Below are 72,089 nucleotides of genomic sequence, written 5' to 3'. Positions count from 1 at the left end.
GAAATTGGAAGCTGGGCATGATAGCATATGCATGTAATCCCAACAACTTGGGAACTGAGGCAGGAGAATCAAAAGTTCAAGGCCAGCCTCAGCAACTCAGTGAGACTCTGTCTCTAAATAAAATATAAAAAGGACTGGGGATGTGGCTCAGTGGTAAAGCACCCCTGGTTCAATCCCTGGTACAAAAAAAAATGAAGATAGAATTCAATTGAACAGATTTGCAAAAAATATGAAATACTACCACTCACTCTTCATTAAAATTTTTGTTTCAAAAATATGTTAATTATTCATAAATGTTTTCTAATTTGATATAGACTTTATTTATTTATTCATTTGTTTATTTTAGGGTACTGGGAATTGATCCTAGGAGCACTTTACTAATGAACTATATCTCCAGCCCCTTTTATTTTTTGATACAGAGTCTCACTAAGCTGCTGAGGCTGGCATCAATTTTGTGATCTTCCTACCTCAGCCTCCTGGGTAACTGGTGTTAGCACAACGTGACTGAGCCAGGTGCAGGCTTCACGGATCAACATAGCCTTTATTCAGCAATGAAATCACACATCTGATGGACCCAGTTTCTTGGTGGAAAATGAGCCACTAGACAAAAGGGGAGTCTATGCTTATATAAGTTACATTGATAGGTGACTTTATGACTGAGCATGTCTGTTTGGGCACTTAGGAATTTGAGATTTTTTTTTTTCCTGGGCAATATTTTGACTTGGAGAAGATGGAGGGTCTAGGGTCCATGGATAGTATCTGGAAAAGATTGATTTGGGGAAGGATCAATGCTTTGGCCGCCTCGCAGAGTCTGTCATTCTAGGATCAATGGATATTTTCTTCCCAGGGCTTGCCTTGTCACTGGGAAAGAATGTATTGGGAAAGGATCAATGTTATCAATGTGCTGCCTTCTTTCTCACTCCTTCTTCCCAGGCCACAATATTTTGGGGTTTGTTATTTTCCATATCTAATAACTGGGATTACAGGCATGCACCACTGTACCTAGCTACTTTATTTTTATTTCAAATTAATTACTAAATTTTAACTTTTTCCCTCAGTTTTAGTTTCTAACATGTAACTATTGATAGACATAACCCACATAAGTAAAAGTTCTTTGAGGTCCTCAATGAGTTTTAGGAATATAAAGAAATCTTTTTTTTAACTCAGGGGCACTAGGGCACTGAGCCAAATCCCAAGCCCTATTTTTGGCATTCTTGAAACAAAAAAGAGAACCTAGATTGCTTTCATTAGCTGTTAAAACACTTGCAGAGTTATAATAATTAAGGTAGGATAGTGTAGAGTTATAATAATCAGAGATATAACTACACCACCCTACATTAATTATTATAAAAACTTAACCCTACCCTAACCTTTACCACCAAGCTACTCTCCTAGCCCTTCTTATTTTTTGAGACAGGGTCTCTCCAAGCCTCAGCAAGCCTTAATAAGTAGATTGAGAAATAGACAAGTGAAACAGAAGTCCCAGAACAGATTCACGTATATAATACCTCTTGATCATGGTAAAGGCATCATGGTAATATGCAGTGTGGACATGGTGCCAGTCAATTGAGTGGCCACAGGAGAAAGTGAAGGCTTCCCCTTTCCTGCTCTGTTTTCTCCTAGCATTTTTTGTGGAAGAAACTGGTTTCCCTGTGGAATTCACTGATTGTATTGTCATGGTGTCTTTTACCATGTTCCTATCTCCACTCTGGTATAGTTGAAGGGGGAAGGGGACACACCAGAGATAAAAACAACTTTGTAGGTGGTATTGTGTATCAGGAGATATATAATGCTTGGTTGTCTATTTTCAGAATGTTACTGGCAGCTTATTTGTTGCCTAGAGATCCACTGATTCATAGTTGTTACCAAGTGGTGATATTCTATAATTACACTGTTCCTTCTTTATGAAGTGGTTGAAATACTTCTATAGAGAGAAACTTTCCTATGTTAAGTATTTGGTTTTATTTGTATTTCAACAAAATTCAACATAACTTTTATAATGAGAAAATTTGTGAAAATGAGTTCTGGGTTGTTTTGGTTTTGGTTCGTGCTGCTTTCACCTTTATTTTTCAATATATAATAACTTACAGCAGAAGTCTCAAACTGCATCAGACTCAATTGTTCTTTCACATATTTCATAATACCTCTTAAATTACTTTGGAGTGAAATTCATAGCTAATTTAATACTGTATACTAATACAGTATTTGGCTTGGTATTGAATTTGGGGTTGAAAATTATTTTCCCTCAAAATTTTGAAGGAATTACCCCACTGTTGTCAAAGGTTCATTGTCACTAAACATTATAACTTTTTAAAAATATATTTTTTAGATGTTGATAGACCTTTATTTTTATTAATTTATTTATATGTGGTGCTGAGAATTGAGCCCAGTGCCTCACACATGCTTGACAAGTGCTGTACCACTGAGGCACAACCCCAGCCTGAACACTATGACTTTTATCCTTTTTGGGGGGAGGGTACTGGGGATTGAACCCAGGTGTGCTTTACCATCACCGAGCTACACGCCTGGCCCTTTTTATTTTTTATTTTGGGACAGGTTCTCCCTAAGTCTCAAACTTGACATTGTGCATCAGCTTCCCAAATAGCTGGAATGAGTGGCATGTGCCACACTGTGCCTGACTGAATGTTCTTTTTCATTGCATCCTGCTTTTGTTTTGTGATTGCAGTATCCTTACCAATATTTTAATATTTCTAGTATTGTCACAATTCTGTTTTGTCCCACAGATCACCTCTGTTCAGTTTAAAATTTGTTTTTAATATTTTGCTCAGTAGTCTGTCGTCAAGTATTAGATGATTCATAGCTCTCTCTCACTCTAAACTAGACAAGAAGGAAGTCTAACCTGGCCTCCATTTTGGTGGACAGACTTTGATGGCACTTGTGAGATTTCAAGGTTCTACTCTCTTAAGCTGGAAATTCTGCAGCACTCTACTAGGTAGGTTGGTTCCCACTTCCCTAGCAACAGCTCCCTTTGCATGAATTTTAGGCTTTGTATCCTAATTTTTTGTGTGTTGTTCCTGATCTTGGTGGAAATGTCTCTAGTGTTTTCCTGTTGAATTAAAATGCTCATCGTGGACTTTGGCTTGCTCTGCTCAGTCTTTTCCATATGTCTTCCAGAATTTTCCTGAAATCATTTATCTGCTGATAGCCCTCTTGGATTCTCCTAATAGTGGTTTGGAGTTTCTGTTTGTTTTTAATTCTCTTATCATTTTAAAGGCATTTCAGAAAAGAAACACATGGGATTTTGCCTGTTATTTAATGTATTATATTCTGCACTCCCCTATTGAGATGCTATAAAATGTCACTGAATAAAAATATTTTGTAGTGGGCTGAGGTGTAACTCAGTGTTAGAGCAAGGTCTGGGTTCAGTGCCAAACACCAAAAACATGACAGAACAACAACAATAAAAACCCACAAAACAAAACAACTATAGCTCTAGGGATTTAGTCTCTTTATGAAACTGAGTTATACAGTTTTGGAAATACATTATGATTCTGATAAGTTATTCAACATTGAGAAAATATTTCCACACATCTTCAAAGTCTGTAATTAAAAGTTTTGCTCATATTTTACCTAGAACAGTTAATTTTTTTTGGTTCTGGGGATTGAACCCAGTGGTGCTAACCACTAAGCAACATTCCCAGTTCTTTTTTTTTTTAATTCATTTTAGTTGTTAATAGACCTTTATTTCATTTTTTAATGTGGTGCTGAGAATTGAACCTAGTGCCTCACACATGCTAGGCAATCACTCTACTGCTGTGCTACAATCCCAGCCCCCCAAGTCCTTTTTAAATATAGTTTTTTAGAGACAAGGTGTCATTAAGTTGCTTAGGGCCTCACTAAGTTACTGAGGCTGGCTTTGAACATAAAATCCTCCTGCCTCAGCTTCCTGAGCTGGTGGGATTGCAGGTATGTGCCACCACACCAGGCTAGAGCAATTAATTTTTGAAAGTGGTCATAGGTGGTCATATACATCAGAAACTAATAGATGATCAAAATGTTTATCTGTGAACAGAACTTTTTCCTATGTAAACAAAGAATGTTTCAAATACTCTGCAAAGCTATTCTTAGTAGATGGGAATAGATTTTTCCAGAGTGAGTATTTATTTGTACTGGGGGGTTGAGCCCCAAAGGTGCTCTACAACTGAGCTACCTTCCAGTCCTACCCCCAACTCCTTTTGTTTGTTTGTTTCTTTGGTTGGTTGGTTGTTTGAGACAGGGTCGTTCTAAGTTGCTGAGGGCCTTGCTAAGTTGCTGAGGGAGAATGGTCTTGGATGAATACTTAGTATACCCTGGAACCAGAAGCAATGGATGTCCACTGGGAACATTGCTCAGTGGATGAGTTCTTGTCTATTATGTACAAGGCCCTGGGTTTGAGCCCTGGCAACCCTCCCCATGCAAAAGCAGCAAATGATGGAGCAGTGCTTTCATTTTTAGGATCATGGAAAACTGATCAGAACCCCCTCCTTTTAGAAATTAAAACTCTTTTTTTTTAGCATTCTATGCTTATGAAAGCAATGAGGCTATGTCTTTAGGTATATTATGGAGTGAATTATGATGCTTCTATGTTGTGTTTTTTTAAAAAAAAATTTTTAGTTGTTGATGGACTTTATTTTATTCATTTATTTATGTGTGGCACTGAGAATTGAACCCAGTGCCTCACACGTGTGAGGCAAGTACTCTACCACTGAGCCACAACCCCAGCCCTATGTTGGGGTTTTTAAATAAAGTTAGGGGATAGCTCCATAATGGATCTTGGATCATGAACAGCTAGACTTTATTATTATTATTATTTTTATTGTTATTATTATTATTTTGACTCAGTGTTGGGGATCAAACCCAGGGTTTCACACCTCAGACATGCTAAACGGGTATTCTACCACTGAGCTGTGTCCTCAGCCTTGCCTCATTTTTATTTATGACTTTTGTATATTGCTCATTTATTTAATCCCAACTGATGGATATTTGGTTCGGTTTAGTCTTTTGCTGTTAAAATGATATTGCAAAGGATAAATTTTTGTATAGGTGATTTGACATTTTTGATTAGGAGTATACCTGCAAAATGAGACCAAGAAAAATTGCTGACAGTGTCCTAATTATGTGCTCTGTACTTTGTATATGTGTCTTCATATAACTAATAAAGTAGTACTCCCCTGTGAATTAGCTGTCTCTCTTCAGTTTGGCCATTATTGTTATAGAAGCTTATTTGGAATCCTTTTTAAAAAAGATTCTAATGAAGGTAGTTTTCTTTTGCACACTTTATTATGCCAATATTTTTTAAGAAGTTAGATTTTGCCACACATGGTGGCACATAGCTTTAATGGGATGTGGGAGTGTGATGGTGGGAACTGAGGAGGCTTCTTTGGTGCCACTGTATCCTTTCAGTCTCCTTGCTATTTTCTTTCTTTTTTCTCCTCCTCCTCCTATTTTTTTTTTTCTTCCTGAACTGGAGATTAAATATGGGGCCTTTGTGTGTGTTGGCCAAGTGCACTACCACTGAACCACCTCCCGAGATCCATACCTTTTTGTGTGTGTGGTGCTGTGGTTTGGGGATTGAACTCAGGACATTAGGCATGTTAAGTGTGCAGTATCAGTGAGCTACCTCTCAGTATTCTCTCTCACCCTTTTTTAAAATATTTTTCAGTTGTTGACAGACCTTCATTTTATTTATTTATATGTAGTGCTGAGAATCAAACCTAGTGCCTCACACATGCTAGGCAAGCCCTCCACCAATGAGCTACACCCCCAGCCCTCAGTACTTCCCTTTTCAAAAATTTTTATTTTGAGGCAGGATCTCACCAAGTTGCCCAGGCTGGCCCTAAATTTGTGATCCTCCTGCCTCAGCCTCCTGAGTTACTGATATTACAGGTGGGTGCCACCACACTTGGTTTCCTTGCATTATTGATCATGTCATTTTAGTTGTAAGTCCAACATATCTAGTTTTTCTTCCATTGTTTATGCATTTGGGTATTACAGGTAAGAAGCCATTGCTTAGTCTAAGATCTTGAAGATTTGTAACTACATTTTGTTCTAAGAGTTTTAGCTCTTACATCTAGCTCTTTGATCCATTTTGAATTAATGTTTTATATGATATGAAGTGTGGGAGTCCAGCTTTGTTCTTTTCCTTATGGATATCCAATTGTCTCAGCACCATTGGCTGAAAAGAATATTCACTATTATTTCACCCAGTGACATGTCTTGGCATTTTTATTTAAAAGCAACTGACTGTGGATGTGTGGGCTGGCTTATGTACTCAGTTATAGTACATTGATCTATGTGTCTGTCCTCAGTGCCAGTACCACATAGATTCATTGTTGTAGCTTTGAGGTAAGTGTGGCTTATCTTAAGTTTGTCCTTATTTAAGATCATTTTGTTTCCTTTAAATGTCCATTTGAATTTCAGATGAGTGTCAATTTTTGTTAAAAAGGCAGTTGGAATTTTGTTAGAGGTGGCATTGAATCTATTGATCGATTTGAGAAGCATTTTCATTTTTAACAATATTAGCTGTTCCAAATTCTGAACATGGGATTTCTTTCCATTTATTTATTTCATCAAGAGCAAAGAAAAAGAATGGAAAACACTGGGCCTCTCATGTCCCCTGTGCACTCAGAAATTGCTTTTTATGAAAGTCCTGTGGCTTCTGGGCTATTTCACAGACTCTCAGCCCAGAGACCCGGTACACATCCACCTTCCTTTACCGACTGCAACTCCAGGACAGTCATCTGCAGGAGTGTGGGGGAGAGGAGGGCAGTGAGCAGGGAGTTCACGGCTACCCCAGGGAGGGGAGAGCCACCTGAGCTGGCGCTCTGCACCTGGCATGTGGGCTCCTACCAGGTGGTTACCAGGATGTGGTGGCTTTAAGTGGCCCTTGGGATCAGGGAAGAGCTGGCCACTTGTGAAGGGCCCTGGGCTTGGCCAGGACAGACCAGGTTTTACACCCTCTCTGCACAGGCTGTGTGACCTTGGGCAACTGTCCTGACCTCTCTGAGTCTGGTTTCTGCAGCCAGACATGTTCTGCTGATCCCTGTCCTGCAGATCCCTGCCCTGCAGGGGACTTGGGAGGATTAAATGAGCAGCCAGTTAGGAAGCCTCCCGCGTGGTCCCTGGGTCATAGCTTGCTTTCAACACAGACCACATGCCCCCAAACTGCCCCATTTCCCTTCAAACCATCTTAGGACAATGGTCAGCCTCATGCCACTGAAATCTCCTTCCCAGCCCCTCCCTCTCTTCTCCTGTTAGGTAGATGTTGAATGTATACTTAGTTTGAAAAAGGCTCAGATTCCTGCAGAAGCTGGGTGCAGTTTTCCAAGGTGAGACGCCTGCCCCGGGCTCTTGGTGGGCTTCTGGGCATTGCATCAGCTAAACCTCAAGTCAGGCAGAGGGGACAAGTGGACACCGGGTGGGGCCTTCTCTGTGGCCGGAAGCCTGTATCCCGGGAGGCTCCTGGAGGCCCCATCTTGGCAGCTGTGGGGACGCTCCTCTCCCAGAACCTGTCAGCGTTGCCCACGCTTCTGAAACTGGTAGGAGCCAGGGGAAGGCCGCACCTCTCCGGGTCTCCTGACCTCCCATTAGGCAGAGGAACACATCCAGCAGGGTTTCCTGGAGGCCCAGACTCCTGAGGCTGAAGGTCACACGTTTTGGTGATTTCCAGGGTCAGGAGGCCCTGTGGACAGGTGGAGTCCACTGCCCTGGGGACGTGCCCAAGCTGGAGATGGTCATCTGCAGTCTTGACCCTCCAGCTCACAGGCGGGGCTGGTGACACCCTGTTTCAGATCTCCCTCTGCACCCTGCTCCCCAGGTGTGGGGGGACAGGTGGGGACATGAGGAGTCAGGCCTAGGTCTGCCATCTGGGCTCAGTGTTCCATCCATGCTCCTCCATTCATACCTTCATTTATTCAACCAGCATTTATTAAGCACCTATTACACACAAGACATTGGGAAGATAGGAGCAAATGCAGATAGGAACCTGATAACAAGGGTGCCTGGGAGACCATCCTAGTGGGCACAAAGGGTCTGAGCAAGGACCCCTGGGCACACCTGTCCACAGGGGTTCCTGTTCCAGACATGTGTCCAATGCCAGCATGTACAGAAGTCCACCACTTATTTGTAGCAGGAGCATCTGCGACGGCCTCTGCTACCCCTGCATGGGAGAATGGAGACACAATTTGTGGTCCATTTCCATGATGGAAGTATTCATGGATAAAATGAGGACTCTCCCCCATGCCCAAGAGCACAGCTAACCCTCACAGACACCACGCAGAGTGAACAGCTGAGACACAGTGAGAAGGTTCTGCCCAGAAGTGATGGCCTGTTGCCCCAGTGGTTCAGGAGGCTGAGGCAGGAGGATCACAAGTTGGAGGCCAGCCTCAGCAACTTAGCAAGACCCTAAACAACTGTCTCAAAATAAACAGAAAAATATAAAAAAGGGCTTGGGATGTGACTCGGTGGTGAAGCACCCCTGGGTTCAATCCCAGTACCAAAAAAAAAAAAAAAAAAAGAAAAAGAAAAATAATGTTCTGGAGGATTCCATTTCATCAAACCAAGAACAGGCAAAACTAACATGTGGGTCTACAGCTAGGACAGCCATTATCTTTGGGGGCATTGAGTGGCATTGCTTGCAAAGAGGGGTTTACAGGTTACCGATAGTCCAGCCGGCCCTCTGTGGGTCCCCATCCCCCAATTCAACCAGCCACAGATTAAAAGCAGTGGGTAACACAAATGGTATGCCTTTACGCCATGTACAGACAGAGAAACAACATGTATCCCATTTGTTTACAATAAAAAATAAATAAAAAAAAAAAAAAAAAAAAAGCAGTGGGTAAACCCAGTGCCTGCCGGGAAGAGACCGTCATTCCCTGAACAATGCAGAGTAGCAACTCTTTCCCCAGCACTTACGTTGCCTTAGGGAGTATAAGTCATCTCCAGAGGATTTAAAGTCACAGGAGGGTGCAGGCAGGTTCTCTGCCGACTTACAGAAGGGCTTCAGCATCTGCATTGTGAGTGGACGCCGGGATCCTGGAACCAGTGGGGACAATTGGGTACTATTTCTTAACCTGGGTGCTGGCTCCAAGGCTGTCCAGACTGCAGGTTCTCTGAGCTGCCCGTCAGGACGTGCGTTACCTCTTGTGCCTGTGCCTTGTTTAAATTGATTAATTCCGATACTTAAAAAACTTTGTCATGGAAGTATTTTCCTAAAGAACGAGCAGATCGTGGAGAACTTCAGAGGCATCATGGGCTGAGCTGCTGTGGACCTGCCTGCCTCCTGGTACCCACATAGAATTCTCGGCACAGTGTGGCAGTGGAGCATTAAGATCAACCATACACTTTTCCCAGGAGTAGAAGAGATGAGAGATCTCCAGCACTCAGAGGAGAGGCAGGGCTCACAGCTGGCTGGAGGAGAGGGCGGCCAGGAAGCAGCCTACCCAGGTCTTGGACCTGGCAGACGTGGTCCTGGAGGCTGGGCCTGGGGTCCCAACCCCCTGGGGGGCCAGAAGTACTTTGAGGTGGTGCTGCTGAAACTCAGCACAAACCCAAACAACTCCTCCTCCCAGCCCAGGGCAGCAACTGGGAACCTGGCAACATGGGATTTAGGCAGGGGCGGCAGAGGGACATTGAGGGAAAGAACTTGAAACTCATCTTACCTTCTGTGTGGATGTGGGATGAAAGCATCCCTGTTCTCCGTAGCAGGAGGACCACCAGTGAGATGCTGACCTATTAGTCCACCCAGGACAACTGCAGTGGGCCAGAGAGCCTCACAGACACCTCACCACAGAAGCTGTGGAGAGGGTAGCTATTGCTATATTTAGTGTCACATGGATAGCCCAGGAAGGCACTTTCTCCAAAGAAGGGAGGCTGGGAGGCAGTGAGTCAAGGATTTGATTGGAGGAGTCAGGAAGCAGAGCTTCAGGGCCCACCATTTCTATTGCACTGAGAGTAAACACCAAACCCTTAGGTTGGTCTGGATGTTCTGCATGGTCTTATCTTTGCTTGCCTCTCCTGCCTCAACCTCATCTCCTCTCATTGCCCCCCAGCAGATGTATTCCCATCTGTACAAGTGCATATGCATGCTTCAACCACAAGAGCCATCCTCTGATTCCTTGCACAAAAGGCCACACTGCCCCAGGGTCTTTGCACACACCTGCTAGGGACATATGTGTGGATTGGGCAGGAGAGTGTGGGCACATCAGTCCCCTGGGACCTGCTAACCTGGGTCAGTGGGACTCTGGGGAGCATTCTGGGCTGGGTGTGCCATGGGGTATGCAGCCAAGACAGAGGGACGGCTGTGCCACTTGTTCCCAGCTCCCCATGTCCTTCTGAACTGACCAGATCTGCAATTTGACAGCAGGAAGTTGCTTCACCAGGGGCTTCTGATGCTGTGGTCTGAGCAGGGGGACCATTCTGCACCATTCCTGAGCACCCAGGGGGCAGGGAGTCTGCAGGTCTGTGAAGCAAGGCAGGGGAGTCCCCTGCTCAGCACCCCAAGCCACACAGCATGACACACTTCACAGCCTTGCTTTTCTGAGCAGCCAGGTGAGCACACAAACAGGCATGGCAAGTCACCTGCATGCCAGCTCAGGGGAGGCAGAGGAGGCCCAGATGCTCCTTTCCCTGCCTCTCTCCTTCTGTGGGTGTCAAAGTCTATGTTCCATACAGGAGAGGGCAGGCATTGCTGGAAAGAATGTCATGTGTCCTCATCTTACTCAACTCCAGCTGCCATGACGAGACCAGAGGCCGGTTTGTTCCCATGGTTCTGGAGGCTGGAAGTCCAAGGTCAACGGGCCAGGGCTTGCCTTCCAGTGTCGACTCTGGCTGGCAGATGGGTGCATTATTGATGTGTGCTCACAGGGGCCTGCCTTTCCCTCATGTGTGCGTGCAGGAAGAGAGAGAGAGAGAGAGAGAGAGAGAGAGGGCCCAAGAGTGGGCCCATGAGTTCTCATTATGTGATATGACAATTTATTTCTTCACCTCTTGATGGATAATTAGATGGGTTTGAGTGTTAGGCATTTCTGAGTAGGAGCACGTTGAATATTCTTGGGCAGCTGTTTTGGAGAAAATGCCTAGACATTTCTATGCATTGATGTGTGATAAAATCCAGCCATCAAGTGATCAGCTCATGACCTATGAGTTCAGCTTCTTAAGCCACTGCCAAACAGACTTCCAAATTGGTGAGACCAGTCTGCCTTCCTGCCAGTGACTAGGAGGTCCCAGGGGCTCTGACTCCTTCCTGGCACCTGCTCTCCGTTCTTTTCTTCTCTGCATTCTGCAGGACCTGCGGTGCTATCTCATTGTAATTCTAGCTTCCATTTCTCTGAGGGCTAGTGATGTTGGGTTATTTTCATAGGTTTACTGACAACTAAGCTGTCACTCTGGTGAAGCAAAAGTCTCTTCCAATTTCTCCCTCAAACTCCCACCTGCCAGATTTGCCAGGGAGTCCACCATCTCCCTCTAGAGACTTCTTTCTCTGCCTCCGTTGGCCAGGAAGAGGTCTCCTCCACAGACGATCTAGTCGTGCTTCTCTATGTCCACAAGGGGTCGCTGTTGGACACGTGACTGTTGCAGTCTGGTGCTTGCCTTTCTCCACTAGGAGATGGATGCTCCAGGTTCTTCCCAGGGACTATGCTGCCCCTTGCGGGAGGTATCAGGTAGCCTTGTAGAGGTCCCAGCTGCCCTTGAGGGTGTCACCCGACAGCTGCCCCCCATGTGTCATTAAACACCTGAGTTCGATGGTTGTGTTTTGAACTTGCAGTCAAGTTCAGGCACTGCCCCTAGAGGGTCTGCCTTTTCCCCAAGCACCCAGAAGTTATTGGCCCTCCAGGATGCTCCATGCCCACACCCCAGGCAAGTTGATTAATTAATTAATTAATTAATTTGGGGGTACTGGGGGTTGAACTCAGGGGCACTTGACCACTGAGCCACATCTCCAGTCCTATTTTCTATTTTATTTAGAGACAGGGTCGCACTGAGTTGCTTAGGTCTCACTTTTCCTGAGGTTGGCTTTGAACTCACGATCCTCCTGCCTCAGCCTCCGGAGCTGCTGAGATGACAGGTGTGTGCCACCACACCCAGTCAGCAAATTTATTTTTGTTCAATGAGAGAGTTAGGCAGAAATAGAGTGGCTTCTTGTGTCCACAGTTCTATGCACCGGAACCCAAAGTATGAGTGTCCACTCCCCTTAACTCCAGGGTCCACTTATGTGGCTCTGTTATGGTCCAAAATTTGCCCTGGGGAGCAGGGAACTTTACTCTGTTCACTTACAGAAGTGACTGGCAGGTCCTTTCAATGAAAATAAAGGAAGAAGGATGAATTCTGCTTCAGGAACTGTCTCCTTACAAGCATTTACTCCCCAAGGCCACCGTCTGCATGAACGATCACGGATTAAAGCTCAGGGAACATGTGAAGGTGGCTGGGAGGCTCGGGTCTGGGGTCTGATGGGAGAACCATCCCAGTGGCCTGTGTGAAGCTGTGGCAGGCAGCCAAGGAGTGGCCGGGGAGATGGCGTGGAGAGAAGAGGCACAGACGGGCCTGAAACTCCAGTCCCTCAGCCTACAGAAGTGGTCAGGAAAGGCAGCTGGGGCTGGAACCAGGTCAGCCAGGGGCTGGGCTGCCAGCCAGGTGGGGCTGGGCAGGGGAGAAGGTCCGGGTGGGTGTGAGCCCATGTGGGCCCCAGTGGTCCCAGTACAGGCTGCATGTGTGAGACACTGGGCAGCGTAAAGGACCTGGGAAGGGACAGTGGACACTTGGTTTGGGGGATAGAGTGTTTGGGGTGTCTGGTCCCTGGGGGCAGTTGGAGAGGGGTTTGGGGCAAGGGCTGAGGTTTCCAGTGTGTGTTGGTGGTGTTCTGCTAAATGGGACCATGGGGTGGGGAAGAGGTTCAAGTTCATGGGACACACAGGTTCAAGGTCATAGGATATATTGGGCCAGTTGAAGTTAGGGGTTTGGATCTATTGATGCAGCAGTGTTGTTATTGGCTTGGTTTTATCTCTCTTAAAACTCGGACATTGAAGTCCTGACCTCCCAGGAATTCGGAGTGTGGCTGTCCAGAGAGGGGCCTTTAAAAAGGTGATTGAGTTAAAATGAGGCCTTTAGAGTAAGACCCAAATCCAGTCTGATTGGGGCCCTTTGAAGGGACAATCTGGACACCCAGAGACACCAGGGATGCACACACAGGGGAAAGATTGTGTGAGGCCACAGCCAGGGGCCGGTTCCATCTGTGAACCAGAGAAAGGCACGGGGGCACTAGGCCTGCCACACCTCTCCTGGCCTCGCAGCCTCCAGAGCTGCAAGACACACATTTCCACTGTTTAGGTCACCCAGCCTGTGACACTTAGTCACAGGTGCCCAGGTGGCCCCTGTGAGGCCCAGTGAGACCTCAGCTCTCTGGACACCAGAAACCTTCACATCAGGCTCCTATGGGAGCATTTGCCAAGCTCATGGCAGAGGCTCACTCCAAGCATGGGGTCCTTGGAAGAAGGTCCTGGTGACTGCCTAGGTCCCAGGTCCCAGAGTCAGCCTGGCTGATCTGAAAACAGAGTTGGCCTTGCAGACACCTTGGAAGGTCTTAGAGGCCCCAGTGATCTAAAGACCATCACTGAGAAGCACTGAGAAAACGCTGAGGGATCCTGCTGGCCCTCGTCCCAGGACAGGACTGAGATGCCCCAGCAGTCGGCACACACCACTGGCCTTCTCCCAGAAATCCCTCTTTCTTTTCCCAGTAGCACAGAACAGTCTCCCTGAGGGCACCTAGCACTGGTGGTCACAACACAGGGTGCCAGGTTTATCTGTCCTGATTGATTCCAGAAGCTGCCTCTGTCATGCCTGGCCACCCCAGGAAGTGTACAGTGCAGGCCTGCTATCCTGTGAGGCCAGGGAAGCGATGACAATCAGCACTGTGCTGGTGGAAATTTCATGTTTTCTTCATTTCTATTTCACTTTTTTGACAAATAAAAGTTGTATATATTTATGGTGTACAGCATGGTGTTTTGATATATGTGCACAGTGTAAAAAGATTACTATAAGCTAATTAACATATGCATGTCAACCGAGGAAATGTTAATGTGGAGCCCATGGAGGAAATTCCAGAGCTCAGGAAAGGTGTGGATACCAAGAGAGGCCATGCTGAGGGAGGCTTCATGGACTGGAGCTGACCCTGGGCCCTGAATCTCCCAGCTCAGAGCAACTTTCTGCCTTTTCTGGTGCCAGAGCCACCTCCCCTTTCTGCTGAAAGCAAGGGGACCAGGTGGGAACAGCCAGGGTCCCTGCCTGCTGACTCCCACCCACACTTGCTCTGGCCTTGGGCTTCCTCTGGCTGCACCAGGGAAGGAGAGCCTTCTGAATCTGCTTGGAAGTAGGCAGCCAGCAGAAGGAAAGGCACGGATGTTGTCTGCACACGGTTGGGATATATAAGCCTGTGGGATGCTATCTGCACATGGGTGGGCTACAGAAGCCCGTGGGGATGCTCTCTGCACACAGGTGGGCTACAGAAGTCCTTGGGATGCTGTCTACACATGGGAGGGCTACAGACACCCATGGGATGCTGTCTGCAGATGGGTGGGCTACAGAAGTCCGTGGAATGCTATCTGCATACGGGTGGGCTATGCATACAGGTGGGCTATAGAAGTCCATGGGATGCTGTCTAAACATGGGAGGGCTACAGACACCCATGGGATGCTGTCTGCAGACGGGTGGGCTACAGAAGTCCGTGGAATGCTATCTGCATACGGGTGGGCTATGCATACAGGTGGGCTATAGAAGTCCATGGGATACTGTCTACACATGGGTGGGCTACAGACACCCATGGATTGCTGTCTGCAGACAGGTGGGATACAGAAGTCCGTGGAATGCTATCTGCATATGGGTGGGCTATGCATACAGGTGGGCTATAGAAGTCCATGGGATGATGTCTGCAGATGGGTGGACTATAGAAGCCCATGGGATACTGTCTGCACACGGTGAGTTATAGAAGACGTGGGGATGCTGTCTGCACACAGGTGGGCTATGCACACGGGTAGGCTATAGAAGTCCATGGGGTGGGACCCTCGACTCTTATCCTGAGCTTTCATCCCCGGAGTTCACCTGATTTTTTGAAAATGCTTCTTTTTACCAAAAGCCCAAAAACATCATTTCTCAGTCGATGATCCCACAGCACCGGCTTTTATCCCTGCATCTCAGGAGTAGCAGTGGCCCATGAAGTAAACATGTGGGTAGCCCAGAGCCCAGCTCCTCCAAGCAGGCCCTGCATGGCAGAGGGTGGTCAAGGACCACCGGGCCTGACCTTTGTAAGAATGCCACATTCACCATGCCCCTCTTGCTTAAGACATGTGGGGACTCTCCACTGCATTACTTCAGGAATCTTTCCTGGAACCATGGACATTCTAGCTACTCAGGCTAAAACTGGGAAGAATAGAACAACTGTGCCATGAAGACACTCAAGTTAGTTGATGGTTTAGTTCAACGAATACAGCACCTCAAGTGCCATGCTGGTCACCTGGACTAGAATGCTCCAGTGACCATGGGTTTTAACCTGTTTCCAGGTAGGGTGCTGAGAAGGCCATCTGGGCAGTTCAGGGAAGGGGTCTCCCTCCCACTACCCAGGAGGCTTACTGTCTCACCATCAGAAGGTGGACCATGGTTCTCCATGTTCTGACAGCAGCAGGCCTTGCACTGGGCCCTGGAAGTCAGGGTGGACCTGCCGTGAGCCAGGCCCATGGATGCCTGGCAGCCTGCAGTGATGGAGCCAGCCTCTTCACACCTATGTCCTGGTCCCTTAGGCCAGGACCTCAGCTCAAGGCACCCTGTGTGGCATGCAAGTGATGCTGACAGGTGCGCTGCCTAGCCACCCTCCCCCCAGTGCCGAGGAAGGGAATATGACAGAATAGCACAACCTCCATGAGCAGATCTGTAAACTCTAGTAAGCTGCTAATATTGCATAAATGAAAATATCTTCGGCACTTGTACTCTTTCTACCAACAATTATGTGCATTTTCACACTTGCAATTATGGGGTAATGATGTACCGATACATGCTGCTGGGACTCGGTAGCAAAAGGACTTTGAAATTAATATGACGGCACCAACGCTTCAGACCTTGCCCCACCCCAGCAAGGCTGACTCGCTGTCCTGTTCCTCATGCCTCTTCCTGTGGCATCCTGCCCAGGTCTCCACCTGTGTCCTATTGGCCTCCTGGGAGACAAAGGTGTTTTGTACCTTCTTGAATTTCATCAACCAGAACTCATCAAAGTGGGTGGAATGAACAGATTACCAAGTGGAGTGGTGTGAAGTGTTGCTGATTCACTTTCTATGTGAAGACCCAGCATGAGTAATGAACCATGTATTAGAAAAGGTCAAAGCCAACCAGCACTGAGATTAGCTTTAATGGTACATCAGTGGGCATGTTATGGTTGGCACTGGATGACTCCCAAAGGCTCCTGTGTTGAAGGCCTGATCCCCAGAGGGGGACTTTGGGAAGGGTTGGCCCACTAGGGCTGTGAGCTCATTAGAGGGCTGACCCAGGGGTGGACTAACAATTCAGTGGCATGTTGGGCAGTGGTGGAGGCAGTGGGAGCTGGGCTGGCTCATGGGAGTGGTCCTCAGGGCAAGTCCTTGGGGACTTAACTCATGACCAGCTCCATCCTTCTGCTCTCTGTGTCCTGGCTGCCGTGAGCTGAGCACTTTCCCTCCCCACACCCTCCTGCTTTGCCTCCAGCCCAAAGCAACAGAGACAGCCAGTCACATTGGGACTTCAGTCGCAGAGATGGAAAGCTAGTAGGGCAGAGCTGAATGAGATCATGTAAAGCAACACCCAGCATTGACTGCACGTTACTTCACCCTACAAAGTACTTAGTGAAATCAAGGTTGAATCCAGAGAACACCCTGGGATCCATCCCGTTTTTGTGAATAAAGACAGTTTTAGAGTGTTGCATATCTCATAGTAAAACCCACAGGTGGTGTTGCTTTATAATGATGAAATTGCAAAAAAGTAATTCCTAGATCAGGACTTCATACAGCCAAAAACGTTACTGAGCAGGAAGGGGACAAACTTCTCCCAGGGAAGGGTGCGAGCAATGTACACAGCACTTCACCTTCAACGGGCACACTTCCTGCCCTACCTATGGGTGGAGTGCAGCAGTTCCTTCCCAAGATGGTGGGAAGGTTGGGGAGTGACAGACACACCTCCCCCAGGGGGTTGAGGCCAGCTCAGGGGGACAAACTGTTTTGGCAGCAAGGCCCTCAACAGACTGGGTGAGAGCAAGAGGCACATGGCACGTAGGACCGAGTGTCCACATCTGAAGGCTAAAGTGAAGGTGGGAGTTGGGTGGGGGCCAGGTAGGAAGGCAGACTCAGGTCCCAGGTCCCACACTCCCTGGGGCACTCGGGTCGGTATGTGCAGTGTCATGCTGGGACTCAACCTGGACTCTACCCTGTGACTTGGAAGTTCCATCCTACCCATGAGACAGGCAGCAAAGTGAGACACGACCTGCCCCAGTCAGAGAGAGCAGCTCTCACCTCCCGAGTTTGCCTGAACAGCTGCACCTGGGATGATCCCAAAAGCAAGGCTTGCTCTCCAGAGCGGGAAGAGGTGCCCAGTGTCCTGCCGCATGTGATCGGTTGGACTCTCCCTCCTGTGACAGGAGCAGGTGGAGCATGAGGAGGAAGCAAAGTGAGTCTCCATGACTGACCTCCACACGGGCGGCCACGTGTGCAACTGCCCCACAGTGCCCATGACTCCCACCCTTCCTAGGTGTGGGCGGGTTGTGCCCTGCGGCCACCGAGCCTCTTCAGGTGGCAATGATGCTCTGTCCTGCCATGCTCGCTTGGTAGGAGCTCCCGTCTGTCACAAGCCCGCAAGGACACACTGGCCCTGTCACAGCCCCCCACAGGCAAGGGTGTGCCTCTGCACTCCACATGCAGCCCACCCTCCTGGGCACCGCGGCCAGACAGCACAGACCATCCTGAGGTGTTGTCAAAGGGACCCCCCTGGGACCAGAGTGATGATGGCAGTGACAACCACAGTGCGGACCTTTCCCTGGGAAGATGGCAATCCCCCCTCCCTTTGGCTAGCCACATTTTCAGGACCCAGGTGCCATCAGAGCCAGAGGGTATTGTACAGGCAAGGGACACTTCATAGCCATGGGTGTCCACCGGGTGGCTTCCTTCTGAGCAGGCACATACATGCACGTGTGTGGTGGGACATGTGTGAGTGCGTATGTTTGTGGGCAGACATGTACTGATGGTGCCTGTGTGCACATGTGCTAGTGTGCGCTGGAGCACATGTGTGCATTGGTGTGTGCTCGCATGTGCACATGTGTGGTGCCAGGCATGTGTCACTGGCATAGGAGGGAAGTAGAAAGGTGCGGTTTTTCTTTGGACTGAGCAAAGAAAGGAAAATCAGAGGCTCTTCAGAGGGCAGCAGAGTGGAAGGAGGATTCAACCGGAGTCTCCCGTGGCAGTGCCCGGCCTCCACGCTCGCCCTTGTCTTCTGAGCTCTGGGGTTGACCAGGAGGCACCCAGGCCTACCACATAGTCCAGCCACCTGGACACTGTCTGGGTGGCCCTAAGGAACCACTGGCACCCTGCAAGTGGATTCATACAGAAAGGCTTCCTGAGGCACAGCTCAGAAAACAGGTAAATGGAACCAGGTTGAGGACCCTCCTCAGTGCTAACACTGGTGGTCACTAGGTAGGAGCTTAGTGGGTATGGGGAGGCCTCACACCAAGCTCTCTGGGTTTCAGGGCCAAGTACCCTATGTGCCAGCATCAGGCAATAATGATGCGGGACTGGTCACGGGGACAAATGGTAACCACCTAGTTGTGGCGCCTCTGAGACACAAATCTTGCTGCCTTCCTCGCATCAGACACTCCTGATTAACCCAGCTACAGTGGCTGCACCATTGCTGAACCAGGCCTGGCCTCTGCCAGCTGGTGGCCTACCAGCCACAGCTCAACTCCAGCCACAAGGAAACGGAAATCCATGCAATGTTAGTGTCTGTGTCTCGGCCGCCAGAAGGGCCACTTTCCATGCTCCCTCTATTAAATCCCAAATACAGGCACACAAAGCATCCCCAAACCCATGCATACATGGCACCCCAAGAGCTCACACACTCAGCACCCCAAATCTCAAGCACACACTCAGCATCCCCAAATTCCAAGCGTACACACATAACACCCCATAAATCTACATGTGCATGTGCACAGCCACACACAATGTCAGGAATTTATTCTATTCCTAGATTTCATGCCTCAGGGTGACCCTGGGAAACTTACCTGTCCTAGGGGATAGACATTCATTCTGTGTGGTCATCCTGTAGAAGACATGTGAATAGTCTCTGAGGGTTTCAGTGGCTCTCAGCTCCCTCCTCATGCTGGGCACGTGCTGCCTCCACAGGCTGGTGTTTGATGCCATTGGTCCTTCCACCTTACATCTATGTGTGCCTGTCCTGTCTTCCTGAAGGGATGTCAAGGTCCTGGTAGGGGTTGTGTTGACACAGGCACTGGGAGATGCCAGATCCTTGCCACCGACTGCATGTATGTGAATTTGGAAATTGCTTAGCCTCCCTGAGCTTCAGTAAGCTCATCTTCACCTTGAGAATCATCATCATCGTCCTGGGCTCTGCTGAGGGTCAGAGGAGCTGACACATACAGGCCGCTGAAGAGGTCCTCGCAGTCATTAGGCACACGGTCAGTCACCTCTGGCATTGAGGATAGACTCCATCATATGCTTCAATGTTAGAGGGTGCTGGGGATTGAACTGAAAGATAGAGACATAGGCTTCGCCAAATTGCCCTCAGCCCCGCTCGTCCGCACCTGCATAAACTCAGGCTTTCCCAAATTGCCCACAGCCCCGGTCATAAAAGTGGTAAAGAATGTATAAACACAGACCTCTCTCATCTTATCTGTGAAGGCCAGGGGAGCTGACCCGAGAACGAACCTTGCTAATGACAACCCTCCTCTTGGAGGTCAGAGCGACTCAGAACTTAAGATAACATGCTTTACAATTGTATATGTTAACTAATTAGAAAGAACACTGTATAACTGCTTGCCTTTTATTATATAAACCCTGCTAACGAGGGCTGGGGGCCTCTCTCAGCGTCACTGGTTAAGGACGCAGAGGACCAGGCTCGAGCTTGCTAATAAATGACTCTTTGTTGCTTGCATTGATCATGGTCTCTGGTGGTCTTTGCAGGGATCTCGAACCTTTGGGCACAACATATAGGGGCTCGCTCGGGATGCCCCAAGCCCACCCAGACACCTGATCATAGAGTCATTCGGCCGGTGAGTAAGGCATTGCCGTGTGTTTTCTGGTCTGGATTGCCTGCAGGTTCTGGTTCTGGGCTAGCACAGTCCTGGCGGACGCGCTATAGGACCCCAGCAGGGTCTCGGGAGACGTCCCCTCGACCCATCGGGTGACTTTGTCGCATCTGGTGACTCTGTCACATCTGGAAAGCTTCTGTGCTGCATCTGGGCAGCTTCTGTTCAGCATTCGGGTGACATGTCGCATCTGGTGACTCTGTCACATCTGGAAAGCTTCTGTGCTGCATCTGGGCAGCTTCTGTGCTGCATTTGGGTGACTCTGTCACATCTGGTGACTCTCACATCTGGGAAGCTTCTGTGCTGCATCTGGGCAGTATCTGTGCTGCATCTGGGCGACTCTGTTGCATTTGGGTGACTCTCACTTCTGGGCAACTGTGCTGCATCTGGGAAGCATCTGTGCCGCATCTGGGCAACTCTGCCGCATTTGGTTGACTCTCACATCTGGGCAGCTTCTGTGCTGCAATTGGTGACTTTGTCGCTTCTGGGTAACTCTTTGTCCCATTTGGGCATTGTGTTGCATCTGGGAAACTCTTTGACACAATCGGAAATTGTTTGTTTTTGTTGACAAAGTACCAGCTAGGCAATTTTTGATTTAGCTCGCTACGTGCCTGTTTGTGTATTGTACTATATGGCCTTTACTCTTGCCTTCTATTAAATTCTTCATTGTGTTAATTTGATCTTAGGGATACTCATTGCAGGGTACTTTACAGTCCTTCTCCTTGTTCCTGAGAGATTTGTTTACTCCAATCACCCTAGGCAGAGAGCTCAGCAGCTCCATTCCTCAAAAGTAGTAAGAAATAATGTTTTGTGATTTTCTGCATTCAAACCTAACCTGATTTCTCAACCAGGAAGAAAAAGGGTTAAAAAGCCCTAGGTGATCCCTCCCTCCCTGCTGCCTGGCCTTGCTAAAGCCTGCATTGGAATGTAAACTGCAGCAGTCTCAGCGGGAAAGGGGGTGACTTGAAGAAAAGAAAAAAAAGGTGTCTGTTTTAAACTCCTGGGCTGCTACACAGAACTAACTCATTCTCTACGATTCTTGTTTTGTTTTGTTTTTCTCTAATGCTGTATTTTTGAGCTCATAATTTTGATCCTGCATACCTAGGTTAATGATTTTTTTCTTTTTGATCAGTTCTATTTTTATTCAACTAGAGTTTTTGAATATCTGTTACATTGCAATGGAGATTCACCTATAAAGTTACAAGGCCTTTGATTTTGTATTATTTGTATGTCGTGCTAATGTCATGTTTTGTCTGTATCAAAACTGAGCGCTCCTAAAATTAAAATTTAAAAATGGATCCAAATACTTTTATTCACGTGATTTAAAAGGGTTCTATTTAAATTGGGTAAACTAATAAAAGTAAAATGTCTTTAGAAATAACTCGCAAGTCTCTAGGTGGTCAAACTAATGGAATGTTGATGTTAAACAATGTCTAATATCAATTGTTTCTAGGACTTTTCTTCAACAGGAAAAAGACAACAAATACTGTTCAGGACACTTGTCTAATATCTTGGTTTTTACAGAATAAGTGAATTAGAGTTAACATGTATGGGATTACTCAAATGTGTTTGTTGGTGACATCTGATTAATTTGCAAAGTTAAAATGCTAATTGTTAAATAACATCAAGTACTTTTAACTCTTTAAATTACATGGGGTAACATACTTAAACATTATTGGTGTTTTCATAGGTTGGTAAATTAAAAAGGGTTTAAAACTGCTTTGTGTCATTACTAAAAACAAGGTTATTAAGAGTTATGTTCTAACAGATAAAACCTCAACTCAGAGGGTGAGCGTTCCATCTGCTCCCTTACCACTTCCCCCTGCTCCCCCTCCAGTTCTGCAAAGCTCCAAGGAGCTCTTAGATTTGGATTTAGAGTTACCATCTCCCCTTTCACTGTGTTTCAGTTAGAGTACTATAAACCACAAAGTATTTTATCTTGTTAAATTGGAGTAATTTGTCTAAATTCAAAAATTTCATAAGAGTTGTTTCAGAATGTGGACAAAAAGAGGTCAACAGATAGGAAAGAGAAAATAAAAGGTTCTGGGTTTGGAAATATATTTAATAAAAAGGAAAAGAAAATGTTTCTGGGTAAGAAAGTGCCTGTGTGATGGAATACATTAGGGTCTAAGTAAGTGCTAAGAAAGTCTGTGGTAAGTAAAGGGCAAGGTTCAAAAAGTCTGTGTGTAACTAAGTTGGTTGTGTGTATTTGAGACAGCTAAAGCTATTTAAGATTTTTCCTAAGGTGAAATCCTAATGTTCTGATATAAGCCAAAGTTTAATCTATATGGTAAAATGACATGGTAAAATAATAAGGATTTCTTAGAAACACTAATTTACTCTTAACTTTGTGTCTATTAAGTTTTATTCTTTAAAACAATTAGTCTTAAAAATTGGGGTTTATACAATTATGGTTAAACAACTGTTAAGAGTATTGTACTATGTTACAGAGTCTAAATTTTTCTTTAAAAACTGAATTTAGTAAGATTAAAGTGTCAAGGTAATTGTGAAATGGTCACTCCTTGTATATTAAATGTATTCATATTTTCCAGGTATACAAGTTTTTAAAGCAGGAAATTTGTCAAGCTGCTATTCTCCAGAATAAACTTGTCTGTACTGGTAATATTAAACTTAAAGAGTACATTTTATTGGGGATTTATTTCTATCATTTAATGTTTTATTATGGGACATATTATCAGTAAGGTATATGTAAAATTGGTTACTTATTTCACTGAGATAAAATTTAAATGTAAATGTATATCTAAGAGTTAGTGACAGCCTGATTTGTTTAAAGGTTCATATTGTAGAAGGTGAAAGCATTTTGCTACACAGAAGACAAGTTAAAAGCTCTCTCAGCCTTTCTTTGATTGATTCCTGTTCTGGATATAATGTTAGACTGTGTTAACTAATGTTCATATGGACTCAGAAATCAATATATGTAAACTTCTTAAAATGACATCTAAGAAAGAGTATAATGCACAATAGCAAAAATGGGACAAGAATGACTGAGATTGGGGTCCCTGACTTCATGACTGTAGCATGCCTGGTGCCTGGGAGTGTTCCTGGGTAGGAGCACAAGATGCCTAACTTCTGTGGCAGTAGCCTCCCTGGGGAGGCTCTGTACAGGAGTCCTATCAGCTCTTACATTGATCTCAGGCACACAGTTCTTGGGCAGAAAGAAATTGTTTTGCTAGATAACCAGTGTTCATCAGTTCCCTTCTCTAGTTCCTGCCCACCTTACAGTAACTTTGGACAGTGGACTTCTTTGATAGCAACAAGGAGTTCCTAACATTGTACTTTGCAGTTGTGGGAAAAAGTTGTGTAGATGGTCTAGTCTCTGTAACTCTCCTGAAAACAAAGAATAATGCTTACATAGTCTTTAACCTAATAATAAGACATGTATAAATGTTGCTAACATAACTCTTTAGATCTGCATTTCCATCAGAGAACAGAGCTCCATCTGATCTCAGCTTAATCTTCAAAATCTGTGTTTATAAACCTTTATTTTCTAATACTCCTTTGACCCTCACTGAACTTGAAAATTTGGTCATGCTGGTCATGGCAAAGGGGGCAAAAATTAGCTTTAGGATTAGAACATTTTACTTAAGACTTGTGAAGAGCCCTGCCTTACCTGAGATAAGGCTCTGCCTCACCCTGCTACATGTTAGAATGACTCCAAAGTAAGCCAGACTTTAACTCATTTAAAGTTGTGCTCAAAAGTTTGATGTTTGTTGTAAAGATTACTGTGATCTCAAACAGGGTATATAATGTAGAACTCAGCCAAAATTCAAGATAACTATTATACAAGCTAAATATGTTTTTACTCTTGCTAATTTCATTTTGTAAAACGGTTGCCTGTTACTGTTTTGCAGAAGGAGCTGCTTCCAGAACATACAACCTAGGTAACTTGTGATAATAGGCCATCACCTTCAAAACAGATAGTATGTGGTAGTACTTTAATAAAAGGGTAAATGACTGTAAACTTATGGACATTAAAGTTAAAGCCCAGTACTCTTACTTTATGACTGGTGAGACTGGCTTGCTGGATGATTAAGATCAATCTTAGAAATTGGAATTAAATACAGAGGCCAAGAAAAAAACATTATCTTGCCCTCAAAGTCAGCCTGAACCCAGGGAATAAGAGGACTTCTCTAAGGAGCGCTGCAACTCTGGGTCACACAACCTCCTGATCAAGGAGATTGTTGAGACTAGAGGATGAGAATCTCTCAGTGCATCTGCTGCAGAGGAGGGTCATGGAAAAAGGGAGACACCCCTAATGCTTTCAAGGAAAGCCACCTCATCGAGAAGACCCTGCCTAACCAATGGCACTAATGGAGCTAAGAAGCTGCTTTAAGTTCTCTATGAGTGACTCCTGTGGAAACTCAGCTGACTCTTTAACAAGACAGGAACCAGGTCAATTTGACCAGCTTGATCTTGGACACCAAGCTAAACAGTTAAAACCAAAATATAGCCATTCTTGGGCATTTAAAAGAAATAATAGTTAAAAGTAACTTAAGATGTACACTTGTGTTAACCCACTAAAATTAAGAGTGGAAGCTACAAAAGAAAGATTCTTAGGCAAATGTGCCTGATAACTATCAAGGAAAACTGCTGGAGTCAGAAGATTTTAGTCAGTTTAAGGCCTACAGTCACAGGTAGGCTTTATCTATGTTTGCTAGTATGATTATCTAGCCCTAAGTAACAGAAATATAGAGATCTCTACTTAACACAGGCTATACCAATAAAGGGATATTGTATAAAAATCAGATGACATTAAGTAGCTTAACTATATTTTCTGGGGACCTCAATGACATTAAGAGTTAAATATTGAACCAACCTAGATGTCCTTCAATTGATGAATGGATAAAGAAAATGTGGTATATATATACAATGGAATATTACTCAGCCATAAAGAATGATAAAATTATGGCATTTGCAGGCAAATGGATGAAACTGGAGAATATCATGCTAAGTGAGAGAAGCCAATCTCAAAAAACCAAAGGAAGAATGATATCGCTAATAAGTGGATGATGACACATAATGGGGGGTGGGAAAGGTTAGTGTTGGGGTTGGAGTTGGGTTTAGGGAGGGGGGCAGGAATGGAGGAAGGAAGGACTGTATAGATGGAGGGGAAGGGTGGGAGGGGAGGGGGGGAAGGGAAAAAATGGCAGAATGAATCAAACAACATTACCCTATGTAAATTTATGATTGCACAAATGGTATGCCTTTACGCCATGTACAAACAGAGAAACAACATGTATCCCATTTGTTTACAATAAAAAAAAAAAGAGTTAAATATTGTGTTTACATTCCTGATAACCTGGACAATGTTAAAGTCCCTGAATAGAGGCCTTGTCCCCTCCAGCCTTTGCTAGGCCTTGTTATGGAAACAACTTCTCAGTTCTTCCACCCCCTGGTGAGGAATTATTGACTTCTGTCATCTTTATGACATTCATTGGCATGTTCCAGATTCCGCAACATTTATATTGTATCAATCTCATTTCAGTACTCATGTCTTTTTGTTCTTCTCTCATAGAAGCACCAATCCCCAGATGCCTTTACAGCCTGCTCTTCCCCAACCAGACTTCTACCTTGGACCCCTCAGTTGACCCGATTTCTAAAAAGGAAACTCCAAACTGCTTGCCCCATGCTGCCCACTTCCAGCTTGAAGAAGCCAGATTGGTCATCGCCCATTTTCCCTACAGCAGTGAAGGAGTTCCTAGTATTAGAGGGGTAAATGAAGTCAGAATTGGGGACAGGCAGTTAGTATAGAAATATGGGATCGAGTCAAATTAAGGAAGTGAAGGCCATGAAGGCCATCTGCTTCTGGAAGTTGGAGACTGCCCCTGGGAGAATAAAATGTTAAGGATCTCCTAAGCTCATTAATTACCAAATTTACCTGCCTTTAAAGACTGTAAGCAAGGAGGTCTATGTGCAGCTCTGGGAGAAGAGTGTTGGTTTTATGCTAATCATTCTGGAGTAGTGAGGGAATCCATGGCGAAAGTCAGAGAAGGACTAACAAACAGAAAGAAAGAATGGGAAGCTAGTCAGAGCTGGTTTGAATCCTGGTTCTATTTTTCCCCTTGTTTGACTACTCTGGTATCCGCTACAGTGGGACCCCTAATATTGTTGTTACTAGCTTTAACTATAGGACCTTGTATAATCAATAAGTTAACTGCTTTTGTTAAAGATAGAATAAATACAGTACAGCTAATGGTGCTAAAGGCCCAATATCACCCCATTAAGCAGCAAGAATTAAAACAATAGAGACCCAAGATTTGCTCTCTAAATGTTCTTGGAAAGGGGGGAATGTTGAGAGCAGGGTGGTATCTGTGCTGCTAACTGTCTCAAGGACAAACAGGACTGCTGGGCCCCTGTGCTTACCAGGGTTGTTGAGAGATATTTGTCCGAGGAATGTGCGGTTGCCTGGAGACCTTATCTGTCAAGGATGGGAGTGGGGCTTAGCCCCGACTCATCTCCTGCATAGTTCACCCCTTCCCTCCTCCCTTCTTCCACTGTTGAGAGCAGGGTGGTATCTGTGCTGCTAACTGTCTCAAGGACAAACAGGACTGCCGGGCCCTTATGCTTACCAAGGTTGTTACGAGATATTTGTCCGAGGAATGTGCAGTTGCCTGGAGACCTTATCCGTCAAGGACGGGAGCAGGACTTAGCCCCGACTCATCTCCTGCATAGTTCACCCCTTCCCTCCTCCCTTCTTCCACTAGGACCATTCAGTTCTGGCAGGACCCAATGAAAATCAAATAGATTGGCAGGACCCAACCAGAGGAGGACTAATGTTTAGCTGTTCAAATGTTAACCAATTAAAAGAACACTGTAAAACTGCTTGCCTTTTATTATAAAAACCCTACTAACGAGGGCTCGGGGCCTCTCTTAGCGTCACCTGTTAAGGACGCAGAGGACCAGGCTCGAGCTTGCTAATAAATGACTCTTTGTTGCTTGCATTGATCGTGGTCTCTGGTGGTCTTTGTGGGGTCTCGAGCCTTTGGGCACAACATATGGGGGCTCGTACGGGATGCCCCAAGCCCACCCAGACACCTGATCATAGAGTCATAAGTGACACCTTCGGCCAGTGAGTAAGGCATTGCCATGTGTTTTCTGGTCTAGATTGCCTGCAGGTTCTGGTTCTGGGCTGGCATAGTCCTGGCGGACGCGCTATAGGACCCCAGCAGGGTCTCGGGAGACGTCCCCTCGACCCATCGGGCGACTTTGTCGCATCTGGTGACTCTGTCACATCTGGGAAGCTTCTGTGCTGCATCTGGGAAGCTTCTGTGCTGCATCTGGACAACTCAGTCGCATTTGGGTGACTCTCACATCTGGGCAGCTTCTGTGCTGCATTCGGGCGACTCGTCGCATCTGGTGACTCTGTCACATCTGGGCAGCTTCTGTGCTGCATCTGGGAAGCTTTTGCACTGCATGTGGGTGACTCTGTTGCATTTGGATGACTCTCACATCTGGGCAGGTTCTGTGCTGCATTCGGGCGACTTTGTCGCATCTGGGTAACTCTTTGTCCCATTTGGGCATTGTGTTGCGTTTGGGCAACTCTTTGATATAATCGGAAATTGTATGTTTTATTGACAAAGTACCAGCTAGCCAATTTTTGATTTGGCGTGCTATGTGTCTGTCTGTGTATTGTATTATATGGTCTTTACTCTTGCCTTCTATTAAGTTCTTCATTGTGTTAGGCTGTTATAATTCACCACCGTTCCTCACTCCCAACTCCTCCTCCAACGCTTCGGCGGTGGCGGCGGCGGCGGCGGCGGCGGCGGATGCGCCGCACACCATTCCTCACTCTCAAACTTCTCATCTCCAATCTGGAGGAAAATGGGTCTATAGATCTCCTGATAGAAAGGAGCAATACTAATCAATGGTCAAATTCATTTCATCCTTTTGGAATTATACAGGAAACAGGTTTTCAACCGGATAGACGACCAGCAGCAGCTCTCCGCTGTGACGACATTTCCAACCCACATCGGCGTCATCTGGCCCGGTTTCTTTTTTATCTAACCTTTACATCTCTTCTCCTCTCGATAGTTGGATATCTAATTGTTAAAGAGATGGGCCAAACTCAAAGTACCCCTTTGACTATTATGGTCAGCCATTTTGAGGAGGTTCAAGCCAGAGCACGTAATCTGTCAGTTGAAATCAGTAAAAGAAAACTTGTAACTTTTTGCAAGTCGGATTGGCCCACCTTCCAAGTGGGATGGCCCCCAGAGGGAACCTTCCACCTCCCAACTATCCAAAAGGTCAAAGATAAAATTTTCCAATCAGGAAAAATTGGCCACCCAGATCAAATCCCCTATATTTTAACCTGGGAAAACTTGGTAGATAATAACCCTCCAACCTGGCTTTCTCCCTTCCTACCGCTGCCCTCCCAAACAACTAAGATGCTTGCCCTAAAGAAGTTAGATTCGTCAGAAAAGTCCACTGCTCCCCACCCTATTCTCCTGGAGGAAGATCCAGACCCTCTTCTTGTTAATCCTCCTCCTTATATGCAAGCCCCTATTCCTCCTCAGGACCCAGGACCAGAGGCTGCAGAACAGAGAGAAGTGGCTGCAGCCAGAAATGAGGAAGAAAGAACTGGTTTGGGAGGGCTGGCAAGGTGAACGCGGAGCCGAGCCCAGCAGGCAGCCAGCCCCTCCCGACCAGAAGCTCCAGATTCCACAATCACTCTGCCGCTCTGAGAAACTGGGCCGCCAGACAATGCTGGCAATCCCCAGCTTCAATATTGGCTCTTCTCTACAAGCGAATTATATAATTGGAAAAATCAAAATGCTAAGTTTTCCGACAACCCTAAAGACTTGATTTCCCTTTTAGATAGCGTCATGTTCACTCATCAACCTACTTGGGATGACTGTCAGCAGCTACTCCAGATTCTGTTCACAACCGAGGAGCATGAAAGAATCCAGATGGAAGCCAGAAAGTTGGTCCCCGGAGACGATGGACAACCTACTGTATACCCTGACTTAATTAATGCTTCTTTCCCCTTGTCAAGGCCTCTGCAAGATGAATGGGACTACACTACGGCTGAAGGTAGGGAGAGACTCCAGGTTTACGGCCAGACTCTAATGGGGGGTCTCCGGGCAGCAGCTCGTAAACCCACTAATTTGGCCAAGGTGTATTCAGTCATGCAAGAAAAACAGGAATCACCCTCAGCTTATTTAGAAAGATTAATGGAGGCATTTAGACAGTATACTCCTATGAATCCAGAGTCCCCAGAGAATCAGGCAGCAGTAGTAATGAGCTTTGTTAACCAGGCAGCACCGGACATAAGGCATAAGTTACAAAAAATAGAGGATTTAGAAGGGAAAAGTATTCAAGACTTAATGAGAATAGCCCAGCGGGTATTCAATAACAGAGATGCACCAGAGGAAAAGCAGCTTAGGGCTACTAGGGAAATAATCAAAGCATTAGCAGTAGCAGTGCAGGGAGGGAGAGCAGAAAAAGAAGGAAACAGACTCCCGAGTAATCGACCACCACTTGGGAACTCCAGAGTGCATGATCTGGGTCGGAATCAGTGCGCCTACTGTAAGGAGGAAGGCCATTGGGCTAAAGATTGCCCTAAAAAAAGAAACCATAGAACCAGAGATGGTAAATGGACAACTAGGAGACCATCGGTCCTGGTCACCCAAGATGAAATGCACGATTAGGGGCGACGGGGTTCGGAACCCCTCCCCAAACCTAGGGTAACTCTGAAAGTGGAGGGGACTCCAGTGCAGTTTTTGGTGGATACAGGAGCTCAATATTCAGCTTTGACTGACCCTCAAGGAAAGATATCAACAAGCACCTCATGGGTGCAAGGGGCTACGGGGATTAAAAAGTGCCCTTGGACAACCAAAAGAACAGTAGACTTGGGAACGGGAAAAGTGTCCCACTCATTCTTAGTCATACCCGACAGCCCCTATCCCTTGTTGGGAAGAGATTTATTAACCAAAATCGGGGCCCAAATTCATTTTTACCCCGAAGGTGCCCAGGTAACCGATGGGCAAGGAAAATTGTTATCTATGCTAACTCTTACTTTGGAGGATGAATATCGGTTACACCAGCAGCCCCAATCCCCTGATAAAAACATTGAAGACTGGGTATGGCGGTTCCCAGATGCCTGGGCAGAGACTGGGGGAATTGGGTTAGCTAAACATTGGCCCGCCCTCTATATAGAAATAAAACCAGGAGCTAACCCCGTTAGGGTTAAACAATACCCCATGCCCAGGGAAGCTCGAACAGGAATAACCCCTCATATCCGACGACTGCTGAACCAAGGAGTACTACGTCCTTGCCGATCGGCATGGAACACCCCTCTGCTTCCAATACGGAAGCCCAACTTGAACGAGTACCGCCCAGTTCAGGACCTAAGAGAAGTAAACAAAAGGGTGGCGGACATACACCCTACTGTGCCTAATCCGTATACACTTCTGAGTGCGCTTCCTCCTTACAGACAATGGTATACAGTGCTGGATTTACAAGATGCCTTTTTCAGCTTGCCTCTAGCTCCAAAGAATCAAGAGCTATTTGCCTTTGAATTGACAGACATTGATGAGGGTATCAATGGACAACTTACCTGGACGAGATTGCCGCAGGGATTCAAAAATTCTCCCACCTTGTTTGACGAAGCTCTACATGAGGACTTGGGTGAGTTCAGACAAAATCATCCCAACCTAACTTTGTTACAATATGTAGATGATTTTGAACTTTTATCTTCCCTCTAGGCCCTGCAGAGGGCCCACAGAGAAGTCTGGCCTAAGCTCAAAAGTCTGTACAAGTCAGGCCCGCCTCCTGTTCCTCACAACTTCCACCCGGGTGATTGGGTCATAGTGAAGCGACACCGACAGAGTAACTTGGAACCACAGTGGAAGGGCCCCTATGTGGTCATTTTGACTCCACCCACTGCCCTCAAAGTCGACGGCATCGCCTCCTGGATTCATCACACCCACGCCAAGTTGACTGAACCCCTTTCCGACATCGTGCTTCCTGCCCTAGACGACTCTGCCTGGAGAGTGGACAAGTCTAAGGACAACCCACTAAAGATCAAGCTTTGCCGCCACAGACTGTGACTATGTTCTTGCTTTTGCTTTGTTCTTTCGTTCTGGCCATGACCATAGCTGTAGCTCCAGTTTTTGGAGCCACCCACTTGAGCCCATATCAGCCTTATGAAATCACCTGGGAAGTAACCAACCCGGCGACAAAGGTTCCCAGCTTGACTGTAACTGAATACCACCCTTTATGGACATGGTGGCCTGAACTGCAAGTAGACCTTTGCACCTTAGCAAACGGGGCTTTTTCGGTGGGAACAGGCACTATTAGTGTTAATGAAGAATTACATCTAAGTAAGCGGGCCCTTACAGATACAGTTAGTGGGAGAACAAGAAAATTTAACTGTGCTTATACCCGTGGGAGGGAGGAACTTCAGCGTCTCCCCTTCTACGTGTGTCCTGGTTATTCTCACCAGAAAGAATGTGGAGGGGAAGAATCTTATTTCTGTGCTAAGTGGGGATGTGAAACTACAGGGCAGGCTTATTGGATAAAAGCCTCTCGTGATTTAATTGAAGTCAAGCGAGGGAAAAAAACAGTTTCATGTAACAATAGGTGTAACCCCCTCTCCATCACCTTCACCGATAAGGGAAAGCGGGATAAACAATGGATAAGAACTCGATCATGGGGGTTACGCCTCTATGCTGAGGGACCTGATTTGGGGGTAGTGTTCACTGTTCGGATGATTATAAAGTTTTTCACTCAGCCATTAGGGCCTAACCCCATTTTACACCTTCCGGCCCAAAGAGTTCCAGTTATCCCCCACCCGAGGTCCAAAAATTATTAAATTAGTTACTAGCCTCCCAAATACCCCACAACCGACCACCCACTCCTTAAGTGCCCCCTACTTAAGAACTAAACAACCCCATGAACAGTCAATTGTGGATCCAATTCAAACGGAAGCTCATCCCCTTTTGAGCCTTTTGTCTTGGTCCTTCCTGGTGCTCAATGCCACCTATCCTAATTTGACCAGGTCCTGCTGGCTCTGCTATGACACTGCCCCCCCCCTATTATGAGGGAGTAGCAGTGCAAGCGCATGTTACTATCTCCACCAAGCTCCAGGATTGCCGCTGGTGATCTACACAGTCCCTAACCCTAGAACAAGTGTCAGGGCAAGGTCTCTGTTTAGGAGCAGTGCCCTATGCCAGTCGGTCCCTCTGTCATTTGACATGGAAAATCCAACCAGAGGAAGAAAATTCTTTTATAATCCCCCACAACGATACCTGGTGGGCTTGCTCCTCCAGACTCACCCCCTGCATCCACTGGAGTGTGTTAAAACAGTCAAAGGATTATTGTGTTCTAGTCAGATTGGTTCCACGGCTAATTTACCATGGGCACCAAAGTTTTATGACTATGATTGAACAAGGATGGGGCCTGAAACAGAACCCTATTAGACAAAAAGGAGAACCTATTACCACGTTAACTGTTAGTCTGCTGCTCGGGGCTAGCTTGGGAGGGTTAGGAACTGGAGTAGCTTCCTTAGTTACTCAGAACAGACATTACTCCAATCTAAGAGCAGCGATAGATGCAGACATGGAGCGTTTGGAAGATTCAATCTTTCATTTAGAACAATCTTTAACTTCCCTAGCTGAAGTGGTCTTGCAAAACAGAAGAGGTTTGGACTTAATATTCTTACAACAAGGAGGCCTATGTGTAGCCATAGGAGAAGAATGTTGCTTTTATATAGATCACTCTGGAATAATTAAGGATAACATGGCAAAAGTCAGAGAAGGACTAACAAACAGAAAGAAAGAATGGGAAGCTAGTCAGAACTGGTTTGAATCCTGGTTCAATTTTTCCCCTTGGTTAACTACTCTGGTGTCCACTATGGTAGGATCCCTATTATTGTTGCTACTAGCTTTAACTATAGGACCTTGTGTAGTCAATAAGTTAATTGCTTTTGTTAAGGCTAGAATAAATACAGTACAGCTAATGGTGCTAAGGGCCCAATATCAGCCTGTGAAGCCACAGCAAGGGTTAAAACAACAGAGACCCAAGACTGGCTCTCTAAATGCTCTTGGAGAGGGGGGAATGAAAGATAGAGACACAGGCTTCCCCAAATTGCCCTCAGCCCCACTCGTCTGCACCTGCATAAACACAGGCTTTCCCAAATTGCCCACAGCCCCGGTCATAAAAGTGGTAAAGAATGTATAAACACAGACCTCTCTCATCTTATCTGTGAAGGCCAGGGGAGCTGACCCGAGAACGAACCTTGCTAATGACAACCCTCCTCTTGGAGGTCAGAGCGACTCAGAACTTAAGATAACATGCTTTACAATTGTATATGTTAACTAATTAGAAAGAACACTGTATAACTGCTTGCCTTTTATTATATAAACCCTGCTAACGAGGGCTGGGGGCCTCTCTCAGCGTCACTGGTTAAGGACGCAGAGTACCAGGCTCGAGCTTGCTAATAAATGACTGTTGCTTGCATTGATCGTGGTCTCTGGTGGTCTTTGTGGGGATCTCGAGCCTTTGGGCACAACAGAACCAGCACTGTTTCCCCACCCTTAATTTTGCTTAGCAGTTTTATTGAATTTATATCAGATTACTCAAAAATAATTTTTACTTGCTTGATCAATGTCTGACATTTAACTGTCTTCACACATGTCTGCCAGTCACGCTGCCTCTGCCGTCCAGACTCATACATGCCAAGTCCCCGACATTCGTTTTCCCACCCAGAAATGCTTTCCAACCCACATGTCCTGAAAACTCCTGAGTCTTCAAACCCAGTTGAAGGTGCTTTCTTGGGGAGATCATCTCTGAGTGCCCCAGGTAGAGGAAGAGTCCCTCTGGAATGTTCCCAACAGCATCAGTTCAAGCTGCTTTTATACCACAAACTACAAGTGTCATCAATTCACATGCAGCTTTCTCACTCAGGGAGTCCTGGACCAGGTGTCCCCAACTGTGTTTCAAACAACTAATGTGAATGTCGAAGTTCAGAGACAGCCCCACAGCCACCAGCTGGTGGTCCTGTGGTTCATTTCACTCACCAATGGCCAAAGGAGCCACTTTCTTCCCACCGCACTTCCTGTTGCTTCCAAAGTCAGGTATTGCCTGCTCAGCCTCCCATGCAAACCCCTCAATCACGCTCTGAGTAACCAGTTATGTGCAGGTTTCCCGGAGTGCACAGAGGGGCTTCAAGACTCCACAGAGAACAGACAGGGGCCAGGCAAGAAGACATCATGCACTCCAAGTGAAGGCAGGACAGCAGGCAGCAGATGGGAGGCACTGGCCCCACAAAGGAATGGCTCAAGGCCCCCCTCAAACTGGCACTGGCATTTGTGCTTCTGACACTGCTCAGTACAGAGGAGCTGGTGGAAGCAGGAGGTGGCCTGGCTGCTGTCCTGTTTAAGAGACCTGCACAGGTCCATGATGTCTGCAGCATTTACAGAGCCCCACACAAGCTGAGAGGCAAGGGTCTTGTTGTTGTGGTTTTGAGCATTTGCTGGCAGGTGACATAGCATGCACTCATGGGGCAGCAGAACATAGCACACACCTGTCAGGCAGCAGAATGTGACACACCTGTCAGGCAGCAGAACGTGGCACACACCTGTCAGGCAGCAGAACGTGGCACACACCCATGGGGCAGTAGAATGTGGCACACACACTTGGGTCAGCAGAACATGGCACATACCAATGGGCCAGCAGCTGTGTGGCTAATTTACCCTACTTGATGGGAGACTTATATATTTTAATTTTGGTCTCTTTAATGTGGAGTCCACAATTTATACTATTTTGGGGGAAGTTCATCTGGACATGAGATGTTACGAGGAAAGAAAGGCCGAGTGACCATGAACGGCTGCTTAGGAGATGCCCCAAGGCCAGTGGACACACACTACTTCCTGCAGTTCTGAACTGTGTGGTGTGACAAGGCCAGTGTCTAAGGAGCCTTCCTCTCCTTGCCTCCTGGCAGGTGGGACTGTCCCTTCTGCAATAATGACAGGGGTCTGGGGGGAGCTGAAGTGCGGCTGGGTGCTAACTCTGGACCAGGGCATTTGGCAATACCTCCAGGACCAAGGTGCTACCGAGGACGAGGGCTAGTTCATTTAGACCTGCTTGACTGCAGTAGAACTAGTGGCCCTCACACCCCCAGCCCTGCTCCTGCAGAGCCACCCGTGGGCAGCTCCCCTTCTCTCCCTGGGCTTCCATGACCCCCATGCAATTGCCCTGCGCTGCTGTCTGTGGTGGCCCTGGTGTGTCATCGTGTTCTCTCTCTTGCTCCTGCAAGGGGTCTTCGCCCAGGTTGTACCAGGAAGGCAGGGCTGTAGGACGGTCAGCAGCCTGTCTCCCTGCCACCTACCAGCCACCTCCTGGGTGCCCTGCAGCACCTGGCGGCTGGAAGAGCCTCCACATCCCTGGGCCAGCAACTCCACCTGTCCACCTACCCCATGTGAGTCGGGGGGAGTTCCAGATGCATCTGTATCAATGGAAAACAGCAGGATTAGTGGCTATTTGCTTGACTGTTATGAGTTTGAGAGAAAATAAAATAAGCATGGCAACAGGTATTTTGTCCAGTTTGTTCATTGCCACGTCACCAACCCTTAAAGCAGCCATATGGCCTGTCCTCAAGCTGAGTGAGAACACACGAATTCCTTCAATGTACTTATCATAGTCATTTTAACTCCATTGTATTAATAAACACAGTCTCCATTGCATTGAGCCGGGTGGCGTAGCTGCGGAGGGCTCACTCCGCAATGAGAAATGCTACCAAGTCTGTTGCAATTGTCACCGGCCACTTCCCCTCATGGGGTGGTGGGAGGACGTGTGGAACATTCTCATGCTCTTTTGAGAAAATCCTGAGGTCAAAGCAGGAAGAGTGGTCTACAAATACAGATTAGCACCGTTGGCTCAACTGTGTTTCTGCTTCTGAGCCCATGGCCATTCAGTCCTGTAACAGCGCTGGGCCATGGACGGAAGGCTGCAGTGAGCACCTGGCCTGCACAAAGGTGCAGACTGCACACTGCCTGGGAGCCACAGCGGCTGTGGACCTGGAGTTGTGTGAGATGTGCTGTCAGCTGATGCAGTGGTGTGCTGTGTCCTTCCTGCTCTAAAGTAGGGGAGTGTCCCCAGGTTTGCCCATCTTTTTTCAATCAGGGGCAAAAGCAGAGCCTTCGAAGTCCTCACAGGCTACTGGCCTCCTCTCCCATCTTCCCAGGCGTCGACCGCAGGACAGCTGACTTGACATCCTCTCCCCCGCCTAGGAACTCTGCCTCAACCCTCACCACCAGGTCATAGGTCACCTCCAAGACACCCCTGCTGCTCACCCGGTGCTCCTAAGACACTGCTTCCTTATCCTGCCCTCGCTCCACAGCCTCTGGTCATCTTGGATCGCTCGTCAGTTCCTGTGAGGCAGGACTCGTCCTTGTTCTGGGAACCCAGGTGCCATTTGTCAGGAGGGGGGCTGACAAGTGGGAGGTCCCTGTCAGCGTTTCCTGAACAGGGTAGCTCCATCAGGAAGGATCAGTAAGGGCCAAGGACCGGGTCAGGTCAGAGTCAGGCAGGTGTTGGATGGAGTCTTCCTCTCACAGGGGCTCGGACATCCTCCCCCCAGGGCTGCTTCTTTACATGCCATGGACACGTGAAGAGGATATCTGTGTGCATGCTGGGTGAATGGCCGATGGGCCAGCCCTGTGTGTGTGTGTGTGTGTGTGTGTGTGTGTGTAAGGATGCAGCTCCAGGCACTGTGCACTGGCTGGGGACCCAGGGCTGCTCCAGTCCTTTTACCTCATGGATTGTAAACTGAAGATTGAGACAGGGTACCGCCTCACCAGGCAGACGGTGCTGCTGGTGCACTGACTGATACGTATTTTAATTAAAGAATGAGCCACAGGGGTCAGGGTGGACCAGAAACTTTGCAGCACCCAGTAGGGAGGATCCTGGGCCCAGGCTCCAGCAGCCTTCTGCTGGGACTGCAGTGGTGGTGACTTGGCTTCACTCATGGAATATTGCTCACGTAATGGACCTCAGGGTTTCCTTGTGCACTGCTGCCTTCCCTGATAGGAGAGTTCCTTGGGCCCTGTGGAGATCCTGTCATGTGGCAGGTGTTGTGTGAGGAACTGGGGAAGTAGAGGGATGCAGGGTGCCAAGGCAGGCCCTGTGGTCTACCAAGGTTGGAGGACACAGCAGTGGGGTCATGTCCACAGGCAGGGAGCTGCTCTCCACCCACCCCTGAAAGCAGAGTTTTGCCGCCTGTTCAGTTATGAAAACAGCACAATGAGGACACAGCTGGCTCACGAGGGTTGTCAGAGCTGACCCCAGCACCCTCACGGCCCCAGGTACACTGCAGTCAGCCTCCCAAGGACACGGGCTTCTGCATCTGCAGGCCCCAAAGCCAGCCTGCAGGGAAGGGCCACACATGCTCAGCCACATGTGAAGTTTTCTGAGGTTGGGTCAGGCCAGCATGCTATCCTAGGGCTCAAGTGATTGACACCTCTCCAGGGGCCACTTATCATGGTCAGTGCTTGGAGTATATTCTGAGCAAGAAAATCAAGCCTGGGCCTTGATTGTAAGCACTGTAGAATGGGCTGCTTCCCCATGTGGGTCTCCCTAAAGATCAACCCACAGAGGGTCCTTCCTCTAGGATCCAGGCCCCAAATTCTCACACCCGAGAGCCAGTGGTTGGAGGTTGAATTGTGCCCCCTTCAAAAGACACACTGAAGCTCTGAACCGCAGGATCTGGGAATATGACCCTCCTTGGAGAGAGAGTTCTGCAGATATCATTAGTTAAGTTGAAGCCACACTGGAATGTGACTGTCCTTGTGAGGCAGGAGACACAGATGTGAATAAAACAGCTCGGTGACATTTAGACAGACATCAGGGTGATGCTCGGAGGTGGGGCCACAGTTGGGAGCATGGCAGTGCCTTGTGGACACACCATCCTTCACCAGCCACCTCTCACTGCCCCAGCCCGGGGAGTCTCTCTTGCAGACTGCCTGCCCTCCAAGGGAACGGCTGATTTGGGGTGGCAAATTTGGAGGAGGGTAATGAGAATGTACCAGAACAAATGTTCATGCCCAGCAGCATGGGATGGCAGTCAGGCAGAGGGGCAGACTCACTGCCTGGGCTGCTCTGGCTCTCAGCCGAGGAAGCCATCTCTTGGAGGCTTTAGAGTGCTCAGAACCACCTTGGAGGTCCAGGTATGCCACACGCCTCACACGTAAGTCCACTTCTATAGCCTGCTGTTCACAGGTATCATCCCTGGAAACATCAACACAAGCAGATTGTCACCAACATTCCCTGTCCGTTCTCCTGACACCAGAGAACCTGGGAAATGCAACTCTGATGGGCTGTCTAGACCCGCTCTGATGCTTCCAGGAACTCCTAGACTCTCAGCCAAAGTGCTTTACATGGTTGCTGCTGCATCCATGTCCCACCACGTCCAGCTGGGTGCCCCCCGTCCTGCTCCTGGCTCTGCTACTCCAACCTGCAGGTGTGAGAAGCAAAGTGCCCCTCACCAGAACCTGTGCTGGATGGACCTGCTGTCTAGAGCACGCCTCACCCGTCACAGGTTCACACGGAGCTCGACCTGCCATCTGGTCCACGCTTCACCTGCCACAGGCTCCCGCGCAGCTCATCCTGCCATCTGGTCCATGCCTCACCTGGCACAGGCTCACACGGAGCTTGACCTGTTGTCTAGTCCACACCTCATCCGCCACAGGCTCACACACAGCTTGACCTGCAGTCTAGAGCATGCCTCACCCACCACAGGCTCACATGGAGCTTGACTTGTCATCTGGTCCACAGTTCACCTACCACAGGTGCACACAGAGCTCGACCTGCTGTCTGGTCCATGCCTCACCCGCCATAGGCGCACACAGAGCTCACCTCACCTACCATAGGGGCATACAGTTGACAAACACAAACTCACACATACCTGACAAATACAAGCCCACAGAGAGACACACACATACATATACACTCACATACAGACCCTTCTCACATGAAGAGCAGGCACACACGCACATGCATGGTGTGCACTGGACCACACAGACACACAAGCACACACACTCTCCAGAGGGCTCCTGCTTTCCCATGTGATCCCTGGTCATGTCTGCAATTTTGTTGGCGAGTCCACCCAGTAGGAGCACCCAGCTCAGCCGGTCATTCCAGATGCGCCTGTGGAATTGCTGGGTGCCTTCGTCTAACTCCACTGGAGGTGGCTACACACTTGCTACCAGAATCCTAAATGCACGTAACTGCTCTCTGCCTTTCCCCCACACCAGCAACAAGCAAACACGCCACTCTTATGCACACACACACACATGTGCACGCCCAGCATGCACACATGCTCTCTTGAGGACAGCCCAATCCAGTGGAGGATGTGTCTGGGTTTGCTCCTGGTGCACTCAATAGCAACTGAAAGTTTGAAGGAGACAAGAAAAAAAGAAGGTAAGAAAGTCATGCCTGAAAAGGGAAGGAGGTATTGGATAAAGCATGCAATTTAGTGTGACTATATAGAGCCAGTGGTCAGAGGCAACAGGGATTCTGAAACAGGGTGGTGATAATTAAGCCCTAAAGTCAATTAATATCTCATCATTCACAAAGGGACTGGAACAGATGATGGCAGCAGGCAGGTTTCCCGCAGGAGGAGCAAGGAAGGAGAGAAAGTCAGAGCTGCAGCCCCTCAGGTGACAGGGCTTAGCATACTCACCCTGCAGGGATTATGAAGGCCCCTGCAGCACCCTCCTCCAGACCCTGTGGCACAAATAGGACCGGGAACCCAGCAAGCAGCTCTCCAGAATGATTAGCAAACATGCCCCCCACACAGGGCACACATGAGGGATAAGGATCATGAGCGGGTTTGAGCTGAGAGCTAATGTCCTACTGTAGGAAGGATTTCCAGTATCCTATCCCATGAGACAGCACGTGCAGAAAAACACAACACACACACACACACACACACACACACACAAGGGCATATGCACAGGCATGCATGCACAGACACACATGCAGAGACACACACAGACACACATGCGGATGCCCAAGAGACACACATCCTCACACACACGCAAAGCCACTCTCTGGAGCCAGGTTTCTGCAGCCCCAGCTCAGCAAAACTCCAGGTGGAGGTAATCTTCCTAGGAAGGGAGCTTTGTGTGCCGACAGGGGACAGTTGCAACTAAAAGGAGCTCACAGAATGCCATGTTAGCATTCTCTGACAGAATCTCAGCCGATAAGCAGGGATGTGTTTCTTCTTATTTCAAGATAGGTAAAATAAGAATAGAAGGAGGTACACAGAGGTTGCCTGTGGCAGGACTCCAGAAGGGCTGCGTGCATTGGACATGGATGGCACGGTGACACACAGACGCTGGGAGCAGATGAGAACACTGCAGTGTTACATGGCCTGGGGGTTGGGCAGGACTAGTTCACTCCTGGGAGGAAAGACACCTGGTTGTGAGAACACAGTGGCATTCATGGTGACTGTCAACAAAGACAGAGGTGGAAAGCCAGCATCTCTCCACGGGGCAATGTAATTAACAGGAAAAAATGGAAGATAATGAGACTAGGGATGAAAGTGTGCAAGGGTCTGTGGCCCAACAATAACAGGCATGTGGTCATTCAAAAGAAGTTGGGGCAGATAAGGATTGGACCCAGTCAGTGCTGAAGGGCAGCGATGCAGTTGCAGGTGTCTGTGGCCAGATCATGGGTGGGGATGCCCCTCCACCCTCTCCTGGTGGCAGAGGTGTGAGGCGAAGTCGCTGTGCTCTCAGAGGCCCGTCCCATGAGCAAAGGGAAGAAGACAGTGCCCAGCAGAGACTCTCACAAAGAGCTGAAGGGCTGCAGAAGGTCAGGGTCAGCCAGGGGAGCCTGTGTTCAGAGAGATGAAGAGAGAGCCTCATCAGAAGGTGAAGGATCTTTGATTTGTGTTTAATTTGTACAAAAGTGTGCCCTTTGCAAGATGTTGGTACTGATCACAGCAGGACCTTGCTGGGAAAGTTGGAGGGATAGGAATGTCATTTTTGTCCCATCTGTCTGGCAATGGTGTCCAGGGACCTTGCCCTCACTGAAGGAGGGGCTGCCGGCCCCTGGAGCCCTGGCTGGAGCTCCTGTGCCAACACAGAGAGGCATGAGCAGATGGAGTGCTCGGGAGGGCATTCTGTGTTTGGGGCTGCAGGCAAGGCTGGCTCCCCTGCAGCGCTCCACACCCTGAGACCCTGGCCCCTCTCCCCATCCCTGACCCCTGGGCCTCAAGGCTCTGTTAGCAAAGGGTGAGGTCCATCTGCCATAGGTACCCTTGACACCTCGACTCCAAGGTGCAGCAGCAACCACAGAGCACAGGAGCGCCCTGTCTGGGCCCGCTGCCCACGAAGCACCAGGAGCAGCATGGCTGGAAAACTGCTCTCTCAGAGAGGTCAACACCCACACCAGGAGTCACCCGGGTGTGGGAACCGGAGTCATGTCCATGTCTGGGTGCCGCTCTTGTTCTCTGTCCATTGTGCCATTTGAAGTCATTGTTGATCTTTCATAGTTCCTGCTTCTTCCTTCCTAGCTACCCCTTCTTGCCCTCATTTTAGATTATATCTCGGATCAAACCCTCTGAGCCTGAGCTCCCTACCAAGGTTCATCCACTCCCAGGGTGAACCACTTTGCAAAACAAGAGCCACCCTAGGACCTGGTCCAGCACACCACATGCCTGAGGCTCTCACTTCTCCTCAGAGCTGGCTCCTTCCCTGGGAGAAACTGAGCAGACCAAGGTGAATCTGAGGGGCGACCCTGTGAGCCCTCAACCTTGGGACATTTCTGGTCTAACATCTTGAAGTGTCCATGGCTAATGTCCAAACAGTTTCCTTCTGAGCTGGTGTCACATCTGAGGGACCCCACCACCTGGCCGGGGACCTAGGGAGATGCTCTTGCCAGGTGGTCACCAAGCCTCTGGCCCCAGCAGGGGTGAGGGTCTGCAGGGCCAGGCAGGGGTCCAGGCCCTAGGCTGGGGACTAGCATTAGACCCTGGGTGAAGTTCTGCTGTCTTCTGTGGCAACAGCACCAGGGGTATGAGGAGCGGCCAATGTGGGTGCTCACACAGGCGGGGGCAGAGGAGGGGCATGACACCAGGCCTCAGGGGGGTATTCTGCTGAAGACCTTCTCTACCACCTCTCCTCAGGGGATGTGACTCCAAAGCATTGACTCATACAGGCCTCCACTTCCTCTGAACAAATTCCTGTGCCTGTGCAGCCCCTCATGGACTCTGCCCAGCTTCCACTAGCTTGCGAAGCGATGCTGGGGAGCGGGCACTGCAGGCCCCTGCACTTGTGGTGAGGTGTCTCCCTGCAGTGCCAGCCCAGCCCCAGCCCTCCCAAGCTCATCCTGTTGGACTAATGCCTCTACCACATGTCAAGATGCAAAGCCAAGCCTCCACACCCTGCATAGAAAAACCTTATAGCAATAGGCGGGGCAGACAGTCCCTGCTGCCCAGAGCCACCAAAATCAAGTGTCCACAGAACACTCTCACCAGCTGGGTCCCATAATTTCCTTCTTGTTCCTACACACATGATCCACCGATATCCTGCTGCCTGGTCTCCATGTGCACTTATGGCAACACTGTTAGAATCCCCACCTTCTTTGGAAAAGCTCTATGGGTACAAGACGAGGAAAAATGTAAGAATTAACTTGAGTTCAAACAAGTCAAGAAGGATGAAGCTTGCTGGTCCAGTGAGGCCAGGAAAACTTGGGTTTTAATTCATCAGGAAAATCTGACTGAAAGGTTTCCACAATTTGGAGATTACTCCAGAAAAATCTGGGCACTTCCCTCCACTATGTGGCCATTTGAACTCTACATTTACTCTGTAGCATTTTGAGCCTGGAAGAGTTAAGTGTCGGTGTTAAAACTCTCAGCAACCTCAATTCTGTCAACTTTCACTTGCCAACTTGTGGCAAGCTACTGATTGGCATGTGGATGTGGGAAGGACAACTGTGCCCAGGAAGAGCTCCAGCAGAGCCCTGACCTGGGGGAGGCACTGATCCTGAGGAGACAGCCCAGAGCCAGCACCCGGCAGAAGGGGCAGGACCCAAACAGATCCCAACCCACAGCCTGTTGGAGAGGAATCAGGCTTTGTATGAACAGAAACTTCCAGAGGGAGCAGAGTCTTGGTGTCCGACATCATCAATCAAAGAGGGTGCCAGTGGCTGGTGAGATTTGAAGGTTTCCCCTCAGTGGAGGCAGTGCAGCCTGTCCTGCAGACAGAAGCTGAGGGTGCAGAGGTGGTCACGGAGACCACGCTGTAGTGGAGGTGACAGCGCCAGAGCTCAGGTGCCTGTGGAAGCCAGAGGATGATCTCCAGCTTGGAACTCCTGTGTGTGCACAGGGTGTGCATGTGTGCAGTGTGGTGCAGTGTGTGTGTATGCAGTGTGTGTGTGCAGTGTTTGTGCATGTGTATGTGCAGTGTGTGTAGTGTGCATGCAGTGAGCGTGTGTGTGTGCTCCATGTGTGCACGTGTGTAGGTCCTGAGGAAGTTGCTGCATACATGTAGAGTGCATGAGGTCACCTGCACCATCGCCACCATGTCCACCTCCTCCTTGTGCCTCTGATGTGGCTGCGGTTTCATCAGCTGCTGCCACAGCCGTGCATTGGAGGTGACTTCACACCTGCTTTCTTGCTACCACACATTTGATGGTTGTGTTCCAGACTGAGTCAGGCCTTGGTGTTCACACGGATGCTCTTCACAGCAGATGATTGACTGCCTTCTAGCAGAGACAGGGCGGCATGTCACAGTGGTCAGGCAGGTGGTGATGACATCACAGGGTGGCAAAGGTGAGTGTGTGGAATGCGAGGTGGGGGCTCAACACCCCTCTGAAGCCCACATCGCACTGTGACTGCCATCGTCACATCTCATGCCCAACCTACTGCCCCAGTGGTGTGTCCCCCACACAGGACTGTGGGCGGGACCTCTGAGAGGTGAGTGGCCCAGAGTCACCATGGAGCACGCAGCTGGTTGTCTGGGCAGTGGCCTCTGATGAAAGTGCACACTCAGCTTGGCCTCCCCATCCCACTTCTACCCCTGCCCCTGCAATGGTGGGTAACAGCAGGAATGTCCCACAGAAACCCCTGCCACACTCCTGCCTCTGGCCAGAACCTTGAGCCAAGTAAACTTGTGTTGTGTACAAGTGACCAGTCAGTGACCAGTCAGCTGTCTGCGGCAGCAGCAGAACACAGCCAGCCAAGACAGTTGGCTACAGGTGAAGTGGCAGAGGTCCAACAAATTGAAGGGAGGGTGAGGCCTTTGGACCACATGATCCTGCCTGGACCAGGTGATCTGTCTTTCAGCCCAGCCCAGGCTCAGCATGCCAGGTGCCCAGAGGAACAGGGAGACTCGACCCCTCTAGAGCCTCTGTCCAGGGTTCCTGCCTACCCTTTAGCACAGGGCTTGGCAAAAACTAAAGGAATTTTCACTGAAGGAATAGAAGAAAATGTATTTAAAAGAAACCATAACATGAGCACATCAAAAATGGAATTAAAATTAAAATCAGAATTAAAAATGCCAATGCCCTGCATGGATCCAGGAGGTAGCTGAGGGTTCTCATGGATGTGCTTAGCCTCCAGAACAAAGCTACATGTGCGGGAGCAGTTACCAGGTAAATACAGAACAAAGAGTCAGGAGTCTGCTCCTCCTGAAATGCAGCTTGATGTGACCAGTGACCACACCACCAAGAGGACCCAGGGGAGACTGCATGGCACCCTGGGGCTGCCCGCCTTCTGCCCTGCCTAGCCTCAGGTGCCCTGTGCAGAGGAGAACACTCTTTCTCGCATTTATTCACCCATTCACCAAGTATTCACCAAGTTCTACTTTGTGGCCATTTTGAGCACACGGGTATCATCATGTGTGAAGCAGAATCCATTCTTCTCTCATTGGCAGAAGGGAACATTAACTAAAATACAGGATGTCAAGTTTATGGCACAGTCTGTCTCAGGAGGAAAACTTGGGTAAGGAGAGGAGGGCAGGCTGGGTTTCTGTGGAGTGGCGAGGGTAGGCCCCGCTCTCCGGTAAATGCTTGAGTTTTTGGTCAAGGGCCACAAATGTCCTCCTTTGTTTAATGTGTCCTGAACCTGGATGCTTAGGACGCTACGCCATGGCCACATCTGGGAGCAGTCAGGCCCAGGACACGTCCTCTGTCACAGGCTAGGAACCTGACTCAGCTGCTCCCGCACTCTGTGCGAAGGGTGGCCACAGAGACAGGACCACTTCTTCAGGAGAGCTGCTGAGATGACCACCTAGGTGCCATCGGGGGTGGGTGCCAACCTGAGGGGAGTGTGGTGTTCACCCATGTCATGCTCCCTACTCCCTCTTTGCATTAGCTGCGAGTGTCCTTGCCTCCCACCCTCACAAGCTCTTTCTCTAACATCACCATCAGATGACACAGGTGTTCCCGATCTCACCTTCAGCCCAGCAATCCCCCAACCTGACTCTTGCAAAGCTTCCAGGTCTTCTCGGTTTGCAAACAGCAGGTGGCATGCCCAGGACACTTCCCCTGCAGCCCATCTGCTTCCTCAGGCTTCCTGGGGAGCCCACCAGGATGCACTGCCTCCTCACTTCCCAAAGGGCCTTCTGCACAGGAGCAGCTAGAGAGCCCACACATCACCTGGTGGCTCTGCAACAGGGCCATCACCAACCTCCAGCAAGCAAGGTCTGCATGTGGTGCTTGCTGCTCCCTGCACAACCCCTGCCTGGGCTGGCACCTAGCAGGATGGGTGGCATTTTTATGTGTGTTGTCTGCTCCTCCCCCAGTGGCTGCCTGACACCACCCATGACACAGGATGCTGTCTCAGTAACCATGCACGTGGACAGAGGCTTGGCAGAACCACATGGGTACATGCACAAGCCAGGACAAGCTCAGGAAGCATTGGCAGGACTGAAAGACTAGCATGCTAGGTCTATGGCAATACCAGCCCTGGATTCTTGAGCACAGCCCTGGTAGGTTCTTAGCTCTTGGATTTGACCTTCCTGAATCTTGGAACGGTGCATAGTCTGTTATCTTCACAGCCCTGTAATGTTCCTGCCAAGGGGGAGAATACATTAATTTGCCTCTGAAACCTTTATCCTACTCCTATCTGCATGCATTAGCATATTTTATGATTTAAATCTAATTATCATGGCTTTCCAAGAGATGTAATGGAAAGTGATCGTCGTGGGGCACTTTAACATAGACAGAATAGAGGCAGAAAAAGAGCCAGGTTTGACAAAAAGCTACCACATTGGGACTTCCTCAACTGGTGAACCATCGAGAGGGAGAAAGGAGGTGGACGGTCCCAGCCTTGCTCCCAAGAAGCCCTGGGTCTGCCTTTGTGGACAATCCTCCTGGACTTCTCCAAACAGGCCAGGCCTGTCCTGCTGCTAAACTCAGGTGTCACACAAATGTGGTCATCGCCTCCAGTGGCCGTCACCTTAACACAGGGTGTCTTCCTACTGAGGTTTCTTGCAGTAAGCATTGCAGAGCACTGTCTACAAAGGTCCCAATCAGCATTCTAAGGGCCGAGGAGTCCACAGCTGGGGCCAACATCTGTTTGTACCATGGAATGCACAACTGCAGGCTGCTGTCACAAAGTGCCACAGCTGGCCCCTCAAACAGCCATCTGTGCCTTGCGATCCTGGGGTCAGAGTCGCCAGAAGTCTGGCTGTGAGAGCAAGTCTGGCTTGTGCCTCTGCCCTGGCTGTCAGCAGTCTGAAGTTCCTTGGCTTACCAACAGCTGTCATTCCCTGCATCTTTCTCTTCCCACACACGTGCCACCCGCCCACACCCCTTCACTGCATAAGGACAAGAGTCGAGTTGCAGCAGGGCCACGGATGACCTCATCCTGACCTGATCATCTGCAAAGACCCAGTTTCCACATAAGGCCACAGTCGCAGGAACAGGGTTTGGGACTTTAGTGGATTCATGCGAAGGAGGGTGTTCATGCCATAGCTGCCATCAGCTTCTCAAGGTCAGCTGCCCAGTTGACCAACTCAGGTTTCTGCCTGGAAGCCCACTAGGAAGTGCCCAGTAGGAAGCTTGCTCTAAGAGATTCCACAACCTGACTTGATGTCTGACTTGGCAGCCACTCCTGACTTGGAATCACCTGGCAGGCAGGAAGAGCAACTTCCATCCACCAGATAGCATCTTGGAGACAAAAAAATCACCCTCATCCCCCACCCAGGAATCCGGAGGATATGCTATCTCCAGGGTTCCTTCAGCTAATGGCCCCTACTGTAAAGAGTAAGAGTGCAGGGTAGAGACAATCTTAGTGTTGTAGAAGCAGCCCGGAAAAGCCTCCCTGAAAGCTGGTCAAGAGCCTAAACCCTCTTGGGGAGGAGGAAGTGTGGAGGGCTAGGTTCCCACAGTCCAAGTTGGTCCTAAATGGGGCCTCTGATGGAGCCCAGCAGAGAGGGGAGGGCTGAGCCTGGCCCCACCACTGGGAAGGTTCAGACTTGACAAGGCTCTGCTTGGACAACCAAGAAGGAAGCTCTTCTCTTCGCTGGCACCAGGCTAGCCCTCAGATACTGTGTCCTGGGACCCTGCTGTCATGGGAGGACACCAGGTGTCTGCACACCAGGCCCCAGTCAGAACTCCCACCCCAGCCACAGCCCCATCCACCAAAGCCCTGCATTGGAAGAAGTGCCCTTGGTGATAAGGAGCTGTGACACAGAATCACCCTAAACTGGCATCTGTGGGAGGAGCCAAAGTATGAACTTCAACTGCTACGTGGTGTGGACAGAGGCAGTCTTGTCTGTCCACCTGAGTGCCTATCTACTGCTGGAAATACCCTCACACCCCAGGGAAAGCATCTGATAACTGAATTCCTACCCACAGAACAGAAGAGAGCCTCATCTATGATATCTCTGGGTAAGCTCTTCTTTGGTGAGATCTCCCAGGCCAAATCCACAGGGAGCACATGGGGCCTCCCCATCCTGCTGGCCTTCACTTGCAAGCTCAGCACCAGGCAGGGCATCCAGGCAAAGGCTCGGCTCCACAGGAGTTTGTTGAATGCAATGCCGGCTGGAGTGTAGGATGCCCTGCAGCAATCCCTGCCCAGCCCCACTGGACATGCCCAGCCCACACCCCCACCCACCCAACCTTGGCCATGACCCCTGGCCCCACTCACTTCTACCTGCTGCCATACCATCAGCCTCTATGGCCCAACCCAGTGAGCCCACCCCTCCAAGAAGTATTCTGAGGCCCCTCAGGTGCCTATAGGTGTTTATGGGAGCCCTGCTGGCTTTCTCAACAATTTCATCTTGTCACACCAGGCTTCTCGAGGCACTAGAGTTAGCCAAAGCCTGCTCTTTCCTTGAGGACAGGGCCATGTGTTCTTCACCTCCTCCCCATGGCCTGTTTCAGCATCTGGTTTCCTAGAGGACCCTAAATGTATGTGGAAGAAGCGAAGCTCCTAGGTACCAGGTTCTAAGCAGGTCCCAGCAAGTCCCTCCGACTGGTCTGGAGGTCTGAGTGCCCAGAGGTCTGAATTCAGGCACCCTTGTGGGCGCCAGGAGCAGGTTCTCTGCTCTGTTCCCTGAAGAACATAACTCCAGATGAACTGAAGCTGGGAAGGGTGCACTTCCCACCCCTGGTATTCTTTTTAGCCTCCAGCCTGGTAGGATTTTAGATGCCATGGTGACAGGAGTCATGGAAATGGAGACAGATCCACAGCTGCAGGAAAGGCCCAAGCCCTGAGCTCCCTGCAAGGTGGGGCCACCAGTGCTTCCTACTTACTTACCCTGTGACCATCTGCAGAATGGACCGTGACCACAGAGGTCCAAGCCAGCAGAACAAGAAGGAGGGCAGAGAGGTCAGGAGGGCAAGCGTGGTCCTTGAATTTATCCTCTCAGCCCTGGGAAAGCCTCAGGGCTGCCTCCGGGAGCCATGTGCTACAGGGTGGCCAGAGCCTTGGAGCAGAGTGTTCCCAGGCTCCCAGGAAGTCAGCTGTTGGCTTAAAAGATGGGTCCTCTGCCCATCACATTCAAGATGCTTTGGGGCTAGAGGGGAGTCTTCACATATTCTTGTGAGAAAGGCCAGAATAATTTCACTCCTACTGCCCAATGTATGAAGGAGACACAACCAACTGTGGACCAGCAAGCTGCAGCTCTCAGGGCTGCTCCCAAATCCCCATGGCCTCCAAGGATTACCAGGGTGATTCAAAGACCAGTGAGCAATGGCAAAGAACTGACGAGAATGAGTTCTCTTCATAGAACACTCTGCAGAGGGGTCCCTGAGGAAGAGATGGGAGGACTGGTCCAAGGATAAACTTCCAAAGTGGCAGAGAGGAGCCGAGGCCTGGGTCCCTCCCTTTCCAAACTATCAGACCAATGGGGGTGAGCAAAGGAGTGCTAACGTGGTAAGCACTGCATTCGGAGGCTGGAGGAACCTCAAAGTAGTCCTCCTGGGGTGCAGGCCCTGCCCCTGGGCATCTGGCTACCTTACCTTGCTTCACTGTGTGCTTGCAGGCTCTGATTGCCTCTAGGGTGGTGGCATGATCCGTCTGCAGTGGGAAGATGGGGATTCGAGTTTGACCCATTTGAGGAAACAGCCCTTGCACTTTAGTTTCTTCATCCGCAGAATGGTCCCTGTAGCCCAGACTGCACACGACAATCAACCCTCTGGATGAATCACTAAATGGATTAGAGAGAACAGTTATCCATGGAGCAAGGAACAGGCTGGCAAACCAAGCTGATGACCTGCTGAGTCCCCCGACATTCAGCGCTGGTCCTAGACGCACGTGTTTTGATCTGTGATTACATAATAAAATAATGTCGACACATATCAGCCCTGACAACCATTCCCATTCCCTGCCAACCAGGAGCAACCCGGGCTTTCCTGAGCCTGAGGGTGGGGCGCCGGCTTGCTGTGCCTCTCAGCAGAAGTCTCCAACCCGAAGACTGATCTCACAACAATGCTGACAGTGGCCTCCTCTGATGCACAGGACCGCTGAGCTGGAGGCGAGGCATTGGGTGCTGCCTTCACCCAGGGTGGTGCATTCTGGCCACGTTCAGGGTGGGCAAAAGGCCAGCCGACCCATCTGAACTGTGTCACACCTGCCCTGACTTCATTACTTTGAGAACAATGAGGCCTTTCTAGAACAGTGTTCCTGAACAGGACCCCCAGCAACATTGGCACACAGTACGTTTTCCAGGCTCACACAGAGAGGTCAAGATTCTGACAGAAAATCCTGCCTGAGAAAGGGCAGAAGAACATGGGCTGGTGCAGTACAGGATGGCCAGGAGGCGCCCTTAGGTCTTTCAATTTGCAGATACTTAACTGGAAGCTGGTCCAGTTTTAAATTTTGATGAAGTTCAGCCTACGTTTCTGTTTTGCCTGTGAATATTTTAGAGCTGGGTATTGGTTCTCTCTTGTGGTGTCTGATGCAGGAACCCTCAAGCGCTGGTTTAGGGCCCGAGATTCATGCCTACATACATACATGAGCATTTGGAACCGGACCCCACATGCTCTCAGACCCACAGACCCCTGAGCACCCCTGTCCATGGAGTGGACCAAGAGGAGGCGGGCCAGGGAGAGCAGAGACGGTGTCAGGCAAGTCACCCGTCTGCTGCTCCTGAGTTATTAACTGCTTGACCTCAAGGAAGTCAAAGCAGATGCCCCTGCACTCCATAAATGAGGTCATATGAGTCACTTCGCCTCCCTGGACCCGACCCCCAGCAGAGATGCAGGGATTAGGTGCTGCCTCCTACACAAGAGCATCCAGAATGAATCAGCAGATTCCTCTGTGTGGCCACCACCCAATTGAGCCAAATGTTCCCCCCTTGTGGAACTAGACGGAACAAAGATCAAAAGGCAAGGAAAGAGCCGAGTCAGTGCTGGTGTGCAGGAAGGTCACACTGCGCACCCTGGCGAGAGACTTCTGGGCCCTACCTGGTGGGCATAAAGCCACCAGCTGCACCATTGACACATCACCTTACGGGGGATCAGAACCTAGCAAAATAGAACCCAGGAACACCCCAGGCCAACTATGCTAGAGACAGGGATGTGACCTAGCTGAACAGAATAAACAGGACCGCAGAGCAGGGAAGGCCAGGCCCGCCTCCCACGGCCTCACTCTAATGTGCAGACATACCTGTGCAGACACTGGTGAGTGCCCCTTGGCACTCATGGGGCTTGGTGAGCTTGACCACCGTCATGGCATGCCATGACTTCCTCTGTCCCCCATCATTAAGATGTGATGTCCACTCTGCCATGGGCAGCCGTGTTGCATGGAACATGGTACCTCAGCTGCCATGCCCTTGCTCCAGATTCCAACCCCCTGGGCCCCTCTTTAGCCCTCCCCAGTGCTCCAGTGCTGTGCCACTGTCCTCCTGGATTCCATAAGGTTATAAGCTCTTAGGAAGGGCCCCACGGAACCCTCCTTGAGTGTGCTCCTTGCAGTGTCTTGCGCTCATACCTGAACCTGGTGAACTTGCACTGGATGGGTAGATGAGAAGCTGATTGGGTTCAGACATGAAAGGCTCTTCTCCTTGTGTTGCAGTGGAGGGTCACAGTACTGTTGGAGGTGACTTCACGCCTGCACTTGTGAAATCAAGTGAATTACAAGTTCCTTTGGGAAAAAATTGAAGAGAACAGTCAGGGTCAGTTAAGTAGATAACTTTTCTCTGGATTGTTCTTTCAAGTAGGTGATCAGTACACACAGTGCTCCCTTAGCCATGGGGTGTATGACCAGACCCCAGTGGACACCTGAGTCCCCCAAAAGCACCAAAGCCTCCACACACTGTTTTCTCCTATACATAGACACCTGTGGCAGCATGTAGCATATAAACCCAGCACAGTAAGAGATTAAGAGCAAAAATAAAACAGAAAAATTTTATAACATCCTGTAGTAAGAGTTACTTAACTCTTATGACTGGCTTACTTCTGGAATTTTACAAGCAGTTTTTGACTGTAGGTAACTGAATGTGGATAAGGGGTGATGGCAATCTCTATCTCATTTTAGGGAATAGCAAACACTGCTGTGGCATGTGGGAGGGGGGCTAGGGTGAGCACACAGATGTGGCTTCCATGGTTGCTAAGTACTTGAGACTGCCACAGGAGATCAGAGCCTCAGGTCCTGAGTGTCTCCAGTAGGTGTGAATGACCAGTCCTCTCAGTGTCAACCTGGAGAGGTCAGAGGTCACTGAGAGGCTCCTATCAGCCCCTCCACAAAAGGTGAAGCAAGAGAGTCCCCAGGCTCAGCCTGAATGAGCACAGCAGGACCGTGAGACTCCCCTGAAGGACGAGGCAGGCAGGGGCCCTGGAGCTAGGCCGACCATACCAGGGGCCCACTCAGAGCTCTCTGGGCAGCAGGCATGACTATGATTACAAGAACAGTATGAATCTACATTATGTGCAACCATAGAAATGAAAAGTTGTACTCCATTTGTGAACAATAAATAAAAATGAAGTCTGTAAAAGTAAAAAGAAAATAATCTAAAAATTCACTATTATATTAAGTAAAAAAACAGACATAAAATGTCACAAACCATATAATTCCATTTACATGATCTATTCAAAACAGACAAATCCATACAAAATAATCTATAGAAACTGAAGCTCAATTAGAAAATAGAGAGGTGGTACACTCGAGTAATAAAGCATAGGGTATTTGTAGTGTTCTAAAATTAGTGATAATAACTGCACAAATCTGAATATACAAAAAATTATTTCTTATATTAAAAACAAAGTATTTTTATACTCTTACTCTTTTGTTCCCTTTCTTAAAAATTGAACTTATCACTTTGAAGTATATTTTCAATTATCAAGGATCACAACACCTGCCACCTCCATATCTGGACCAAACAGAGGAGACACAAAGTAACATCCGCTTTCAAAATCAAAAACAAACTGAAGGGTACTAGGGATATAGTTGCAGTATAACATGCTGAAAACTCTGGGCCTGAGTCCTATCATGGCAAAAGGAAAAAAAAAAGGAAGAGGGAAAAATGTTTAGTCCTTTACCTAAGACAACCAAATTAATGATAACCATCAGTATGATAAACAAGTTATTGAAAATCCATAAAATCTAGCAATTCTGGTCATGATCCAAAATATAAAAGGGAGAGCTGGGGTATAGCAGCACACACATACACACACAATGGAAATTAAGAAAACAATTTCAAGTACAGTGACATCAAAAAAGAGCAAACATTTAAGTATAAAGTTAACTGAAGTAGCAAAAAGACTAATACATTTCTTACTATGAAATGCTACCCAAAAGTGAATAAACAAATATATAAATCAAGAGATATTAATGGAAGATATTGATACTATCCAAACTGATCTACAGATTCAATATAATAACTATCAAAATTTCAATCATTTCTCTTTTTTGCAGAAATAGACAATTTCCTCCTAAATTTCACACAGAATTTCAAAGGACCCTATGGTCAGATCAACCTTGAAGATCAAGAAGAATTTTAGAGAACTCATGTTTCTTGATTCCAAAATAAAGAAAGTTATAGTCATTGGAGCAAAATTGAAGTTCACTGGTAGACCAGTTGACTAGCATGAGGAAGGACCCTAGGTTCTCTCCCCAGCAGCACAAAAAAGTAAAACCAAACTAAAGAAAAAAAGCCGTAGAAGGCGGTGGAGACATATAAATTAATGGAATAAAATATGAAGTCGAGAAATAATCACTTATACACTAGTCCTCCTTGCCCAGTTTCACTCTCTGTGGTTCAGTTACCTGAGGTCAAACATGGCACACAAATATTAAATATCAGTATTAGAATTACAGTAACAACTTACAAATTTTAAATTGCATGCTCTTGTGAGTATCATAATAAAATATCATCTGTGCAATGACATGAATCCCTTTGTTCATAATATAAATTTCCTGTCCCCTCGTTACTTAGTAGCCATATCAACCATCCAATCAACTATTGCAGTATCACCATGCTTGTGTTCAACTAACACTTATTCATAGCCTAACACAAAGACTGTCACTCACCTCACTTCATCTCATCACAAGTATTGTATTATGACAGGAAGGATTTAAGAGGACATTTTGAGAAAGAGAAATCCACATTCACATAACATTTATACAGTATATTGTTATTAACTGTTCTATTTTATCATATCATTGTTACTTTTTATTATTATCAGTAATCTCTTACTGTGGCTATTTTATAAATTATCATAGAAACTTTGCAAAAAATATGTAAAAACAGTGTATGTACAGGGTTTAGTACTATCCACAGTTCCAGGCATCCACGGGTCTTGGAACATCCTATTCATGGATAAAAGTGACTACTCTATGATCATACTATTTTTAACAAAGATACCAAGTATATTCAGTAGGGGAAGAACAATCTTTTTGATAGTCTGGGAAAATTGTATAAAGAAAAAAAAGAATAAAGTTGGACCCTTCCCTTATACTAAATATAAAACTTAAATCAAAATGGATAAAAGCACAAAAGCTAGAATTATAAAATTCTTATAAGGAAACAGGGGAATGCTTCATGAAAATGCAGTTAGCAATTATTTCTTGAGTATGAAAACCAAAGACACAAAATATTGTAATAAAAGTAAAATTCTGTAACAAGAGGTATGTGAATGTGGTTTCACCTCTCAAAATATCTTCTTGTACTGCACTTATATTTCCTGTCATGATATGAGCTGACACAATATGTATGTGATGAGAAGAAGAGAGGTAAAAGATAGCCTTTGTGATGTAATGTTAGACTATGGGTTAGGGGTTACTTGAACATAAGTACGGTGATACTGCAACAGCTGATTTGCTGGTTGACATGGATGTTAAGTGAATAAAGGACAAAGAAAAATACACTACTCTACATCAAAGTGAAAACTTTTTGTGTCTCAAAGAGCACTATCAAAGAATACAAAGGAAATCCACAAGAGAAAATGTGCATAAAGCATGTACCTGATAAATGATTAGTATCCAGAATATATTTAAAAATTTTTATACCTCTACAAAACAACAAATAGAACTCAAATGTGGGTAGAGTACTTTTTTATGGACTCTGTGTCCCCTCAAATTTCAAATCTTCAAGCCCTATTCCCTAATGTGACAATATATTTGGAAGTGAGATCTTTACAGTTGCAATGAAGATTAAGTAAGATCTTCAGTTGTCGTGATTCAACAGGATTATTGAGTTTTTCAGAGACACCAGAGGCTCATCAAGAAGAGAGCCCTCACCCAAAACTGAACACTGTCTGAAGGTTGACTTTAGACTTTTCAAACTCCAGAACTATGAGAAAATAAAGTGATTGCTTAAGTTACCCAGCCTGTAGTATTTTGTTATGGTTGCCTGGAAAAACTAGCATACACTTGAGCAGACATTATAACAAAGACATACAAAAGGTCAATATGTACCACAAAAGATGTTCAACATCACAGTCAGTAGAGTCATGCAAATCAAACACAATGGAATACTACTTCAACTCCATTAGCATTGCTGCTATTTAAATTTTTTTAAAGAATTTTTTGAAATATTGCTCAGGATATAAAGAAAACAGAACCCTTGAACATTGTGGTGGAAATCTAGAATATAGACACTAAGGAAATAACAAGATTTCTCATAAAATTAAAAACAGGGGAAGTCTTACCCTAATGAAAGATGGTGATCTGTCTGGCTATGGAATCAACCAAAAGCAGAAACTTTCTCAACCATGGATGTTGGATTTGCTGAAGCAATCTGGCCTGGTTCTGAAGAGTTTTCCCAGACACTAGTTCAGGGGTCTCTTGTGAGGACATGGCAGCAAGTGCAGTTGACTAAGGAAAAAAGTGAGGGAAGGCAGGTGGGTCTTCAAACTTCTGAAGTTTAGCTCTCAGTCCCTTAAATAAGTATAAACTTTTGTCACTGTTTAATAAACATGAAGAGTCTCAAAAACCTGATGCTAAGGAAGACCCTGTGGAATGCAGTCTGCGTGGAGCCCTTGAGATATGTGAGATGAACTTTTTCCTTTGCACCTACCTATGGCTACCAGATTTGTGGATTTTGTTGGCCTAGATGTTGCACTGATGAAAATGGTCTTTGTCCTGCACATAGAAAGCCACATCCAGAAGATCCAGAAGTTTGTATACCACTCTCACAGGAAGAACTGCAAAGGATAAAAAATGAGAACAAAATGAGAGAAAACAGAAAAATTACCTTCCACTATGTTTTTTTTTTTTTTTAATGTGCCCTGCAAACAAACCTCAACATTTTTGTAAGTCTGTTCCAGTGCCTAACTGACCCAGAGGTTTTAAAACAACCAGAATAATTTGGGAAGTTTGGTAAAGCACATAAATTTTGTCATCAATAATAGCACATCATATGCAGGCTCACAGGGTCCTAGTGCCAAAGCTTATATCTGACCTATATCTGGTCAGAAAATATTTTAAGAGCTATACAGTGTGTCAACAATGTGATGGTAGGTGGCAGAACTCTTCTTAAGACATCTGTAGGTACAAAAATACTGCAGTTACTTCTTACAGAATATACAGTGTCCAAAACCTGACTGCATGTATCCACATGAATTGGGAGATGAGGCAGGAAAGTCCACAAAAGAGGAAATTCTCATGGGTAAATACCAATAATATGAACAGAAATTATTTCAAGAATTGTATAAGTTAATTACAATTTTATTTAATTATCTATGGGTTCAGTCAATAAAAATAAGAACCAAGTGACACCACTGCAGAGCCCCATTGATAGACTTTCAGATTCTCTCAGTATAGGAAATTGTGGTAATTCTCAGCAGAATCTAACAGTGATACACCTTCACCACCACCTGGTTTAACAAAACCCAATCCAGGCATCCCCACAAGTTCATCCAATCACAGTACAAGGTCCCCATTTGAAGAGGCAGTAACAGAGTCACAATCATTATTCTCTTGACAATTTTTGCCATTCCAACCCTATCCCAAGTAGGCCTCCTCCTTTTCCAAGTTCCCCATGGACATCTCGTGATTAGCCTATGGCACCAGTCACAGAGTCTCTTCACATCAGAAAAAAATCCCAGTACCATCCTCTACAGATTGGTAAGCAGCATTTGGCTTTGGTTCTAATAAACAACCAGAGGATGACTCGGGGTTTAATCCTTTTGATGTTACTCAAAAAGCCTTAGCAGACCTGAGTGAGCAGGAATTGTTCATCCAAGACAAACTTTCCCTTTCACCCACATCTCTTCAGAACTCCTCTTCAAATACAATACCTGCCAAAGCTCTAGGCTTTGGATTCCTAAATCTGCTGCATGGACAAACTGTTAATTGTACATTTCTAGTCATGCCACAAAGGTTCCCTCATTTGCAGAAGCACTGGGCAATTTACAATTCCTTCAGTTTTACAGGCCAGGCAGCCTACTATTCTTGGATGGCCTTTCCATGCAACAGCATCATGCCCTTGAAACACACAGCAAACCCCACCTCAAATAGTACTTCCTTGGACTTGAATCTCCCACCACAGCACAACACATGTCTGGGAGGGATCCCAATAGCAGGTAGGTTCACTTAAAGCCTCTGAAGATTCTTAACTAACTCATGCTTCTCTTTGTTGAGGGAGAGGACTGTTGAATAACAAAAGGTATTTATTACTCATGGAAATTTATGTAAAAAAGTCTTTATCATAATTAAAATATTTTCACTTAGGTGGCTTGTAATATTGTGCATTGTAAGGGAGGTGGAGTATTATACCAAGTCACCGTTTGGAAGCATTTTGCTTAATAGGGTAACTACCAAGCTTTAATATGGTATATATGTGTATAAAGAAAAATAAATATATGAACACTGAATCTAAGATTCTGTAAAATCCAACACCATAGTCAAAAAATTTTATTTTACATTATAAAAGTAAAGTGGTTAAAAAAATTTTTAAAGTGATAATGAGAACAGGAGGGATTAAAGTTACTGTAACTTGTAGGGAATTTACTTATTTTGTTCACCAACATGATGCTATAAATAAAGTTTGAGACTATTTGAGAGATCTGATTATTAATGTTTCATAACATGTTCAGACATGCATTGTGTGGAAAAGAAATTATTCAAGTAGACACATTTACCTTTTTAGTCTTGTTTTTAGTTCCAGGGGAAATATGTATAAGAACACAAGTTTAATACCAGAATATTTATGATTTTGTTCTTCTACCCTTGAAGGTTTCAGAACATTTGTGTCTAAGATTCTTTGTAACATTTATTAGAGGTGGCGTTTTCTAAGGAAGTCATTCTTCTTCTTAGTGTTCTCATTTAATTTGGGTTTTTGTGATGATGTGTAAAAGAGAGTTTGTTCCTCTACTGATTCTCTCAAGTAGAATAAAATAATGCCACAGTCTGATACATAATTTATATAATTAAAATTTATCTCTTGACCTTTAAGGTATGGCACAACACAAGTGTTTTCATATTAGAATACTTTAACATTAAGACATTCATTCTTTAATTTAGCAAGATAGATAAATTTACAGAGCTCCCTCTAATTCTTTGGCTATATTCCCTTCAGAACAATAACATTTCATGATCTAGACAAATATCTAGGCCTTAGTTTGTGGCTGTGGATAAGGGAAGTTAATTTACAATTTACAAAAGTTTAATCAATGGATGAATAAATCAACAAAATGTGGTACAAATATATAATGGTTGCTATTCAGTCTTTAAAAGGAAGGCAATTCTGATTCATGTCACAATATTGATGAAGCTTGAGGATTTTAAGCCAAATGAAATAAATGAATCACAAAACAGATACTCTATTGTTTGTACTTATATTCAAGTACTTACAGTAGCAAAGTTCATAGAACATGTGAACAGTGGTTGCCAGGAACTAGTGGGGGGTGAAGAATGGGAAATTAGAGTTTAATGAATACAGAGTTTTGGGTAAAAAAGTTCTGAAAATGAATGGTGGCAAGAGTTGCAAAATACGATTAATTACTTACATGCCACAGAAATATAACTTTAAAATACATAATAAAGTGAAAAAAGAATTTCAGAAAATAAACAAACAATTCATTAAAAATAATTAAATCCAAAGCCTTCTCAAAAGAAATTTCCCAACAGACAAAACAGAATATTCATTAAGATATTGTAACATTTTTAAAAAAGTTATTTTAAATTACTACCATGTACCACCCATGCACCTCAAAAAATAAACAGAAATAAGAGTTTTTGTTGCAACTCTGACATAATAAATTTGTAAGCCTTGTTTGTGTGTGTGAGATAGAGAGCATGCATATGCGCTAGGAATGAAATCTAAGGCCTTACACATCCTAAGCATGCTCTCTACAACTAGGCTACATCAATAAAACTGTAAGCTTTAAAAAAATCTTTAAAATAAACAAAACTGATGGTGTGGGGATATAGCTCAGTACTTGCTCAGCATAAACCTGGCCCCAGATTCACTGCTCAGCACTGGAAAAAAAACTTAGCAAATCTTCATGAAAGTAAGTATCCATTCAGATATATTCAAAGAAGACTATTAAATGGCAACAACAATTAGAAGGAAAAGCAAAATCCTTGAAATTTATCTTTGCATTTGGTTAGCATCAATCATTAAGCCAAATGTGATTTAAGCCTATGCATGCTTTACATAATGTTTGAGCAATTTCTACTGTAGAGAATTATTTATACATAAATGATAAGAAAAAGATGAGTCAGTGGCACATGCCTTGATACCAGCAATTCCAATAGCTGAGGCAAGAGGATCACAAGTTCAAAGCCAATCCAAACATCTCATGAGACTCCATCTCAAAAGAAAAACTAGAAAGGGTTTGTTATGTAGGAGAGCATCCCTGTTCTAAATACCCAGTATTGCAAAGACATAAAAAAATAAAGCTCTGTGGGGTAGGGTGGCCTGCAAACCCAGGAGCTTGGGAGGGAAAAGGATGGCAAGTTAACAGTTGGCTTAGGCATCTTAACAAAGCCCTAAGCAACTTAGCTAGACTCTGCTGTCTCAAAATAAAGGAATTAAAGACCAGGGATGTGTCAAAGTGGTTGAGTGCCCCTGAGTCCAATACCTGATACAAAGAAACCTTATCCATGATAGGTCTACACTATTCTTCCCATGGTTTCCTTTGCCTAAGATTCTCTTCTAACCTTTCAAAAAGTTTAAATATTTTTTTAAAAAGGATAAATATCAACCATATCATTTTTGTTATGTAGGTGCAAAATCTACGTACCCAACAACTATAGCACAACATTTAAATAGTCTACATATCAGTAATCTTTCAGGTACAAAAACTGAATGTGCAAATTTAGCAAGACACTGTTTATTAAAATTCCACATCCAGTTGGATACTGTGGCCCATGCCTGTAATCCCAGAGGCTTGGGAAGCTGAAGCAATAGAAAGCAGAGTTCAAAGCCAGCCTTAGCAACTCAGCAAGGCCCTATAATGAAGCCCCCTATCAAAAATTTAAAAAAAAGACCTCTCATGCATCAGGCTACTGAACTCTGGGAGGTTTCATTACTATATGACTGTTATACTATAGATTTTCTTTTTTATCCTTATTGAAAAAATTTAAGTTTTTATTTCTTTATTTTTCTTGCTCTCTTTTCCTTTTGTTTACCTGTTCCCTCAGAGTCTCTTTCTCCCATTTTTGCATGCTAACATCCAATTTCTTTTGATTACACTCTCACCCTTTCTATTATCTAGAACTTCTGTATATTCTTTTCTTTTCCCATTAACAGCCACATTCTACATCCCTCTGCATCCTCTTTGTCCTCCATTTGAAACTGCAGAACTTATTGCAAATCTGTTCATTTTACTGAAGATAATATTTGAACTCATTTTGTTTATTATGAATTTTGTTATTGTCCTCATAGGGGATATTTGGTCTAGGATTGCAGCATAGTGTCTGAATTGGGCACTGCTAATATTGATCTCCCCTTAAAGAAAGTGTTTTGGAAACCAATAGGGCCACTATAAGCCTATAGGGGGAAATCTGTAATATCCCAGATCTGCACTGATAGAGGGGAAGATACATGAACAACATGAAAACAAGGGAAGAAAATAATCCAAACAAATCTAGATTCTATATTCATAGAATCCAATGACAGTATGTTAGAAGAAATGTCAGAAAAGGACTTCAGATAATACATGATTACCCAGAAGTACCTCTTAAGGAAAAAGAAAAGTTCAAGAAAACAGAACTTGGTTCCTTTGTGATCTCCCAACGCTGAGGCACAGGATGGCCTAAAGTGACATCTTTTGAGTCATCACCAAAACCAGTCTGTCAGCACTGGAAGGCTGTCCCTGTCTCTCTCCACCCATGTCTCTATTCCCAGGTAACCAAGAGGACGTGACCAGAGACCTTCTCACCTCCCATCTTGCTCTTTAAGAATCCAGGAGCCTAAGCAGCAACCCACTTGAAACTTAGAAGGAGCTACCACTGGGGAGAGTGGTCAGGATCTTCTTCAGCTACTAGGTAAGCTTTCTTCAAACTACTGTAGGTTGCTCCTCAATATCTATAAGGGATGGGTTTTTGAACCCTTCAAAGATACCAGAATCCTAGGATGGTCAGGCTCCTAAGATAAAATGGTATGTAGTATTGATGTATAACCTGGGCCCATCCACCCGTACACTTCCAGTTATTCTAGATTACTCATTAACCTCATACAATGTAAATGATACATAAACAACTGTTATACTATCTTATGTGGGGAATAATGACAAGAACAGGAAACTACATGTTGAGTACAGAAGCAATTTTTTTCTGAATACTTTTGATACGCAGTTGATTGACTCTGCAGAAACTGAACCCCAGATACCCAGGCTGAAGACACATACCGCCTCCCACTATGCAGACATGCTCCTGCACACCACTTCACAATCATCTCCTCTGCTTCAACATCCTGCACACTAGCCCATGAACTCCAGCTCCTGACCCTCCCACGACATAGAGCTCCTTCCTTTTTCCCTCTTTTCCTGTTTCCTCATTTGCCTCCAGTCCATGCCACAGATCCTGCTAGCAATGGGAAAACCCTGCACTTAGGCTGCTACAAGCAAATCCAAAACTACTTTGAAGATCAGAAATCCAAACTCAGGTCTGTAAAGGCATGACTGTTATTATCTCTACAAAAGGTCTGGCGAGTTTCTCAGAGCCTTTTAACCTTCAGCCATGTTCCATGGAGGACTCCTCTCCTGGCTGTGCCTCTAAGTCCTCTTTTGGGAATCAGAAAAGTCCACCTAAGCCTTCAATCTACAGCAACAGGAATCAAATGACTACATAAGCAAATCCATTCTTGGAATGATTCTAAGCAGATAATTCAAAATCCTGCAGTTCATGTCAATGTTATTTTTGCTTCCTGGAAAACAGGCAGAGACAACAAGGTGTTTAGTGCTCCAGGTCATGGTGAAGAATACAGCGAGTGTTTCAACAACACAGCAATACCACTGGAACCAGCTATGTCTCACATGGGAACTCATAAGTCCTGCCATGGCCTCGACTTCTCAAAAGCAGAACAGGACCATGACTAACCAAGACCACCAGGCACACAGAACCAGGATCAAAGCCTCCTTGTCCTTCCAGGGCCCCCAGAGAGTTTGTCACGGTTTAGGGTCAATTCAGCAGGGTTTGGGTCCTTTCATCAATCCTGCTCCTCTCCACTTCTTCTCCTGGCCCCAAACTGAGTGGGGATTACCTCCTGGTATTCAGCCCTCCTGCTTCCATGTACAGTGTCCTTAACTCTACTCAGGGACAACCATTATATGATTCTAAAACGCAGGCAGACGTACAATGGAGTCTTGTCCAGTCTTCACAGGGAAGGAAATTCTGACATATACAGCAACATGGATGAAACTTTAAGACTGTGCCAAGTGAACCGAGCCAGTCACAGGATAAGGCAGTATGAGTCCACCATATGAGGTTCCCCGCCAAATGAAGAGGCAGGAAGTGCAATGGCACTCCAAGGGACTTTGCCAGGGAGCAGAGACTTTAATGGGTGCAGAGATTCAGTTTGAGAACTTGAGGAGTGTTCTGGAGATGGAGGTGGTGATGCCCATATGTCACTGTGAAAGTACTTTATGCAACTAACTAAAAATAATTAGGATAGTAAATTTTGTATTGTACCGTTAAGAAGAAAAATTTGTGTTGAAAAAAAAACACAACCTCTATCTTGAAGTTGTCTGATTGCTCATTGTTCATGAGCAGGCCTGTGCCATGCCTTTTCACAAAGGACCCAAGAAATCTTAATTGTGACTACACATGCTCCTCAACTGACAACCGGGTTGCATCCTAATAAACTCATCGTGAGATTGAGATTGCTATCAAAAAAGCCCGCATTTAATACCGAATCCACCAATATCATAGCTTAGCCTCCTGGGCAGGGATCCTTTGTCAATGCTCAGCACACAATCAAGTATGAGGGCAAGTCAACGACATGCAAGATGCCTAAGTAATGCCTGCACAAGTACAAGTATCTCAGTCAACAGCACAATCGCACACCAGAACATACCCATGCCTCCCATCCTCACTCCCCACAAGAGAACCCTGGAAAGAACAATTCACTACTCAGGACCATCTGAGGGCAGGACGATGGTAGAAATCAAGCCACTGGCAAACCTAACCTGTGTCCCAAGGAAAACTTCCTCAGCACCCGGCAGCCCAGTGATGCAGTCTCTTGGTACGGACATGCAACATGGGGCGGAGACTGCCTAAGTTGGACACAGCCCTTGCACTTTGCCCCTGGCTACTATCACACATGCACACACCTGGGAAAACCCTGTTAATCAGACAACAAGACCGTAAAGGAAAAGGCCACTTCAAAAACATGTTAGTGTCCTGAAACACACTCCTCAGAAGACTGGTTCACTCACGCTCACAGCTCAGTGTGCTTCTGATCACTAAGAAAGAGACAGACATGTGGAAGAGAACAGAGCTCCTGAAAGCAGGTGAGGCTCCCTGGGTGTTACCTGCAGGCTCGACAACAAGCAGATGCTCCGCATGCTCAGACCTCAGGGTTTGGAACATTCCAACGGGAACAAGACTACCAGTGGCTATGGCCTAGTGAACGTGCATCCATCCAGGAACTCCACATGCTATGGGAGAGTACACCTGTGAGCCGGAACTTGAAGCAGAACTCGAAAGGGAGCGACCTCAGTGTGGAATCCAGCACTGCCTCCAGAGCACCCACTGTGCCACCTACAAGGCAAAAGAGAAGCAAACACATACCTGTGAGCTCAGGGACGGGCAGACACTCAGCCAGCGTGCAGTTGTCACTCCAACATGCGGAGGCAGCATGGTCACTGGTAAGAGTCCAGGCACAGCTCGACACCCCATAGAGTCAGAGCTCCATGGGGTCCAGAGCTCTAGCTTCCTCACACCCATTTCCCCAGCATCTGTTGTTGGAGCCAGACTGCCCGATTTGAACCCCAGTTCTACCACTTTCAAGCTGTGTGGCCTTAGGAAAGTTACCTGATTTCTCTGTGCCCTGGTCTCTTTGGAAGATAAACCAAACACCATATGCCTCCAAAGGTAATTATGGAAATTCAGTCATCTTTCAAAGTACCTAGACTATTGCCAGACCCTTCAAGCACCAGATAAGTGTTGCCTGTTAGGATCCTCATCATATCCACATCTCACATGGAAGAATAATCCCTTTCTACTCCAGAAAGGTACCCTGACAAATATCCACACATCCAAGACCCCGCAGGACAGAAGGCACACGTAGCAGGTGAAGGATTGGCATTCTTCTGTGATGAATGGCATCCCGAATCACTGGCAGGTGAACAAACCCACTCCCTCCTCCCTGGAGGAGCTGAAGCCCTACACCTTCCTTTGCCCATGCTCCTTCACTACTAGGCCTGAGAGGGCCCTGAGTGGCCTGAGGAGTTTATTTTGGTTTAAGACCCCAATGTTAAAGGAAGTTGAATCATTAAGGAGTATGTCACTGACCTGCCACCCCATCACCCCAGAGTGTGCAGCATGTTTCACACTAGCAGGGACATGTGCCCACACAACAGCGCACCCCACAATTCAGAAAGTTAACACTGGGACATTCCTACCCTCTGCTCCTCAGATCCCGCCAGTTTCCAAGTGCCTCACAAACCGTCCTAAGGGACAAAAACACATGACTTGCAAATGCATGGGATGTATGCACTTGTTCCTCCTGCCTTGGCAGCGGGGCACAATCTGTCACTGGATGGCCCTCATGATAGCAGGCTGGCTGGGGCCTGCAGCTCTCTGCAACTGCCCCACATACAGAGGACTAGGGCACATCCCAGGAAAAGATCCAAATTCAAAAATACATATACGGGGCTTCCGGCTGGGGTTCAGTGACACAGGAGCTGCCTGGTATGTGGGAGGCACTGGGTTCCAGCCTCAACACCCTATAAAGTGAACAAATAAAATAAAAATCTATTAACATCCAAAAAAAATTTTAAAAAATGCTTGTATGGTTTCTACTGAACACAGGTTGCTTTTGCACCACTGTAGAAACAAAGGCACTAATCCAGCCCACAGGAGTTGAGAACTGCTTGTCTTGTGACTCTACCACATTGGACCTGTTCAGAATCACCCACTGCCTTCAGCCGTCACATCTCCAAACACACAGCACTGACTTTCGAGAGCTTGACGGCTTCAAAGATTACTGGCCAGTTGTTCAGCAGCAAATCCCAGTTTTCGCTTGCCTGACGCTGATTAGATTCAGTTTAAAGTCTCTGGCCAGCCTCACAGAAGGAATCTATGCATCACATCCTCTCAGGTGGACACAATTTCAACTTGTTCCACTCCTGGTGATGTTCACTTGGTCTCTTAAGTTAGTGGCTGCTTGGGCTCTGCACCATCAACTTACTCCTTTTTCCCTTGTAACTCACAAGCCTCCTACAGACAAATAATGAAGTTATGTAAATTTCCCATTCCTCAAACTTCAATTTATTCACATTTATCAGTATGGTCTCATCTTTCTTGCTTTTCTTCAAAGAGTAAGAATTCATTACAATTATTTACACAGATGATTTAATTGTCCCAGGTTTGGCAGGTAGGAATCCCTTCAAGCTGGGTTCTGTGTGGTTTTTCATAGTCTCTGCCACAATAAAATATTCTAACATCATCTCATACTTTCCCTGCACCAGCCATGAAATGGGACATTTTTCCCAGAAATTCTCTTCCCTTTCATGAGGATTGCTACACAAAAGCCACTGGCATTCCAGTGGCTTGGGAGGCTGAGGCAGGAGGATTGTGAGTTCAACGACAGCCTCAGCAACTTAGCGAGGCCCTATGCAACTTAGCACAACAGTGGCTCAAAATAAAAAAATAAAAAGGGCTGGGGATGTGGTTCAGTGGGTATGTGGCCCTGGGTTCCATCCCTGCTATAAAATAAAAATAAAAACCTGGTATCTGGAAGCTCATTGGTAACGGGGTCTGTGTGTACACATATGACACATGTATTTGCACACAGGCATACACATCTCTAATGCAATGTGTGTATGTATACATAGTCTACATACAGAAAACTGAGTTCACACTGACGCCTCCTGCAACCCACTCCCCGTGTTTATTCTTACTTCTTTCCTTGTTCACAGCTCTCTTCTCCAACAGAGAAGCCCAGCCTCCACCACCCTTGATAGATTTACTTGCACATCAACCCTCTCTTGCTGACAAACTCCACACCCAAGACACACCCTGCTACCCTGTGCAACCTCTTCCTAGATGACCGGCACCTACACCACCCTCACCTGCCCTACGGGATGACTTTCCCCAGCAGAAGGAAGGACAGTGTGTTTTTACACCAATTATTCTTTGGCTAGTCCCCTGACCCTTTAAGGGTTTGTTATTTGGTGTCATATAATGGAGTGGGGGACAGGACGGCTGTCCTCTCTGCTAGATGGAGAGCTGACACTTAATACAGAACCCACAGGCAGCTTAGCAGAGCTCAGTGGAAGAAAACAGCAGGCTGGGGTAAGGGCACTTAAGGCTGTGTTTTGAAAAAGACCGGTGAAACGTCATGTTTGTCTAGCAAAGATAAAAAATCCTGGTGGAGACACCGAGGAAGACAAGAAAGGAGCCCATCCCAGGAGGTACTTCTAGACATCTCTGACAGAACCCATGCAGACTTTGTAACAGTAGCCTGGGGAACTCTAGGTGACATGGAATGAAGAGAACAGGGAGGGTGTGCAGCACCTGGACAGCCACAGAGGGGTGCGAGTTTTGAGGCAGAGTGGGGATTTCTCTCACATGCTTCTGAAAAGGTCAGGAGGTCTGTGTCACCCGGAACCTTCATTTGGTGAGCAGGTGGGCAGAGCAGCAATCAAAAAGCCACAAGGGACTTCCAGCTTCAGTTCCAGCATGCAAAGAGCTTGGGAAGCCCCTCCCATAAATACAAGCAGAGGCCAAGCAGACTGCAAATCACAGGCTTTTCTTGGACTCATCAGAGAACTGAGGTCACAGGTCAAAACATAACCCCCAAAGCTAAAGTGGCACAGGTAATCCAAGGGACACAGCTGGGACCTGCTCCCCCAGTGCTGAGGTCATGAACTGCAGGACACTTGAGTCCTGAGTCTGACTGTGCGGGGCCTGACTGAAAGAGAGTAAGAAAGCCCTGGTGCTGCGATCTTAAGGAATCCCAAGGCAGCACAGGTGTTCTCACCAGAACCCCACCAGTTCCCACTGAAAGACCCAGGGACACCTGCCCAGCTCTCTGGACAAGGGAAGAATAAGGCCATGCGGCATCCCTGGGCTCCACCCCATCTGGGAAAGGGCCTTCTCTGGCTCCTGTCTCCCCTCTGGCTTTCCTGTCCCCACAGGGGTGGGAGGAAGTGGCTAGAAAACACTTGGGAAGGTCACAGGTCAGGGTCACACGTCCACTGATGACTGAGATTGATTGATGATTCTAGGACCCTCCCCCTTGCCAACAGCAAAAGCTCCAGGATAAATGAGAGCACATGACAGCTCAAAGAGCAAGGAGACTGGGAAGTTCTTAACCCAGGGACAGAGGGGAGACCCAACCAGGGACATGGAGGAATGTGAGGCCTCTGGTACCTTCAGCTAGAGGAAACTGCAAAGAGCCAAGTCCCAGCAGAGTAGCAAAACACACACGGAAGATGATTTCCTCACTTGTTATTATTTATATATATGTATAAATAATAAGTTGTTTATATACCATAAGTTTTCTCTATATATGTATAGAAAAACATGCTAGTAGACAAGAAAATACACGTGATTAAAAGATAGGGCTGGGGAGATAGCTCAGTCGTTAGAGTGCTTGCCTTATAAGCACAAGGCCGTGGGTTTGATCCCCAGAACCCAAAAAGAAAAAGAAAAGATAAAGCATGCATCAAAATGACACACAGATATGAGAGATCTTGGTACTTTGAGAGAACTTTTAAAATAAGTGTGATTTATAGGTGAAGGGCTCTAAAGAAAAGGTATAGAGTATGGAAGACTAGGTCATGAAAGCAGACAGATGGAAACACTAAGAAATGAAAAACAAAACAAATAAAATAAACAAAAATGAAGATTGCCCTTCATGGTTCATCAGTAGGTGGGACGGTCAAGAAAACAATCAGTGAACTTGAAGACAGATCAACAGAAACCCCCAAACCACTGAAAAGCCAAGAGAGAGACAGAGACACAGGAAGGACACAATATGTGACTGGGATAATTCCCAAAGATACAAGGATCCCAAACTGGAAAAACAGAAGAGGAAAGCAATCATGTGAAGCAATAATGACCAAGAATTTTCCAAAATTAATGACACATCCCAGATCACAGATCCAAGAAGTACAGAGAACACCACGCAGAAAATTATTAAAAAAAAGGAAAAATATTTACAAATCTACACTGAGGTATATCGTATTCAAATTGCAGAAAGAAAAAGAAAATCTTTAAAGAAGGGGGGTGACGCAGACAGCCTAGGAAGAACACGATAATTATAGCAGACTTCTCCAGCATGTGATCAAGGGAGTGGACATAAGGTGTTGAAAGAAACAAATCTCAAACCAATAAATCTAAATGAAGTGAGGATTTGTTTTGGGGGGGTATACTTGGTATTGAACCTAGGGTGCTCTACCACTGAACCACATCCCTGTTGTTTTATTGTTTGTTTAGAGACAGGGATTCAACAAATTACTGAGGCTGACCTCAAAGATGTGATCCTACTGCCTCCTTCTACCAAATTGGTAGGATTACCAGCAAGGACCACCGTGCCAGGCTGTGTCCAGTGAAATTATCCTTCAAAATTGAAAAAAAAAAGACTTTCTTGAAAAAGAACAGGAAGTTCCTAACTATCAAATTCCAGCAGACCTAACTATCAAATTCGTCAGAAAAAGACACATAGGTCAGTAGCTCTGAGCTACGTAAAGAGAAGAAGTGTGTCTCAGGAAATGAATGAGAGTAGATTCAAATTTCTTATTTTTTCCTATCCCTAAGCAATTGAAAAGAAATGTTTGAAGGGTTAACAAAAAATTTATTGAGTGATTACACTATGTAAATAAGTGAAATGGATGACAATGTCAGAAAAGATAAGACAGGATCTGGGAATACTAGTATTTCTGCATCTCGGCCAAGCATGGTGGTGCAGACCTACAATCCCAGTGGCTCAGGAGGCTGAGGCAGGAGGACCACAAGTTTAAGGCCAGCCTCAGCAACTCTGAGACCTTGTCTCAAAATAAAGTTACAAATGGACTGGGGATATGGCACAGTGCTTAAGCGTCCCTGGGTTCAATCCCAAAAACATGAAAAAAAAAATCTACATTTCATGTGAAACACCATAATATTTGAAGGTAGACACAGACTAATCTGGAAATTATGTTCCAAACCAGAAATATACACTACAAATTCTTTTCAACCTATTGTTGGCAAGCTAACATAAATGGCATCACCAAGCATTCAAGTGCTAAAGAAGTCAGGAAAAGAGGTTCAAAAGAAAAAGAACAGAACAAGGAATAGAAAACAGTTACCAACCTGGTAGACATTCATCTAACAATGCCAACAATCACTTTACATGTGAATGGCCTAAATACACCAACCAAAATCACCCAGGGATTTTCAGAATGGATTTAAGAAAAAAAAAAAAAAGGAAGAAAGAAAACCAAGGCCCACAAGGAACCCATGTCACAGTCACACAAAGGAAAAGGAAAGGGGGGGCTAGGATGTAGCTCAGTGGCAGAGTGCTTGCTTAGTATGCCCAACTCCCTGACTTCAATTGTTCCACAAAAAATTCCACCAGCAACCAGGATCCACCAACATATAAAAGAAATTATACCTCATGACCAAGTGGGACTTGCTCCAAGTATGCAACAGTGGTCCAGCATTCGAAAATTCATCAATATAGAAGGGGGGGGAAATCACAAAATAATTCCAATTGATAAACAAAGCATTTGACAAAAATGGAACACCCATTCACGATTAAAGGGAAAAAAATAGCAAATGAGGAATCAAGAACTTATCTAATTTGATAATATCATTTACCTTCTCGCCCCAAAACCTACAATTAACATCATACTTACGGAGAAACTCAACACTTTCTTGTTGAGTTTACCTTTTTTCTGATAACCAGGAACAAGGTAAAGACAACTTCTCCTATCACTCCTATCAACATCACACTGAAAGATGCAGCTAATATGCTAAGACGAAAAGAGGAAACAGAAGGTATACAGAGAGAGAAGGAAATAAAACTTCGATCAAAGATGACATGCTTTTTTTAGAAAAATAAAGGAAAGAATCAAGAAAAATTTAAGGAACTAAGAAGCATAGTACAGCTGCAGGGCTGAATGCTCTGACATGAGGACTTTCCAACACTCCAGCAAAGGCCGGCTGTAACTTGGGCGGGGTGGGGGGGGGGCGCGGAGTAAATACCATTGACAAGCCAGAGAAATGCAGAAGAAAGGAAACAAGGCCATCCTGACCCGTGTCTCCCAAGAAATCCCCACCTGCGACTCACCCGCTGTATCTAAGGCCGGCCACCCCCCCCAGAGCTCCTTACCGCTGAGGCCGCTGCCCCACTCCCCGTGCCCGCCGCACCGCCCAAGGATGAAGGAGCCGCTGTTCCACTGGTTCACCCAGAGCTTCAGGGCGTCCTTCATCAGCACCTCCATTGGGCTTGTTTCCCTTTTCTGGTGCCCCCCTTCAGGTAGAGGGAGCCAAGGTCACACGTGGCCCAGCTCGCTCAGGAGGAAGCAACGGCAGCGGCTGCGCGGGAAACGCAGACCTGCGGGTGCCCAGCGCTTGCACTTCCGCAAGCGCAGCAGGAAAAACGCTCCAGGAAAACCTCCCGCAGCCGCGCACCGGCCCGCCCCGCGCACCCCGCGCAGCGCGCCCGGCCGCCCAGGCAGCGTCCGCAGCACCCCGGAGCCCCTCTCAGCCCCGCCGACTGCACAGGCGCATCCCGGATTTCCGGGTCCTACCCCGGGCTGGGAACGGCGGGTGCTGCAGGGAGCGAGACACTAGGCCCGGCCCACCCCGCTACCCGCTTACCGGTGAGGTGACCGATTCCCTCGCCCTGCGGCGCGCAGCAGTAGCAAGAAGTACCCGCTGCTCTTCTGGGCCACCCAGAGCTTCAGGGTTCTTCACCAGCACCTCCTCCGGCTTAGCCACATCAGGGGCGATCCGGCTGCACTGTGGGGAGCCATGGAGTCATTCTAAATTAGTTGAAGTTAGTTCCACAGTTAGAACCTCTCGTTTAGATGCGAAAGCTTCTCAAATTATGAAAATTATAATTATAACAGCTGTTAATGAAATAAATGGCTTCACATTCCCCAGCCATCAGCGGCACCAGGCCCAGTTCGCTCGGCAGGACGCGGTGGCAGCGGTAGGGCGAGAACCGCACACTGGCAGGTGCCCAGCGCTGGCACTTCCGGAGCGCAGGGAGGAGCTGCCCGCACACACACCGAGCAGGCCTGCGCAGCC

The 72,089-nt window shown here is 46.8% G+C and overlaps 2 pseudogenes; one reads left to right on the top strand and one right to left on the bottom strand.

Annotated features, from left to right (window-relative positions):
* LOC124973689 (CCR4-NOT transcription complex subunit 4-like) overlaps positions 1-19,708 on the bottom strand; it is a 50,111-nt pseudogene extending 30,403 nt beyond the window's left edge.
* A 9,636-nt stretch (positions 19,709-29,344) lies between these two features.
* LOC124973688 (CCR4-NOT transcription complex subunit 4-like) lies at positions 29,345-57,122 on the top strand (annotated as a pseudogene).
* Positions 57,123-72,089: the final 14,967 nt, after the last annotated feature.

This window comes from Sciurus carolinensis, unplaced genomic scaffold (genome assembly GCF_902686445.1).
Source record: "Sciurus carolinensis unplaced genomic scaffold, mSciCar1.2, whole genome shotgun sequence".
Taxonomy (NCBI): domain Eukaryota; kingdom Metazoa; phylum Chordata; class Mammalia; order Rodentia; family Sciuridae; genus Sciurus; species Sciurus carolinensis.
The sequence above is the reverse complement of the archived record's forward strand: the minus strand, read 5'-3'. Positions and strand labels throughout refer to the sequence as shown.